Source organism: Lissotriton vulgaris, chromosome 1_1, assembly GCF_964263255.1.
Source record: "Lissotriton vulgaris chromosome 1_1, aLisVul1.2, whole genome shotgun sequence".
NCBI classification, from domain to species: Eukaryota; Metazoa; Chordata; class Amphibia; order Caudata; family Salamandridae; genus Lissotriton; species Lissotriton vulgaris.
This window is the reverse complement of record NC_141685.1, coordinates 1,522,611,260-1,522,683,348: the sequence shown is the minus strand read 5'-3', so window position 1 is coordinate 1,522,683,348 and position 72,089 is coordinate 1,522,611,260. Positions and strand designations below refer to the sequence as shown.

Below are 72,089 nucleotides of genomic sequence, written 5' to 3'. Positions count from 1 at the left end.
TCTTAAATTATGTCCAAAAATTTCTGCCCAATAATCAGAAATCATTTTTTTGATTAGGTCTAGTTTGGGACAGTCAGCAAACATATGTACAAGGTTCGCTGGAGACAGACCACACCTTGGGCATTGATCGTTGGGCCTTTGATCCCAAGTAAATAGTTTGGCGGGTGTATAATAAAGGTCATATATAGTTCGATGGTGTTGTGCTTTTAAGTTAGATGCCAAAAATAATTTAGAGGATAGGTTCAGTGACATATCTAGGTCGATATTTGGATTGTCTAATTTTATTGCCCATCCTCTCTCAACTCGCTCCATATCATCACGATGACTCTTCATTAAAAGATCATAGATACTACCTATCCTAGTACCCCGCCTGGCTATAATTTCAAAGAAAGGGATGGTCTCTGATTGTATATTGGGTAAAAGTATTCGAATAATAGTGTGTACTTGTATGTATTTTAGATAGTCAGTGGGGGGGGTTGAGAATTTCTGTTGTATTTCCCCAAATGGTGCAATAGCGCCTTGTTTAACAAAGTCACCCACCGTCGTAATTCCCAAGTTCTCCCATTTTCGAGAAGTGGAGTCAATAAGCCAAGATGGTAAAATCGAGCTATGCCAGAGAGGGGTATAGTTGTTATATTTTAGAATTGCTAGGTGCTTCGATGCACGTTTCCAAATCCTCCATGAGTCAGTAATAATTTTGAATTTAATTTTTTTAAAGTAAGAAGGCTCTACTTGCCTTAACAGCAGCCCTCTAGCTCTGTCCCCTAATGCCAGTTCATATATTGATGGTATATTATGTTCTGGTAAAGCAGCTACTGTTGGCTTGATGTTGAATAGAGGGACCATTTGCTGAAGGAGAGTCGCCCATAAGTATAGAGTCAAATTTGGAATGACTAGCCCTCCCCTACTTTGTTGTAGAGTCAAATATGGCATCGCCCTCCTAATTTTCCCATAGCTCCATACGAATTTAGACATACAAGAATCCATGATTTTAATAATTTTGTCATCGACCATCAGCGGGATTGCCCGAAATAGATAAAGTATTTTAGGGAAGACGTTCATTTTAAGGTAATTCCCTCTACCTACAATTGAAAGATGAAGATTATTCACTCTTGAAAGATCTTTTTTAATTTTCTTTATTAGTAGGTCGTAATTAAGTTGGTTAATATCTTTCACCTTAGGGGAAATACAGACACCAAGATAAATGGCCTGATTTACTCTATATGGGCTTTCAAAAGAGGTGTTATCTGGGCATAGAACCATTGTCTTGTCCCTATTTAGGGAATATCCTGAGTAGGAACCAAAGGTCTGAGTAATTTGTTCTATCTCTTGGATTGCCTCAGTAGGATTTGATGTTATTACCACCACGTCATCGGCATAAGCCAGAATTTTGGTATGAGATATACCAACTGTAATAGGTTGGATTAAATTGGAGATAAGGAGTTTTGAGATTAATGGATTGATGTAAAGGGCGAATAATCCTGGGGAGCACGGACATCCCTGTCTCGTGCCTCTTTGAATGTTTATAAACTCCGATTCGATGCCCCTTATGGTAAGCCTAGCCTTTGGATCCACATATAAGGCTTTGGTGGATTTAATGAAGCGCGGTCCAAAGTTATTTAATTCCAAAACCTGCCATAGAAATTGCCAAGAGACTCGGTCGAATGCTTTCTCGGCGTCAAGCAGGATCATCGACATCTGGCCCTCCGATACTCCTATGATGTCAAAAAGAGAGATGGCTCTACTGGTGTGATCTGTAGTGCCTTTTCCGGCGATAAAGCCATGTTGCCATGGGGAGACCAGATGTTCGATAATCCTGCTGAGCCGGTTAGCGAGAATCTTGGCATAGAGTTTCGAATCGGAGTTTATAAGAGAGATAGGCCGATATGAAGATGGCAACTCAGGGGGTTTTCCTTTTTTTGGGAATATAGCTATATTAGCAAGTTTCCACGATTCAGGTGGGTTGCCGTGCCGTTGTACACCAAGAAACAAGTCTAGTAAATATGGTAGTATTTGCTTTCCGAGTATTTTATATACATCCAGGGGAATTTTATCTGGACCGGCGGCTTTGCCATTAGCGAGCTCGGAGAGTGCTTGTTCGAGCTCGGTAAATGAGATCTCTTTGTCTAGATCTTCCTTGGTTGATTCATCAAGCATCTTAAATGAGTTGGACTCGCCTAGCCAGTCCCTTAGGAAATCTTTAGTGTCTGCTACTACAGCTTGATCCTCATTCTGGTAAAGCCTTTGATAATAGCTTTTGAAAGCACTTGTAATATCTAGAGGTAACGTTAGTTTCTGCCCCTCAAAATCAATAGACTGCATAACACTATAAGATTGTTTTTGGCGTGTACGGAGGGCAAGCTGTTTTCCCACATTTTCCCCATTTTCGTATATATTTTTTTGGTTTACCTGAAAAATTTTGGCTGCTTTTTGTGTCAAACCACTATTGATCTCTGTTTTTAAAATCAATATTTTACGCATTATACTCTCACCATCCTCCCCACGATGTAATTGCATGGCGTGTTGTTTTCTGGATTTATTAATTCAGTACTAAGTTGTTCTCTTGCTCTACCCTGGTCCTTCTTACGTTTGGCAACAAAAGCAATAGTCTCCCCCCTTAGGGCTGCCTTAAAGCAATCCCAGACCACCAGTCTGGGGGCACTATAGTGATTGTAGTCAAACAATTCCTGTGCCCAACGCGTTATGTATGTTATATACTCCTGATTTACCAAAAGTTTACGGTCAAATGACCATTGAGAATAAAGCCTCTTATAGTTGGTAATGTCAAGGGTAAGAGTGAGTGCATTATGGTCTGACAGAGTTTTGGGGGATTTAGTTATGGCCGCAGTTATAGAATTCGCTATGGATGTCATTATATAATCAATCCGGACGTATTTATTATGGGGAAAGGAAAAATAGGTATATCCGGGATCATATTTATTTTTCAGGTTCCAAATATCGATTAGATTATGACTATCCATAAGTTGCCTTAGTGCCCTATAGACTTTAGTCTTGCGGCCCTTATAGAACTGCTGTAAGGTTGTATTCTGTGATAGCCCAAGGGCTATATTAAAATCGCCACAAACTATTAAGGAACCTGGCCAAGACGCGAGTTCTAACTCAAGATCATGAAATATCTGAGGATCGTCTTGGTTTGATCCGTACAGTGAGCAGATGGTAATGCCCAACTCCAGTTGGGCTATTGTCCACCTGCCGTGGGGATCAGCCAAACTACGTCTGGATTGTCCCAAAGCGGTTTTAGCTAAAATAGCCACCCCTCATGTCTTAGATGTTTGTGTAGTTTGAACAAGGACATTATATCCGGGTATCTTCAATAGTTCTTTATCTCCTATAGAAATGTGGGTTTCCTGTAAGCAGAGCACATCATATGATTCTTGTTGAATTATCTGATTGAATTGTGCTCTTTTACCTTTATCATTGAGACCTGCAACGTTCCAGCAATAACGTTTTAGCTTCTCCATCTTAAGGATTGAAAGTCAGTCTATCAATTGCATCATATATCCCCATCTGTTTAAATAGAAAAGACATCCAACTCAAGTTTTTTTTATCACTCCTTAAGCAACATTGTACGTTTTGTGTAAATGGTTTTTGTATGATCCTTGTACTTTTGAACTTGCTCTTTTTTTTTGTTTTTCTATTGCCACCCTCCCCCTCCCCCTTCAGGGCCCACTCGGCCCTGTACCCCCCCCTTTACCCCAAAGAATTGGGCAATGAGACTCTGTGAGAGTCTGTGTTGATGGAATAGTGCTACCTAACCGGTGCTCGATGGACTTTATATAGTGAGAGAAGGATAGGGAAAAAAAATAAAAAAATAAATGTACTACACAGGTATAAGAGAGATAAGCAGCAAGATCAAGAAAGAAGGGAGAATAGGAGGAGGGAAGGATGAAGAAATAGACGCAGATGAGATATATCTTCCACGGTTATTCTACCAAATCAGAGCTACACATTTATTATTCTTCTCTATTAGGTACAGTTTCCTATCTCTTCTCTCTAATTCTCAAGGGCCTGTAGATTAGTCTCAATTCGGTTAAACCCTTGAAGAAAAGAGAAGAAAAAAGGGAACTTGTAGATCATATACAACAATGTTAACGATCATAGTGCAGCATTCTGTGTGTACTTCTAGAGAGAAATATAACAATGCTACCCTCCTCTAGCACCCAACTCTCTCCCGATTCTTCAGTTAACCCAAACTATCCAAGTATTCTTTTGCCTTAACCTCAGAGGTAAAAAAACTTGTTTGGCCCCTAAAAACCACTTTCAGTCTGGCCGGATTGTTAAGGTATGCCTGTGCATTTTTCTCTACAAATGGTTTGATCAATTGTCGAAGGTGCGATCTCCTTTCCACTGTGACGTGGCAAAAGTCGGGTCGGACAAAATATGAGATAGAATCTCTGCTACTTCGCGTCTCGGGCCTAGCCTTGTCAAAGATGGCTTGTCTTAGGAGAAAGTTCCCGAAATACACAAGAATCGCACGGGGGTAACCCCGTGGCTTTATTGCAGATTTTAATGTCAGTGGGACTCTATGGGCACGTTGTGCTTCCAGGTCCCAACTCCAGCTAGAAAGCTCAGGGAGAGTGTCCCGAAATAACTGAATAATGTATGATCGAACATCGTCCCCCTCGGTCTTTTCTGGAATACCTAGGACGCGTAAGTTATTTCGACGCAAGCGGTTTTCACAATCTTCCAGCTTCCATCTTACGTCCTCTAGTTCTGCCCCATGGGAGTCGACTCATTCCAGAACTAGAGCGGCCTCAGTTTAGTTGGTCACTATACGATCTTCCATCTCAGCCATCCGTTCATTAAAGGTGCCCACAGTCTTTGCTAGCTTCCGCACAACCCCCTGAACTTTGTGTAGGGCTGCCTGAGCCCTACGCCCATCTTTAGAAGTCTCTTTTCGATGTGAGGCAATGGCAAGGAGAACGGTGTCCATAACTGAGGTAAGCGTGGTTCCTGGTTGATCCGAATGATCCAGTGATGGTAGCGGTGGTCCAGCAAAATGGGAAGGATTGGCTTGATTTACGGCCAGCAATGTTGGAGAATAGTCCCAGGCCAGGTCTGTTGCACCGTGATGGCTTTTTTTCTTTTTCAGTAGTAGAATCCACCGCAGGATCATCCAGGAGATCCTTTTCGGTATCAGCGGACCAACCGGCATCCTCAGAGAACGAATAGAAGTCTGTTGGGTCTCTGTCTCTATCAGTCTCTACTGTCTCAGCTGCTATTTCAGCAAAATTCGCTATGCAGGGATCGGTGCCGCTTGAGCCCACCAACTTGTCACCAATATCATGGCTAGCAGGATTAACCTCAACAGCTTTTTGCAGCTCTGACACTACTGGAGATTCATGGATATCAGGTTGGTAAGACTGGTGAGTAATATCATTTATTTAATTAGATATAATGACAGTCTTTAATAAAACGGGCTCAGGAAGGTTTGTTAATTGAGGAGTCATACCTTGTGACTGTACCGTTTCCCCCTCACCATTACCATCACCATCAAGCACCAAGACCTCAGGCTCCAGTTGATCTGTGGCAGCGGTATTTGGAAAAGTTCCTGTAGAGGTAGAGGTAGTAGCATCAGTATTAGCTCCAGTCCGCTCCTTTGCCGGCACTCCAGTCCTGGTTTCCACCTCCTTCTGTACAGTCGACGGAGTTTGTGCGTCAGATTGAGCACTCTCATCGAGATCCGGCAACTTCGAGGGTGTTTTCGCAGTAGACGACCCAGGGGGTCTGCGGAGCATATCTACGACTGAGGGGCCGGGTGTCACAACCGATTGCTTGGTCCTCTTGGGGTAGAAGTCACACCTGCCTCAGGTCCGCCTGCTTCACCGCTACCCGTAACTTCACCTTATTATTATTATTAGTGAGCTTGTAAAGCGCAATGGTTACTCCAACTGGAGTGTTCCCGCGCTAGGACAAACAGAGCCCTAACAGCGCTCCCCAGCTGCCCCACACACGGGCATCCAACTAGGTGTGGCGCCGCGGCTAGGGCGACTGGCGCCGGAATCTGGGGATCACGGTTCGATCCCAGGCACTGGTGTCAGATTAGCCCAGCACCATGTGACTCTGGGCAATAGCTTGCTTAATCTTCCCGACGGCCCCCAGCGCCTAGAGACCCTTACGGGTGATTGTGCGCTTTACAAATGTGGATTATTATTATATTATGTATTTATTATAACCACTACATTCCTCCACGGGAAGAGCGGAAGAGCAAAGTGTGAAACAAAGACTCCGACTCAGTTGTCCTAAGAGCCACTGGAAGCTCATTCCAGGCCTTGGCTGCCAGAAAGCCAAATGATCTTCCGCCCAGTCGTACCTTACGCACCCTGGGCACAATCATTCTTGCACTACCCAAGGATCTTAGATAACGAGCAGGCTGGAGAGCTCTCAGGAGAGGCCATAAGAAGCCTGGTCCCCTCTCCCCAAGAATCCTGTGACTAAGGCAAAGAACCTTGAAGGTAACTCTAGCCCGAATAGGAAGCCAATGCAGTACTTTTAGGCCTTCTCCCACCGATGCCCTCCTTAGTATATTCAGGATGAGCCAGGCTGCAGCATTTTGGACTTTCTGCAGGATGTTCATATTTTTAGCCGTTATCCCTATACACAGGACATTGCAATAGTCAAGGTAAAATGTCACCAACGCCTGTACGATCGATCTTTTAGCATTTAGGGGGAGAAAGTCCAAGATCTTACGTATCACCCTTAAAATGCCAAAACACGCCCCGGCCACAGCTGATATTTGTGAGGAGAAGGAGAGACCATCGTCTAACCATACTTCCAAATGTTCCACCTTGGCTTTCGGCACTGGACAAGATCCCAGTGCTTCAGGCCACCAGAGCTGTGTCCAGAGAGAAGGCTGTTTTCCAACCAACATCACCTCTGTCTTCCCCACATTTAGCTGAAGACAGCTCAATCTCATCCAATCCATAAGATCCTCCAAGAAGGCTCTAAAATCGGCAGCTCTTTCGGGTTCCTTGTGTTCCAGAGTAACAACTAGCTGATTGTCATCAGCATATGACACCAGCTGAATTCCATATTCCAGGACGATGTCTGCAACTGAGCGCATATAGATATTAAAAAGGGTTGGGCTGAGAGCCGAACTCTGCGCCACCCCCTGGTTTAGAGGGCGAATTCTGGAACTGAAAGGATGTTGCAAAACCTGGAAGGATCTACTTTCCAGAAAATTCTTCACCCAGGTCCACGTGATACCTCCGACCCCGGCCTCCCTTAGCCTTTCTAATAGAAGGCCGTGGGAGACCATGTCGAACGCAGCGCTCAGGTCCAGCAAAATCAGGGACACAGTCCTACCCTCATCAGCCGCAGCCCGCAATACTTTGGTCGCTTCTACGAAGTGTGAAAGCCCAAGCATGGCTACACTGGGATCTCATGGTTTAATACAGTGACTAGATTGCCCATGGTGAGGTGTAACTCTGTAACTGGGCCAGGCTACTGGGTGACTGCGGAGTGGTCAACCCCTATGAGGGCAGAGCAGCAAGTCTGCGCTACAAGTGATTTCCCAGGCGGGCAGCGGCTGGGGGCTGGTAGAGCTGGAGGTTTGGCCGCTGCCACCTGGATGCCATGACCACATGGGAATAAGGGAAACCGATGCACTTGCTTTGGCGAGGGAGAGTGCAGCTAGATGGGGGGTACAGGGACCCCATACCTGTCCCCACTAGATATCATCGTGGCAATGGGTTATTGGGCCCTACTGCTTTATCCTGACACCCTGCAGATCCTGAAGTGGAAGGCCTACAGTGGGCCCAGAAGACTATGCAGTGTCTCTGCAAGGGTAGATTGTGCTCCTTGCACTTCCTGTGCAAATGAGTGGGACACAAGTGAGGCACATCTTTGCACAAGACCTACCCATGCGACGCATTCTACTGGGAGCTCCTACTGTGAGCCACGTAAGTGGACTGCTGTGTGGGTGACCTGTGGGCTGCTGATTGAAGTAACTAAGTGGCCGTCAAGAACCTTGTTGCTGGAACACTCTCCTATTGAGGCGGCGGTGCTGCCACAGGTGGTTGGGATACCAGTCCAGTGCTGGGAGCTCATGAACTTAGCGACCTGGAATCATTTGTAGTTTTTGCTGGTCTCCTATTGTGAGATATCCCGCAGTGAATCTTCCTCCCCACCGGCCTAGTGGATTCCCTTCTGAGTGCAGCGGGTCACCCTTTGCTACTTTAACCTGAGATGGAGACTGGCCACCTTCAGGGGGGGTGCCACAGTCCGCGGTGCATTGGGATGTGGCCTGTCCCCTCCACCGGGCCTTTTGCATTACCCCTGAAACAACATCTGCACTCCCTGGATGGTCGCTCCCTGGGGGCAATTGAGAGGAGAGATGTAGGTTCTGGTCTCTGATTGCATTGATTTTGTGGCGGATGTGTCCCACATCGGCAGGGTCTGGTGACGGAGGGAATGAGGTTGCCTTAAGGACATATTTGTTGCTCTGGAGTGAGTGGCCATGAGGAAGGACAGACCAGAGAGGAGAGCAACATTCCAAGATTGGCCAGTATATGGAACAGGGGGGGACACTGAGAACTGACTCCCCAAGAGAATCTATCCCAACACTGAGAGTGCACATGCGGACCCTACCGGGGCTCAAATACTTGTAGCTATTGAGTCCTCAAGTGCGGCAGTATAGGCCATGATAGATGCTGTTTGTCTAGATGTCGGACTACTGTTGGTTGACTTCCACATTGTAGCGGAAAGGTCCCCGGCCACCCACCAGAATGTGTCTGAATTACAGGGCAAGGTATCTACATTGAAGGCGGCCCTCGTCGACCTATCTGCTAAAACAGTGGCTCTAGAACGCACAACTGAAGTGGCGGAAGGCCGTTCCCTGAGCTGTAATCTTCAGTTTATTCGATTCCTAGAGGGAGCATAGGGAAAACCCCTGAAATACTCCTTGAAGGCAGTGATTAAGACCTTGTTCCCATTAGCCTCCATCTCCCCCTTCTCACCGTGCTCACCATGCTCTTGGGCTAGCACCCCCGGTGGGCACTGTACCTTGCACACTTTCACCAAGGTTCTAAATGACAGGGACAGAGATTGTATACTCAGAGAGGCAAGACGTGGTGACGACCACACCTTTGACAATCATCCCATCAGCATCTTCCCTGATTACATGCGTATGGTACAACAACAGAGAACATCATTTGCGGGTGTGAAACAGAAGCTGAGGGCGACAAACCTGCAATGTATGCTACTTTACCTTGCCAAACTAAAGGTCATCCACGGAGGGGGCATACATTTTTCTACTACTCCTGAGGCTGCTTGGGATTGGCTGATGGTGCGGGGTGAGGGACAGACCCTGGTCTTGAAGGGGTCGAATTGACAAACCCTGTATTCAATGAGTTCGCCGGGAACAGTGAATAAACATGGAAGGCAAGGCGTGCATGCATCCCGTTACTCTCAGAGAGTGGAGTACGTCAGGATGGCTCCTTGGACCTGGAGCGGTTAAACATGGATGGCTAAGGGAGGCAGCCTCCTCGAATAAGTCCATCACTGTTGCTGAACATGACGAGGCCAGAGCGCTGGTGGCAGAGGTCACCACTACGAACTCAGATGCTAGCATGGGTGATGTCGTAAAAGAAAGCCCCCAAACTACTGATCCCTGAATGACTGAAGTGATGATGGGACTGCATGATTTTTGCTGAGAGAAGTCATATGAGGGAGCCTTCTGTTTCACTCCCATGATGATGAACGCATGATGACCAGTGATTGTGTGTACATCTGGAAATGACTTTATGGACCTTGCTTCATACGAGTGGGATGAGCACTAGGGAGATGTATGTGCAGACTGGTCCCCATCTACCCCCCTTTTTTAATACCCCCGCAACCTGCCCTTGCCTCCTACTTTTACCACCTCTCCTTGCTCTTCCTCCCTCTGACAGCCTGGGGGCTACTGTGAATGTGTGTTTGGGAGAGACTGAGGCTGTTTGAGTGTGTGTGATAAGGTGAGTGGCATGACTAGGGGTGGCATACCTGGAGCTAACCGGCTGGTGTTGCTGTGGGGCACCTCCTCAGCCTGGCATGGTAAAATTTTCAGGTTGATTGTGATGTGCCAGTGAGAAGAACAGTGGTGCAGGTCGTAGCCTATTGCCAGTTTGGGTGTGGATGGCCACTGTCAGCTGGTTATCTCCTATTGTTGTATGAGTGGTGATTACTGTAGATTGATTTTGTTATTTCTTTTTGCGTTTCTTCCTCCATTGTGGTGTGTTAGAGGTCAATAGCCCAAATTGATTGATTTTGAGCTTAAGCGTGGGAGTTGTGGGCTTGAAACATGATTGGGGAGGCACACATTGTTATTGCTGTGTTTACCCAGTGAGTGAGGGGATTTGTTTATTTATTTATTTATTTATCTCACTTATAGAACGCTCCATCACCTAACAGGCATCCTGGCGCTGACATTCAAATGTGCACAATTTGTGGGTATACCCCGGGAGCTGACAACAAATCTAGACCTTGGAGAAAAAACAGGTTTTTCATCTCTTCCTAAAGGGAAGAAGATCCCTAACTTGTCTCAATTCCAGTGGAAGCCAATTCCATAATCTGGCGGCTGATACCTCAAAGGCTCTGCCTCCTGATTTTACTTTCTTGAATCTCTGTATTTTCACCAGTCTGGCTGAAGATGAGCACAAGCTTCTCCCTGGTATGTACCATTCAAACTTTCTCTGCATAGATACAGGTCCAGTCCAATGCAGGACCTTTTGCACTAAGCAGAGAGACTTAAACTGGATTCTTTGTCTTATCAGTAGCCAATGCAGCTACGCCAAAGCCAATGAAGATGAGGACCCTCTGGCCATCCTAAGGCTAGCTTGGCTGCTGTTGACTGAATACTCTGAAGTCTATCTAAAAGATATTTTGGGCACTCTAACATTGCAGTAATCTAATCTGCTTAGTATGGTACTTTGTACTACTAGCGTTAGCCCATGGGAGGGCAGCAGGGGTCAAATCTTCCGCAGAGTTCTAATAATGGTGAGACAGCTTCCCACCGTTTCGTTAACCAGAGCCTCCAACGTTAGTTTGTTATTAAACATAACACCCAGGTCCTGAACCTTCTCCACCGGCCCCAGTGCAGTCGCTGTATCTAAGGGCCAAAAATTTCCAGGCAGCACAGAAGGAACCTTCCCCACTGAACAATAGAGGACCTCCGTCTTTGCAGCATTGAATTGCAATGAGTTTTCCCTCAACCAATGAGCCGTAGCCCGCAGGCAGCCATGAAACACTTCCAGAGATGTCCACTGATCTCCCTCTAAGAATAGAATCAGTTGCGTATCGTCTGCATAATTTACGATGTTATTGTTATGCGCCCTTATGACCGCGATCAGGGGTTTCATATAAATATTAAAATAAAATTGGGATAATTGCAGAGCCCTGAGGCACGCCATGCGTGATGTTGGTAAAGGCAGATTGGTAAGGAGGGAGGGCCACCGCTTTGTCTCCTTCCTGAAAGAAAGGATTGAAACCAGCTCAAAGCAAGGCCAGTCACTCCTACCTCCCTCAGCCTCCTCAGCAGGATGGCATGGTTGACCTTGTCGAATGCGGCAGACAGGTCAAGCAGAATAGGAACTGCTGCTTGACCCCTGTCTGCCCACATCTGTAGCTCATTTATCACGGTAACCAAAGCCATCTCAGTACCATGCGCCGGCCGGAAGCCAAATTGTACATCCTCAAAGATTTAATTTATTTCCAGATGTTTTGAAAGAGATCTTCCAACCACTCTTTCTACAATTATAGCAGGAAAAGGCAGAAGGGAAATAGGCCTATAGTTGTTGGGGCTGGCAGGGTCCAACAAGGGCTTCTTTAAATGGGGTGTCACCAATACCTGTTTCCAATGGAACGGGACCACTCCACTAAGGAGGGTCTGATTGCAGATTAGCCGAAGTGTATGGAACAACTCTGCTTCCAGCTCTTTCCAAATTTTCTGTGGCAGAGGATCCAAAGGTGATCCGGAAGAAATACCTAGAGCCACCTTACCAAAATCCTCTGTTGACAGTGTCACAAACTCAGTTAGATAGACTGACTCTCAGAGCCTCTAGTTGTGGCACCAGGACCACTCATAGAGCTGCCACTGAGACCGTTGATTTCTATGGTTTCTAACTCAGGTTGCCAAGAGTCCCCAAGAGTCCCTACCAAGGTCATCAATGATAGTTTTAATTTTATCATTGAAAAACCTAGCCAGACTATCCCATAAATCTTGAGAAGGGGGTGTCTGATTCTTTGTGCAGTTCGAACTAAAGAAATTGTTCAACATATTAAAAATGCTTCTCGATCTTTTAGGTGCATTCAAGATAATATTGGAGAAATAATATGCTTTGGCCATATTTATTTATTTCTTATAGCACACAATCATAGTTTTCCAAATATGTTTAACCTTATCATCATATCCCCTTCTCCACCGTATCATAATGATTCTTGGTGGCAGTGTCCATGGGGTGCATATGATGGGGTTTGGGAATATCTTGGACCAATAGGTGGGTCGATTTAATTTTGTGACATGGAATGTACGGGGGCTCAATTCTTTTGATAAAAGAAACAGGGTGCAGACCTTTCTCTGCAGGTATGGGACTCCTATAGCAATGTTACAGGAGACACACGTATTGGACTCAGAGACTCAAAAACTCCAAAGAAGTGGAGGGATCAGATATTCTCAGCCACGTAATCCACATATGCCCTAGAAATTACGATTTGGGTGGCTCCACAGGTCCTGTTTCAAGTAAGTAATTGCATAGTGGGCACATAGGGGAGATATGTCTTATTGTATCGATCAATAGATGGTACAGAGGTCTGCCTGCTGAATATCTGTGCCCTGAATATAGATGATGGTAAGTTCTATTTAGACTTGGAGAAACAGCTGCTACCATATGCTGGAGTTCTCATATTTTGTGCAGGGGACTTTAACTGTGTGTTAGTGGGGGGAACATTGGATATGCATCCTCCGAAAGTATACACTAAACCAAATATGACAGCTGCTCTACAAAGGGTGATGAACCGCCTATACTGGATTGATATATAGCATGCAACACATCCGGGTGCACAAGGCTACAACTGTTATACACCTGCATGCATTGTCTATAGCTAACTAGACCATTTCCTGAACTCTGATCTGGCTACCATCAAACCCTTATAGACATGCATATTGGGGTGCTTCCTCTTGGTTCATGCCCCTGTACTGCTGGAAGGGGGGGCGGAGGGTGGTAGGCCAAGAGTCCCCCTTTGGCGCTTGCATCCAGAAGACATTATGTTCTGGGAGGAACTTAGAGAAGGGACCAACAAATACTTTGATGCTAAATTGCTGTCCACCGCTAACAGGGGAACTGAATGGGATGCACTTAAGGTTATGACGTGAGGGGAATGCCAGTCCAAAGTGGGTGGTATGAGGAGGCACCTAGAGAAGGAGGTTATGTGAGTGGAGGATTGAAGAGTGAGGAACCCATTATGAAGAATTACTATACGTCCACACACCGAGTGGGAGAAATATGGGACAGGTTAAACTGCCTGGTCTGCCGTGAATATTGACAGTTCCTGCATTTAGATGGGGATAAGTCAGGGAGACTATTGGCATGGTTGCTGAAGTGGGAGCGTCCCCCCACAATAATATTGATGATCAGACAAGCAGATGGGCATTGAGTAGGCAACGCATACTGGTATCAATTCCTTACTGCATGCTCACTTGACTGCAGTATATAGGGAGGAGACAAGGGCAGACCTGGCTGAAATAGGGAGGCTTCTCAACATTGTGACACTTTTGCGCCTCACAGAGGGTCAGAGAGAAGGCCTTGGTGGAGAATTCTGACTTGAGAACCTACGGGAGGCAGTTCAGAGTATGGTGCACTGCAAGTCCCCTGGTCCGACGGTCTTCAGGTGGGGTACTTCGAGATCTTTGTGGACCTCTTACTCCCTTATTTGCTAGAGACCTTACGGAAGGCTAAACGGGTGGGGAGTCTGCCCTTATCTATGCAGCCGCCCAGTTTGCCATGCTTACTAAGCCGGGCAAAGACCCTCACATACCTGGCTCTTATCAGCCCTTAGCCATGCTAGAAGTGGATACCTAAATATTAGTTAAGTTCTACCGATGCGTTATGGTACAGTGGCGACACACTTGGTCCATGATGACCAATGTGGGTTTATGCAAGGCAGGGGAACCCATATGAACTTGCGAAGGCTCTCTCATGTAATACAGTCAAAGGCAAATATGAATGTACGGATGGCTGCGGTTACATTGGCTATTGAGAAGGCAGTTCAGAGTATGGTGCACTGCAAGTCCCCTGGTCCGACGGTCTTCAGGTGGGGTACTTCGAGATCTTTGTGGACCTCTTACTCCCTTATTTGCTAGAGACCTTACGGAAGGCTAAACGGTGGGGAGTCTGCCCTTATCTATGCAGCCGCCCAGTTTGCCATGCTTACTAAGCCGGGCAAAGACCCTCACATACCTGGCTCTTATCAGCCCTTAGCCATGCTAGAAGTGGATACCTAAATATTAGTTAAGTTCTACCGATGCGTTATGGTACAGTGGCGACACACTTGGTCCATGATGACCAATGTGGGTTTATGCAAGGCAGGGGAACCCATATGAACTTGTGAAGGCTCTCTCATGTAATACAGTCAAAGGCAAATATGAATGTACGGATGGCTGAGGTTACATTGGCTATTGAGAAAGAGTTCAACACCCTACGATGGGACTACCGGTGGGAGGTTTTGCGGAGAATGGGGCTAGGCCAGGAATTTATCTCTTGGGTTCGCCTTCTCTATTGCCAGACAATGGCACGGGTTCATAGTGGCGGTGTGATCTTCAATAGTATTTTTTCGATAGAGCAGGGCACGAGACAGGGATGCCCGTTGTCCCCTGCCCCTTTTAGCACTGGCGGTGGAACTATTGGCAATCCACCTGCCAAGCGATATGGCCGTATGGGGCATAACTGTACGAAGCGCTGCTATATCTGCTGCTATCTCTGTCACCCGGAGAGTGCTGTGCCTGCACTCTTAGAAGTCTTGTCTGTGTTTGGAGCTGTGCAGGACTGCATGTCAGTCGCCAGAAGTCAGTTATATTCCCGCTGGCAGTCCTGGTTGGGAAGGAGATCACAGCCCTGTCCACTACAGAGTTTTGATGGGAGTGTGATTGTTTTCGCTACTTAGGCATGCAGGGCTGAAGCCCACTACACTTCAAACATGGAAGCAGTCAAATTGGGCTTAGAGACCTCTAATTGCTTCTGGAACCAATTTTCCCTTTCTGCTATAGGGTGAGTGGTCCTGGCCAACATGCTATGACTACTCACCCTGTGATGGACTTGGCAAGATGGTTTTAGGGCGGATGTATGGCAGCAGGTGACCTGTACCTAAATAGGATTTTCCTATACTTTGCAGATGTTAGAGAAAAATATCAGGTCCCAGAGGGTAATTTTTTACAATATGGAAAAATAGCACGCACGGCGAGTGACATATGGATGACCTTTCCAAGGAGCTCAGGGATTCCCATACCTTGATGCTAATACTCGACCTGGGCTCCTTCAGGGGATTGATCAATCACTTGTATAAAACCGTAAAAGTAGTTCTGCATGTCTCCGCTGTGGCATAGTACCCACAACATTCCTAGACATGACTTGGATTTGTACTTGACTCTAGGCATACTGGTCAGAGGTCCTCGGCTTATTTTGGGAGACTACGGGAGTCCCTGCTGAACTGTTGACAGAACTTTGAGTCCTGAGGTACTGCCGTTCCCCAGATCAGAAACTCGCATGTGTCACAAATTGACTCTTTTGGGACTTGTGTTGGGCAAATTCCATATTGCAATACATTGGACGCACCCAGCACCCCATCCCCTGGTTAAATGGAGAACTGATGTATGTGAATGGGGTGTGGCCGAGGAGCATTGCCTGCGCTTCATTCGTACAGATGAGAATTAAGAACGTGATTTGGAAACTTGGGGGGGAAATTTTAGAGAAGCTACTGTCGACTGGGCGGATGGGAGAGGTAGCAACGGGTTTGCCTAAATGGCGACCTCTGCCTCACCTACATGGACACAGGAGACTGATTTATCGACTGAAGGAATGCTACTGAGTGAGAGAAGTGACTATGGAGTGAATTTTGGAGGTGGGGATCCGTGCATCATGGACTGCACTGGGACAGGACATAATTCTAGTGGGTGTACATGAGGTGGATAAGTAACCCCCTGAGAAACTGGCATTGAATATTAGATAAAATCAACACCTATGTCAGCGGATGGTTACTAATCCAACCGGATGCGCCACTTGATATTACTGTTGTCCTATAACTAAGTGAGAAGATGGTTCGCTCTGGAAAGTAGGAACAATGGACTCGAGTATAAAACCAAGTCCATCTTTGTGAGTCTAGAAACTATATGGAACATCATTGACTGCCAGTCGCTGCCAGGGTTTTAGTTTTGTTTCTACAATTTTATTGTTGTGTACTTGTATGCATGATTCAATTAATAGAAAGTGTACAGTACATTCAGCACAGAGATATATGTTCTATGATGTTAACCTTGGGCCAAGGTTCAGGGCTAGCCCAAGGATCATTGCGGGTCCTGGGATGTTATTCGGATATATGAGATGTATTTTTGTCATCATTCTCATGCATTGTAACTATGTGAGACAATATCCATACTAATGAAAGTGAAATTCAGAAATAAAAACAAGTTTAAAAAAAGTGTTCTGGAGGTAATGATAATGGGAGGCATTGAGATGAGGAGCCACCGGGATAGGAAACCCACACATAGGAATAAGTAGTCACACAGGACAAGCAAACTAGCATGCCAATATTGGCATAGGAAGACCATTGCACAGAACGGTAATGAGAGAAGAAGACACCAATTTAGAGGCACGTAACACACTGACCTGAGGGCAGACAGATGTGGAGATAGGTACATGTGCGCACATTGAGACTAAGAGACACAGAGATCATGAGACACAAGAAAAGTGATAATTTTAGAGGATTACCTGAGGCCAGAAAGCTGATGATAGTGAAAGACTGGCATGTTCCGGAATGGAAACAGCAGAATTCAGGGACCCAGAGTCATGGAAACAGGAAACACAGAGACTAAGGCTCATGTAGAGGGAAACTAGTCTGTGGCATGAGATTGCACGGGTTCGGCGAAACACAGATTTGGGGAGAAATGGTCACATGGGTGGGAGCACTGGAACACAGTGAGGCAAATGTTTCTTGTGAGAAATGAGCATGCGCCGGCTGCTGCGCATGCGCATTTGGATGGAAGAAGTCGGCGCGAAACAGAAGAGGGAGCCCCGGGACGCTGCGTATGAGGTAAGTGCCTTTAATTTACTTTTACAGTATTTTTTAAATCAAATTAGGCATGTAGAAGAGGGCGGGAGGGAGGCAGGCGGCACGTAGTGGGGCTACATGAAGTGTGTGGGTGGGCGTAGCTTCCTGCCACTTCACGAAGCTTCGCGTAGCCCCACTACGCCCACCCTTAGTATTCAGATTGGTCTAAGCGTCATAAAACATATTTAGGTCTTAAATTAGGGGTTGATATCACTTTTGTAAACTCAGATCTCAAATTTAACATATGTCTATACTGAAACTCCTGAAGACATACACATAGAAGAAAATGAGCTGTTCCCTTTTTTTCAAACAGGCTTTTGTGGTGGAGCTGCCACTATTGATAGCATCATAGCATTATCCGCTCTCTGTCTTAAAGCCACTCAGCAGAATCAACCTCCACTGGTCTGCTGTTTCACCGATTTCTCTGCAGCATTTAATAAAGTTGACAGACAGACCCCTGGAATAAATTAGCAAACAGGGACATTCCATCTCCTCTTTTAACGGCCATAATCTCCCTCTACACTGAAACGTGGGTATGAGTGAAAACAGGCCCAACATCTCTATTGGCTAAAATTCACACCACTGAGGGTCTGAAACAAGGTTGGGTGTTGGCACCTCTACTTTTTAATTTGTACACAGCTGATCTAGGTAAAGCACTGACAACCAGTTGCCTGGTCCTGCCCTGTTTAGGCCATCATGTCCACACCTAAGTTTAAGAACGTATGGGTCTGGTTCACAGAATCCTCTCAACCATCTGCTCACAAAAACGATCTGATAAAGAAATCAACTGCAATCACCTATGGCTTAATAAAGTTTAACAATAATCAAAAAAACGTGTCAGCAGAGGGAAAAAGGAAAGTTATTAAAGCAACCCTTCTTCCAGCACTTTCCTATGGACATCATGCTTTTCCTGGAGCTTGCTCGGAAATTCTGGAGCGGGCACAGTGCACGGGCTATAAAACAATCTTCAGATTACGGAAAGACTCAGACTGGAATATGGACGGGTACAACAAGCCCTATCTTTCGAGGCCGACTTTCTCAAATATTACATCTGTATTTTGAAATCACTTGAAAAATTCTTAAAGGATGGCTCAGAAGTACATTTGAGAAAACAGGCTCACCGTGGAATAACCAGTTTAAGAAAGTCCTAGGCACCACAGAGATAAATCAATCAGTAGCCGCTCTACCATCTCTTACACAATTTGGAGAAAAAAACATCACTAGACAAGTGCAAATCCAGCAAGACCATGCCTCACTAAAATCAACATCCTTTTTTTGGCCCAGTTAATCGCTTTGTATCTGGTAGCCAAACCCCAGCCTTATCTTTCCACTTCCCTCAACTCTAAATCTCTGAATGAGATTGTGTATATGCGACTGCTGGCCTTACCAATAGAGGATTTTAATTGAGCTTGGGCCAACAGGAAAACTAGAAGAGCCGGCAGATTATGCAATTACAAACAGGAATCATGGCTGCACCTTTTATGTTGTTCTCCTGCCAAAGCCCATGAAAGGAAAATCTTACTACTATTTCTGATGCAAAGAGCAGACACTTGCTTAGAGGCTTAAGCTATTTGGCTTTCACAAACGGGGCATCCACCTTGGGTCGTTGTGGAAGATTTACACAAATACTCAGGAACGTTCTCCAGCCCCATCCCAATCCCCTTCAATGCCCATTCAAAGTTCAGAAGTTGATATTGGATTATCTCATACTGAAAAGGGGAGATAAACAGTCTGCCCCACAGCAATTAAATCTTTAGGTTATGCTTCTCCATCATTAAAGGCTAGCGATCGGAAGGAGCCTACAGCTACCCTACAAGATTAATAATAATCTTTGTAACAGGAACAACAGCAATGAGATCCTTCAATCGTATCTAATCTAGTTCTAATCCTTAAAAACAATAAATTGGCATCAGCACTTTAGCCTAATAAGCCTGTTTTAGACTTCATGATTGCACAAAGCATACGCACTTTATCAGAGAGTCATGATTGCACAAAGCATACTCACTTTATCAGAGAGTCTGGACCATGGGCCAAATACGCATTGCTAATGGGCAAGGGATGAAGAACAGACATTTTACAGGACATAAAAGTGTAAAGCATTTATACTTTAACAGAGAGTCACGACCATGGGCCTAATACGCGCTCCCAAAGGGACAGGGATGAAGAATGGAGAATTCATGGAACATAAACTGGTGACATGTTCACTGGGGATGGACTGATAAGCAATTGGCATTTTCTTCCACAAAATTCAAGTGGCATCCTCACTCATAAACACATCTAGATGCATGGATTAATTGTAATGTTTTGTACAAACAATTTCTGTTAAATGGCCCCCAAAGAAACTGGTTTCCGTTTAATGGAATTGAAGATCTAAGCAAGGGTTTACATTTGTAATTGTTTTGCAATAGTTTTAATTAACTTATGCAAATAAACTTCAATTCAATTCATACAAAATATATGTAAGAATGGAGAAATTTAGGCTTATCTTTGTGGGCCAAACTTCACGATGTAAATTATTTATATTACCTAGCTATGTTTATATCCTGTCCAACATTTTGATTACTCGTCTTGAAAAGGTCTATCTGGTCTAATAGTCTCTAAAGAATATTTTCGTGGGGTCAACAGAAAAACACAGTGGAAATCTTTAGAGAAGATAATATCCCTCTATTTCTGGGGGTGGAGTACATTTTTCAGAATTAAGGATATACCATGAGCATTATATCTTTCACCAAGCATGCCACTGAGTTTTACCAAAAAACTCAGAAACTCTGTGAGAAATCCATTGCAATAAATCAATATCTGAACATTATTCTCTTTGTATAGAGAGTTGCAGTCAAAAGCTTCTTGACGGCTAAAGAACATCTATAATGTCCCTCTGCTGAGGGATTCAAAAAGATGTAATTTCAACAAATATGCTCATGTCTTAGAATGCATCTAGTACAATCCTAGTTCGAAATCTTCAACAAATCAATTTGTGGGTCCTCATGAAATGGTAGACATATCAACTTCACCAGTCAATTATTTTTTGTCAACAAAATAAAATAATTTAAAGTGTGAAGCAGCAAATTCCAGTTATTGCCATGAAAAATCTGGACTTTTCTTTTAAATAAATACAAATTAGCAGATTTTAATTGGCGTGCACTAATGTCAAGAATGGATATTCCTGAATTTTGAACTATATTATTTTCCAGTGACAGAACATCAATTTAAGCTTCACATTTGGGCAGAGTTTTACATTTTTGCAATCCCAATTGCAATATGACACTCTTCTTCGAATTGGAAAAAGACCTAGGAACATCACAATCTAAGTTTTAGAAGTGATAATCTTAAAAAGGAGTCACTCACTCGGGACCAGGATTACAATTACCATTCCTAGCACATTTTGTTCTTTAATGCAGGTGTCTCCAACAAAAGTATTAATGGTAAAATTAAAACAATCACATGTTGAGGATGCGACAAAAGTGAAGATGTTTATTTTTGCATGTGTTTGTTCATTGTCCAACAGTTTTGTGTTTGATAGAGTGAAATACAAGATAGAATGCAATAAGTTGTGAAAGACAACCAAATGTTGTTGCAAATTCTCCAATTCTCCTTGACCTAACACATCTAAAGATAAGGGTCCAATGTACTGATTGGTAAATTTCAAAAGTTCTTACTATGGACAAAAGAATAATCTTTAAATATTGGAAAATCAACAAAATATAAATATTGTCTCTATTAAATGGTTTCTCTCTCCTCCTGGGAGAAACTACCTTTTGAGCTTTAGCAAGACAAAAAGACCCTAATTTAATTATAGAGCAAATACCTTGAACTATATGAATAATATCTTTTTGCCATTGTACATATCATCAAGGATTAGCAAAGCATATTCTATGCATGTGTCCTGAATTAAAAGAGGAGATAATCAGCTACTAAAACAAATATTTAACTCCCTCAACATGAAAACATGTAGACAAGCATTGATTAAATGTATAGAATGTGCAAGTATTCCAATTACATACCGGTACATAAATATTTTCATGATCATTAAAATGTGGAAAAAGCTAGTTAAAAGCAGCTACCTGTGAACCTTGACCACCTACTTTATAGGAGGACAATGTTATACTTCTATTCTACTAGTTTAAAAGCAATATATTGTTTGTAGTTTACTTGGTCATATGGCTATGATTTGTACCTATAAACCTGTTCATGTGAAGTTTCTAACTCATTCTTATTGCCTCTTTTTAGTGTGTTGATCCATTTTGGTTAAGCCATGTATTTGCACCAAGGGTATGTTAGACCTATCGGGTTAAATAAATTTGGCTTTTTTAAAGATTTATACATAACCCCATCTATTAACACATTATTTAAGCTTAAGCACTTTGAAATGTTATTCCTGTAGTAACTTACCCCATCGATGCGTGTGACAAGGTCAACTCGTCATGGGCATTACCTGCGCTGTGCGTGTGACGAGTTGACCTTGTCACGTAACGCGGGATTTTCAAAATCGCAGCGCTCCGCGGGAAAACCGCTAGCGCGCATGCGGTTAATATTCTTGATCAGGCATTTTTGGAAAACTGATTTTACAATGTTCTTATATTATATCTTTATTTTATGGTAATATTGCCTACAGTTTTCTTTTTTCCCAAAATGTTTGCACGTGTCATGAAATATATCTGTATATTGTAAGATTTATTGTTCAGAATCATACAAGTACATTTTATTCATTCAAGTTATCAACAGTTCATTTAAGATTCTCACTTCTAGTACACTATTTTATATAACCAAACTGTACAGCATCCATGTTAAGAAAAAGAAACCACAATTGATTCCAGATTAGGCAATCTTTTGTTACTTTATTGAAATCATTCAGAAAATGAAAACAGAAAAAGCAGAGCATTGAGATCACAATTTCTGAGTTAATGCAATCTTAGGCAATATATTGCATTTCAAAAAATGGCAAGAGAGGCAAAGAGATTATTCCGAAAGTTCCATTTCTGTAGAATAATTCTGCAGGAACATACATCGGGCCCACTGATCCTCTAAAAAAGAAATGGAAATGACAATAATTAGAAAGGCGTCTCTGGGAAGAAAGCTCTGAACAACATAGGCTGAAGATAATCAAACAAAGATCTAGCTTAGAGTTTATTCATTGTACTTTATTATTCTGTGTAAAGGTCCAATGTACATTTTGCTTTTTTATGTCAGCAGTGAGCACAGCTCAAACTGGAATGATGCACCCTACTACACGACTGATTCATCATTTGGTAATAGGTTTGTGTATCAAGTACTTTTTTGAAGAATGCAATGTGAATTAACTATGAATTTGTGCAAGCACTGTTGAGTATGATGAGAAATGTTTTGATCCATAAATCATAAATCATAGGTAATAAATCATATATTATATTCCAAAATTAAAAATCTCTCAAATAATAATTCCATTACATTTAGAGGTGAGCTATATCTTTCAATGGATTTACATTCCAATCCTTTATCAACCTGGTGTAAGAAAGAATGTTGCAAATGACACTGATACACAGGTGATGTGCATTAAGGACCTACTTCAGAGATAATTCCCAATATGGCAAAGCACATTAGACATGGAATAAAAGTATGTCCAAAGTGATAACACTAAAATGTATGAAACTATAGCTACTTCAGATCAGCAACATCTTTATTCAGATAGTCAAAAAGCCAAGACAAAAGTTGGGTTAAAAATAATCAGCTCCATTTTAATCAGGGGGCATTGTGTGTCATGCCCGAACAGCGTTCGAAGGAATGAGCCTATATGTACACATTTCTCCAGATCCGGCATTTGAATTAAAAACTAAAAGCCTCCCCAAAGTTCCGAATATTGTGCTTTTTAATGAGCGGAAGTAGAAAGTGCTTTGTTTATTGCAAATAAATTCATAAAAAAGTGCAAAATGCTGCATAGTCTGATTAGAGCTCCTGTCACAAGGGCAAAGGCACATATCAAGATATGATTGGTAGCCCAGGGGGAAACATAATTGATATTTTAACATGTCAATCCTAAATCAAAACAGCAAACTTCGTTCCCACTCCAGACTCACTAAATAGAGACATTTAGTAGGAGTGTTAACTGCAACTGTACTCAAATAAACTGCCACAGTTGACTTCCCCCCATTCTCATTCAGTCTCATGGGTTGCTCAAAGTAAAAACGGGATTGTTGCACAAATATTTTGGGCCCGATGTAGGTGGCCATTACCGGTCGGAAACGGCCGAATTCGGCCGTTTCTGACCGCTATTTGGCCTTTTGAGATGTAGGGGACCTTTTTTTCTCCGATTCGGTATTTTACTGATTCGGTAAAATTACCGAATCGTAAAAATACCGAATCGGTAAGTTTACCGATTTTTAAAAATCGGGATGTAGGTGGGACTACTTTCAGTCCCACAGGCCCTTCAGATTCGGTATTTTAACACCCAATCCAATTGGGTGTTAAAATACCGAATCCAGGTGTGCATGCACATGTGTGCATGCACACCTATGCCATGTGACAGACAGACATGCCCTTTGGGCATGTCTGTGTGCCACATGGCACACAAGCCAGTATTGGGGGTGCTAGAGGGTGTCAAAGTGACACCCCCTGCACCCTTGCAGAAATCAGTAATTACCGAATCGGTAAATACCGATTCGGTAATGCACATTGATTCCTATGGGCTTCAAGGCCCATAGGAATCAATGGGGGGTACCGATTCGGTATTTACAGAATCGGTAAATACCGAATCTTACAGATTCAGTATTTACCGATTCTGAAATACCCACATCTCCCCCCCTCAAATTTACCACTTCTTAAATACCGAATCGGTATGATTCGGTATTTAAGAAGTGGTAAATTGGAGTTTACCTACATCGGGCCCTTTGTCTCCAATTGTAATACTTTCAGTATCTGTATAAATATGATTCAGGCCAGTCTTTCAAAGGGTAGACTCCACTCCTGCTAACCATGGGATTTGATGTCCACTTTTGCACTCAAGACAATCCTTAATATTGTCTCTCGCTAGAGTGGCCTTTGGATTCTTCCGTACCATAAATACTTTTTCTGGACGATTGTGCAAGTTTTAATTCAGTTGATAACCCTAGCCATTTAGTTTGACATTCCAATTGCTGTGCAACATCTAGCTCTAATCTACAGTTTTTTTAAAATATTTTTTTTAAATCCTGGGTTTGCCTCAGCAGTTACCCTACTTTTGACTTGCTTCCTCTTTCTCACCCTCTCTTCCCAATGCCCCTTCTCTTTAATTGACATGCCTGGCATTCCACCTTCTGTCGTTTATTTTTTCAAATCTATCAGTTAGGTGCTTCTTATACCCTTCTCTTAAATTATCTGTTAAGACAAAGTACTTACTAATACCTGTTATATTTATTTCAACATTATCTACCTTCATACACTTCTCTGTTTACTTTCAGAAGCTACCAGTTTTGTTTCTCAATTTTGTACATTTCGATTCATCCATACCCATCCAACCATTTACTGTCTATGAAATTTCACTGTTGGGCAACTTTAATTCCAAAGAAATTATTTGAGCTTATTTTATAATTCAAAATTCCTTACTCAATGTATTCCCTGTGGTACCTGCAAGATTTAGTTCAGTTCACTAAAACACTTGCAACTTAATTATCAAACAGCACATATGAAAATATTGCATCGAAAAACACAATATTGTTTAGTTATTCTAAAAGGTGGAATGACCTCATCCAAAATAACAATAGTAGGACATTTTAAAAGATGTTTTTTTTAAAAAACCAAAAGGAAATATTTTTAGCTTCTGATTGTTTTTGTAATTAGCTGTGACTATCCTTAAACGTCTGATATTATAGGCAATGTGATGCTTAAGTTAGGAAAGATAAGGAAACGTCTCAAATGATTAATATCACCAGGGGACATTAGTCCACATGTTTAAAAAGCAGAAAATGCAGGATTGAATCCCCAGATTACTCTCAGATTTTGAAGTATCAGGCACATCTTTGAATATCAGACATGGTGATTGGTGGAACTCATTTATGGCCTAAATATACATGCACATTGTGCATTCAGAACCAGGCACCAGATAATTGCTTATTTGTAAAAAGATAAGTGTGCCAACCAAGCTGCCAATGATAGTAACAACACAACTACTAACCGTCACACTCCTACAAGTGTGAAAATTCAGACTACGTCAGGCTTCCAGAACTATAAGAATGGCTTGGGCAGCAGTTAATAATAATTTTTAATGTGTATTGAATTCATAATTACCTGTTGTTGTGGTCATCTTTAAATTAACCGGACAGTGCCACCTTGTGCAGACAGTGGGCCAAATGTACAAGCATTAGGAATGCCAATTTCCTAATCGCTATTCTCTCTGAACTGTAATTTTGAAATCAGTATTCCTAATGTATGAAACTCACTGAGTTTCTTTTCGGGATTGCTGGTGGGTCGTGAATAGACCTACCTCATGAAGATTAATGGAATAATCTCCCGTTTTGGAGAGAGTGATAAATCAAGAGGAGAAAAAAACCACAGTATTTCCTTATCCTAGGTTAAGTATGGTGCTGAAAATACCACTGATGAATGTTGTTTAAGATTTAGCATTACAACCAATAAATTGTAAGATCTCTCAATACCATCCCTTATCTTGCAAAACTACTTACTAATTACATTTTAGGTTTCCTCTATGTAGTTTACTCAACCTGCCACTCAAATGAGTTTGGAAATGAACTCCCATGAATTGTTCCACATTTTGTGGCTCTATCTAAGTGGACAAATTGAGAGGGGCAAGTTACAAACCCTATCCCAGACCCATAGTGGTGCAGATCAATAATACACTCCCCCACAACTCCACCCTGCGCCAATGATGGTCTGTCCAAGTGGGTCTGAACATTAGAAGCGAAGAGCTTGCCTCTGCACCGCAAACTTTGCTGCCCCCCTTTTTAAAGTGTCTGAGGGCTCCACAGGAGTTCTGTATGCAATATGCAATGGCACCCAGCCTCGTGGGTCGATTGAAGCTAAAGTTGAGAGCAGACAACACAGTTTGATAGAGCAATGGATCACCCCAGTACTCCCATGAGCCATGCAGAGCACTGCGCTTTTGTAGCAGCAGAATTCTCATATTGTCGTGAGCCGCTATAAAAGGCAGCAATGTCAAGGGGATTGCTTCAGTGCACATGCCTCTTTTGCACTGGCTGCACATTACTTCATAGAGACCCGAGGCTTGAAGGTCCTTATTCTGAGCTTCCAGTTCTTGGAGACATTGGCACTGTGCACATTATAATTAAAGGCAATTTCAGATGCCTCAAAGAGCTTTCTAGATCCCATTGGCAGCCTAATCCACATGGTCTAAGGATACTTGATCCATGTGCTAAATGGTTCATGTCACCTAGTTTAAGTGAAACAATATCCACAAATATACACCCATGGAGAATCACAGGGCCTGATGAATTTCATATACTGCCTCACAGTCACGGTAAAGCTGAGGCAGGTAATGCAATGTCACATGAAAAGCCTGTGGAAATTTCCATACCGTTCACAAATGTTATTAATGTATTGTCTATCAAAATCCCAACATGATTTACAAGCAGAAGCGTTTTCAAGATTAGAATCAATCATCGATACCAAGGTGGCCTGGGCGTCTGTGAGTCAGAACAACCTCTTGATGTCACTGCTGAGTTTACTGTAAAACTGAGTTTGAAATATGAAATATCTGTTTACCTTATTTCCCAACTCCAGCGAGTCCGCCTAGAACACCGCCAGTCAGTTTTTCTATCAGTTCCTTGAAAAGGGAAGAAAGAAGGATCTTTTCAAATGAAAATGTATCATAAAATAAATTGTGATACAAAAAGTTTGAGAATTTCAGAGAGTTTGCTATTATAATCTTTGCACCATGCATCACAAACACATTGCAATTCCTATGTAGAACAAAATAAAGTTAAAGTCGTTTATGACTGTCATATTAGTAGTCAGCAACTCCGAATGCATCTGGACGTTGAATGCAGTAAACACTGAGAAGAGAGGAGAAAGAGGATGCGCTCCCCCAAAAGTCCCGATTTCGCATCATCTCGTCTGATTGTGGTTTTGCCACTTTCAAGAGTTCAGTGAAGACCCCCGTGAGACTTGAGGGGCACTCCCCAATCAATGATGCCTCAACGCTTTCAGTCAGGATGTAGCATCTATCGCTTCCACCGACCTCCTCTCCCTGAGAACATACACATTCCATCAAGAAAATAGTACCCTGCTTGCTACAGCCTAAACTCTGCACACTACGGACATGAGGGACAGACTGTCTATTGTATGACATAACATGTGTCTTCATGTGAACAGAAAGTCATTCCAATGCAGGTAATCTTGGTGTGAGCAGTTTACACCGTTTGCTGTACAGGAACAGCTCCATGCTGAAATTACAAAAATGAATGTATAATCAAGAGGTAAACAAAAAAAGCCTGGAATTGCCAATTTAATTTACTAAATTGCTGACTCAGTAGCAAATGTTTGAACTCTACCTCTTGCAAGCAGTTCTCTTTCACGTTCACCTATGTCATATCGTCTTTTGACATCCCATGATTACACTTTAATATTAGTGGAATAGGTTTATAATGTAACCCTGGTTGAATTTTAAAGTTATGTGTACTTTCCTAGAGTGGTACTATTTTTACGGAATTTTCATGTGACAACATTGAAAATGAGACTAGGCCTATTGCTTCTATTTTCTTGAGCCCTGTTTATTTGTGTAGAATCATTGGACCTTTTCCTTCAAGCACCCATTCCCAGTGCAGCCAGGGAAGTGTGAAAAACAAGAATTGGACATACCACATAGTCCCAAGCCAACACACAAAATTGCAATTTCCTGCGACCGATTGTCGAGGTGCAGTGTGACACCTAATGGAAGTTTGATTCTATGAATCACTGGAAGTCACTGTAACATTTTTGAGTTACTAACCTCTGCCATAAGCTTTCTTGGAGCCATAGACCTCTTGACAAAGGCATTTGTCACTTTCAACCAATATCAGATGCTAAATTGCAGGATCAATATTACAAAATATGGGCCTCCTGTGCAATACACACTCAGGGGCTGATTTACTAGAGGCCTGTGCCACTGAAGCGTTGCTTTTTATGACGCTCCGGTGACGCAGGCCTCTCAGTCATATCTATGAGACGATGCAAAGCCACCCTCTGTGGCTTTGCATGGCCCTATAGATATGGAGTAAGGCAAGGCAGGGCAAAGCTCTGTGTTGCAATACTCTGCGTCAAGGAGGATTTCCCTGGGTGTTGCAGTGGGCGTTACCATGTAGCAACCATGGATTTTGACGCTGCCCTAGATTTTCGAAATCACATAAACCTGAGGCGTGATAGCTCGTTGGGGGCACCTGCTGAATCCTTTCCTACCTGCCTGCCTGCCTGGCCGGACCCACGGACACTTCGCTCTTCAGCTCTGCTCTCCTCCACCGCAGCTCTTGACATAGCGGCCGCCGAGAGGGGGGAGCGAAAGAAAACTACATTGCCCAGCGTCCCCTGCTGCACACGGGGACGCGAATTGCCACGTCAGTCTCCCGCGCCCGGAGGAGCATAGGAGCGGGCTGCTGCTTCCGCATCGCAGGTTTCGCCGGGCTGAGCCCAGGTAGAGGGCGGGCCGTCCGAGGCCGGTAGAGGCCGAGCTGGGCCACCCCACTTGATCTTCCGGTAAAAGGATCTAACCTACACATAGAGACCACTGACACTGTGCACTTTGGCTCTCCTTAGGGGACTTAACATTGGCTTTTAAGCTACACGCTCTAGACGTTTGCTGTGGTTATATGTCCTGTGCTAAACATATAAAAGCTAGTCACACTATGTCCTGTAAAGGGATTCCTAAAATACTATCTCTCAAGGGGGCTTGCTTAAGGGAACATTGGACCACTACCTAACCAGGGAAACAACGGTAATTGATCAAGAAATAGAGAGAGCAGAACGACGTCTCGTTATTGAAATTACGCCTAGTAAACGATCCCCTCTGATGCCAGCTGATGTAGTAGAACCTTTTTCTTTATTGGGGGAATTAAATAAGATATGCAACACCAGGTACGATCTTGTGGAACAGGGAAACGCGCAAAGGGGTGTTTCCACCTGCCCTAGAGGAAATATAAGTCCCCAGCCGAGCATAACATCTCAATTAAACGAAAGTCTCCTGGGTATTCCCCTTTCACCATCAGTCAAAGATAATACGCAAGCGATAGTACACCCTCAGGCTCCTTCTGCTAAGAGAAAGCGAAAGGGTGCAAAACAGACGGGGAGACTATTGAAACTACAAAAACTACATTCAAGTCCCCCACTGGACTATACCACCACCCCTAAAGCATCTAAGGGAGGTCTAATACTGGCAATTCCTGCATCTTCCCCACAGGCTACTATATTGGCGCAGATCGAACATTTGGGTAATTCGTTAATATCCCATTTGTTAGAAAGAATAAGGAGTATAGGGGAAACACTGACGGGCATTGAGGAATCCACCAGGGCAAACGCACTACTTATAAAAAGAATAGCAGGATATAAGTACACACAGACTTTAGCTCATACTAATGCGCCAAAAACTACTGCCCAAAATATTGCTGCCCAAAATCAACCAGTAGCTCAAAAAATGCCAGCCTCAAATAGTCAGAAAGTAACCCCAAAACCTGCTATAGTACAGAGTCCTGCCCCTAGAGTAAATACGAACAAAGAAGCCACAAGCCTGGATGGGATAGTCCTTAACAAATGTATGTTTCCAAGGAAAACTAATAACATACACTTACCACCGGAGGCCGCACCATTTGTGTGCGTTCTCTCGGGAGTACCTGTGCTTACAAAGGGAAAAACTGAAGACCAACAGGAACTAAAAAATAAGGTATCATTCTGGTTAACTAAAAACAGACCCCTTCCACCAAACATCGACAGAAGAATATTAAAAGTCAGACGGGTGGTCTGGTTAGGATCTCTCCCAAAAGATATAAGTGGAGACCTGGTTATAGTAAACTTCAGGGATAGCCACGTCGTCCCTTATCTCCAAAGCTGGCAGCCACAAATAGGAGATGGCCCTATTGTAACCTGGGAACTAGCTGACTTCTACCCTAGAAAATCCTATCTCCCACCTCCAAGAACGAATGCAGAAAATGACTACTTGGTGAGTAGTAGAGCCCTCGTATCGAGCGGCTATAACATACCCACTTACAATCGTTTTGATTTATTTTCTTGTTTACGTTTGTTGGATTGATTGATTACGGACATTACTTTGTAGGAAAAAAATGTTATTCTCTTATTTTGTCCCTAACAGGTAAAGAACTATAAACCGTTGTTTTTTAGAACTATAGAGATTGGACACATTTTTACTTGCTGTATTCAGTTTCATCATTTTTAAAGTATGTTTTTATATTGCAAAAATTGATTAGCTTTGACGAGCTGTAATTCTCTGATCACAAGGAAAATATGTTCTATATACAAAACTGTTTATATCTTCAATGTAAATGAAATTTTATGTCCTATGCTTTTATGGTTATACTTTCTAACCGAAATAAAAAGTACTTTGAACTGATAAACCTGAGGCAGCACCAAAACCTTACGCCTCCCCAGTGCAGGCGTAACGAGGAGAAATGTTTTCCTTCCTCCTAGTTTTACCCTCTTTCCAATTGTGCTGCATTCTACAGCACACATAGAAGGAGGACAACAACTCCATTGATTGTTTCCAGCACATAAATAATCATTCCTACAATGCACCATGTTACAAAAGTGCCTGCCTTGGCACAAGGTAGCGAAAACGGCAACAGTGCAGTGGGAAAGGACAGGAAGGCACCTTATATCATTAATATGGCTATTTCTGCCCTTTCCTTTTGATGCAGGGCAGGACAGTCTCCATTACTACAATGCCCTGCGTCAAAAACCTGTAAATGAGGCCCTCGGTGTTTACCATGTGGAGGACTCCAACTTCATGTTATGCAAGGATCCAGTGTACCGCTCTGTTTTACTGAATTCAGGGCAACCGAGGTTAAGGATATTGTATGTGCTCTCAAAGGATGACTTTCAGAGGGAGCTTGGATACTTCCTGGGACCAACCATCGCAACCTCCAGTGCGAGCAGCTTCCTTATCACATGGCCATGACCACCGGACAAAGAGTGGTCAGAGGAGCACTCATGCCTAGTGCTTTGAAGACTGGCGAAGTACTTGGTATCTCTGATGGGGGGTGCAGTCTGACGCAACAAACACCCTCAAGATGGCCCCTCAAGTGTAAGGGCAACAGCCAGCATCCTCTGACAGAAGAGGGGTTGAAGCAACTGCACATACAAGGTTGTGTGTGTGCTTAGGGGTATGTGTTGTAGTTATTGCAAACCAAGGCAAGACTTGGACAGGCTACAAAACATTCACATGCCCAGATCTCAACCTCGGCCATGGACAATGTGCTTTAATAGTGCCCCCTCTTGCTGCTTATAGTGAGTTTAAGTGCAGAGACGGGTGCTGATGACATAAACCTCATCGATTTTTTAACGCTTAGGAATAATAAAGTCTAACTCCTACAGTGTGCTCACTCTCTGGTGATACACTTGTCATAAAGTTATATGTCCAGAATGTGGAGTTCTCAAAAGCCCATGTTTAAAGACTCAACCTGATTCACGAATGCATTCATAACATTGAACTTGAAATGTGTTGGTAGTGTTACTGAACACCACACTAAAAAGATAGCTGATTTTTCAAACTATCATGAGCTTCTTATAAGACGGGACTAAAATCTCTTCACTACGTAAAACACACATAACAAAGTTCTTGCAGTGAAGAGAAATTTATCTGCTACCTTACGAATATGAAGAAATGACAAAAATAAACAGCTCCCCTTGGGTTGAGGGGATATTAACAAGAAGAGCTGTTTTGAACTTACCGGAAGTTGTACCAGAACTTTACCCTAGGGGACGAAAACATAGATGTGACTTTAGTGTAAATCTTTTGAAGATAAAAAACATAATTTAGAACCGAAAATACCATCTCAAGCGCTGGAGTCAATTACACAAAGATAAATTAATTCATAAGTATAAGCAGTAAGGAGAAAAAGGTTGGACGTGGGCAAAGTGAAAGAGGAAGTAGAAAATTGGGAGAAAGCAAGAAAACATAGGCACTCCATTGGAGCATTTAAATGTACGAAAAACTAGTTCTGCAAGCATTGTCAGCAGTGGAAGACTGCACGTCAACCAAATCAGGACACTGAGAAACTGAAATGTTACTTAGCAGGAAAAGAACACAGAGGAAAGCCATTGAATCAAGAAGAGACAACTGAGATAGACAACAAAGCCACCCATCATTAGCAAAGAGCAAACCCCAAACCTACTATATTTATATTGGAAGCAATACACCTGGTAAACGCTAAAGTTGCCTGTATCTGAGATCTAAAAAAAACCACCACAGAAACCACATAGAATTGGATCTTCAAAGAGGAGAAGTCATGGGATTGTGCTCTTGGGATTTGAAGACTGAATGAGGCTCTGAAGTCCTAGAAAGCCACTTTGTGATACATAACAATGAATCACTTACCAGTAGATCACATGACAATTTGAATAATGGTTCTTCAAGACGAAGCTCCACCTAAGTCAATTAAGAAGTAATATAGTAAAATATCATATTTTCAAAATGAACTGCATTGACAAAAGTACTAGTGACAAAAAATTGTCACACAATGTTATAATTTAAAATACTTCTTTTCATAACGTATTTTCATTTACAGGTATTCTCATACTGAAGAAATTAGTGCTTTCTTTTTAGGTCTTGTCTGGGACAGTGCATGCACTGTTGCTTGAACAATATTTTGTTAGTTTGCAGAGGGGTTAGAATCCACTCATTGCGTACCATGGTAAATGGGCATTCGTCCTTCTACCCCTTTCCCTCCATGTCTTTGCATCCGCCCTCCTATCTTTGTTGATGCTTGGTTAATGTGTTGTTCACAAATATGTGCATTTTCTAGCTGGGCCTTTCTCATGCCTCAGGCCAGATGAAGCTCTAATACTTAGCATGATCCTGGTACCTATGCACAGCGAGTCCATGTCACTTAAGGAAACTCTTTGGGACAGTGGTGTTTGGATGTGCCTGGTGTAAGTATGCAGTGTTCTGATTGCTTCCGGAACTCTAACCCTTACCCATAAAATCCACTTGAGACTGGCAGCTCCAGGAGCAGACCAGGCCTAGTAAGATTGCTTAAGGCCCGCAGTATGTAAGTAGTGAAAGACAGTACCATTACGACGCGTCTCTTACAACGCAAGTCGTAACCACGACTTGCGCTGGAGGGCGCTCAAGGACAAGGAATAGTTAATTTACTATTCCAACACCTTCCCTACTATCCACGGGGACTGGTGTTGGAATAGTAAATTAAACTATTCCTAAGTCCGCACTCTACAGCGCAAGTCGTGGTAACAACTTGCGTTGTAAAACACGCGTTGTAACGGTACGCGTGGTAATAGCCCGCGTCGTACCGTCATACATCCGCCACTGCACCTCCTGCATTACTGATAGCTATGCTCCTGAAACAAATACACTTCTGATTCAGGGTCAATTTTAATCCAATGGAAGCACTTAAATCAGATCTGTGTAGCTCATAGTGCTTTATTCAAAACCAACTTTACTACATGCTGAGAACTTATAACATCGTATTTTAGTGTGGACCAGACCAGATTGAGGGTCGAGGCACTGCATAAGATCACACATTTTGAACCTGGTACATGCCATCAAGCAACAAGTTCTACTCATTGTAGCTCTAGCTGTGCAGAGTTGTATGTGTGAGTGGAAAACACAAGTCTGTTGCAAGCATCTACTCTTCATTTGCCAGTACACTGAGATCTGTTCTAAAATAAAAAGTCTGAGGTCAGGCAGGGATGGGCCCTTCATGCCTGAGCAGTGAGCTCCAGATGCTTGGCATGTGACTCGTTCGGCTGAGGCATCTGTGTTCTGCCTGTGCATGTGTTTTTTGTTTCCCTTTGACCACTTTTCACAGAGGCGGGGAGGAGGAAGTGGGGCTGGAAAGTATTTGTTTATTTCACACTAGTTTCCCAGTCTTGCCTACCGTCTGTTGCCAATTTTCTTACTCAGCTCCTTCCACCCAACCTCTGTTGTCCATGTTTCCCCACCTCCTCCCACCCGCTGTTGTCTGTGTTTCCCCATGCTCTCCCTCCCCTGCTTTGTTGGCAGCTTACTGCCCCAGCCCCTTCCACCCATTCTCCATTGCATGTGCTCTTCCACATTGTCTCTTGTGAGTCCTCTCCTCTACCATTATCCTTCTCCCCCGCCCTCCTTCCCTCTGTGTTCCCCTAACCAATCAACCTACTCTCCCATTGTTTTTATTTAGTAAAAAAGTGCATTAGCTCTGGCGTGTCATTGTACATTTCTTTCTATACAGCCCTGCTTTTGTACAGGATGGCTAAAAATCATTGCTAAAGGCAATAGCTCGAATAGGTGAGACCTATTGGCTTTGCCAATGCATATTGTGCTATGTGTAAGGTAACGAAACAGACTTTCTGGAGGCTTGATCCCCACTTTTTGTCACAAGTTTTGCCCCGGATGGTACCCAGTTTATGTAAGACAGAGTGTCCATTAATGGCTGCAGCACTGGTTGAGCCACCCTGTGTGTGACAATGCACAAAATGGCTCCCGGTCGGCCATTGGAGACTGGAAGGGCAGTGGGAAAACTGCTAGTTCGACTTTGTCATTCAAACCAATGGCAAAACCCTGACTTTCCTTAACAATAAATGGAATTCTCCCCTAAGGAAGGCCTACCGAGCCCTAAGGCTGGGAGCTGAATATTATTAGGATAGGTATCTTTACATATATGTCCTAGCAGCATCACTTAAAAATTGTTGTTTTGCTGACGAAAAGTTAGTGCCCCATTAGCTAACACAGGGTTATCAGCTCAATTCTCAGGACTACAGAGATGAGTACTGTAAGGTGCCAAATTAATGTTGGCATCAAACCCAACTTGATGCTCTGGTCAAAGTTAATGTCACTATTAAAGAAATGCAACTTTAAAAAGTTGCCACTCTGTGACCCAGTTTGATCAGTCACATGGTCACTGAACACCAGGCAGCTCTCTGCCCACCTGGGCAGTAGTGTGAACAAATCCTAGGCTTCGGAACAATAGCAGCCTGCCGCAGGGCAAGGTGGCACCTCACCTTCACAGAAGTCATTCAAAACGTTAGCCCAAAAGGAAAGCTTTAAAGGCGAAGCCGCCTTTGGTGGGCAAATGGTGATTCACACTCCTTGGGAGCTGCCCTTTGTTCAGGTAGACAGGCTGGTGATGGGGACACAAAGGGAAGACCAGTGCCCAAACTGGTTTTGCCATGTGCGTGTAGCTCACAGGTAGGCACACCTCTAGGGTGGGCTACCAAGCTCCTCACATCCGATAAAGGGTTCAGACATCTTGAGATTGGGTAAAATAGTGCTATCTGGGAATGCTAGATGTTATACATAGTCCTAACGTTGTCACCAAGAAGGAGGGGACCTGGTAGTCCTTTGGCTAGTGACAGCATCATCCCCCCAGGTAACTTTCTGGGAATAAATATGGCACCCTGGCATCCTGAACCAGAGATTGCATCAGAACTGGAGAAAAGACTGAAGTACTGCCATGCAGACTTTTGGACTTGGCAAAGAGATGTTGCGCCATTTGCTGGACTGCACCTGCCACGTCTTGGGCTAGCGAAGAGAGAACTGTGCCTCTGGTTCCTCGCTCAGGAAAATGTTTCTCCTCAGCTTCAGCCCAGAGAAGTGACTCCAATGATAGTCAGATGACTTCCTGGAACCAACACCAGGGACATGAAAAGCTGAAGTAGCCCAACTCTGCAAGTCAATACCCACTTCAGGAGAATCCCCAGAGACCGCTGGTGGGGAACCCAAGAGACCAATCAACAATGGTCAAAAGTTGCACCTGAGTCAACTGGACCCAAGAGTATCATCTGAGTCAGGTTGATCACCCAAGAGGGACACCAGCCTCTGCCAAAGGATACTACTGGGATTGAGATGGACAGAAAACAGTAGCCCAGCCACAGTTGCCCTTCAGTTGTCGCAAATAGAACTTTGAGGAACCCTAACTTCTGTGGCTAAAGTCCCCTCATCTGGCACGTGGACTCAGGAGTAACCACAAAGGCACCCTCATAGACCGCACAGCACCCGGAGCATCGTTGAGCATCTTCCATCTCATGATTTCGCAACCTCAGGACCAGTCTGTTGAAGTCTATGGCGGTCATGCTGTAAAGTTTGGAACTGGACTAGAAAAAGAATATGTGTCCAGGTAACTGTACATTGGTTACTGACCCCCTAGAACTTATCCTTGTCGGATTTTGTCACCCAAGCTGCGTCAGAATAGTCAAACTCAACTCTTACAAACTTTTCAGAAGTTTACAAACTTTACAGTTACCAATGCTTCTTTGTGGTAAAAATAAGATTTAAGTTTACTTAAAAAATCTGTATCTCCAGAATCCTGTGGTTGATTTCCTCATTTTGTTCTCTAAACATGTATTTAACAATACCCCGTTTTTATAAATTGGTGTCAGATTTGTTTCATGTCATGTGGCCTTTTTATTTCATTGTTTGGCACTGTTAGATGGTTTACACTAGTTCCCATGTGGAAGGCTTGATGTTCTAGGCCATACTTGAGAATTAAACTCTCGAGGGAGCACGCATCCATGAAGATCGACACAGATTGAGGCCTAAAACAAGGGTGTGTGCTAGCCCCATTGTTGTTTAACTTATATACAGCGGACATGGAGAGGTCCCTGACTGGGGCAGCCTGTGGCCACCCCAAAGATCGGTGGGACCAAAATTCAATTCATGCAATATGCTGATGACCTGGTACTCTTGGATCACACGAGAATTGGGCTACAAAAGGCACTCACGGCACTTGCCGTATACAACGATAAAAACAGGCTTGTAGCAAATCCATCCAAGTCAAAAGTAATTATCTTCGGACATTACCCAAAGAAAAAATTATTAAAATGGAGGCTTGGCCATCTCAGCGGTACACCTATTTGGGCATCTGCTTCCAGGAGTCGGGGTTTTCAAGCGCCCACTTAAAGACCATCCAAGGCAAAGGTAAAACCATCACCTACGCCATCTGCAAGCTACAAGCCTCCTTATACAGCCCGTCCACAATGGCCATCCAAAGAGTACTCAAAGCCAAGCTAATGCCGGCCCTCAACTCCACTCTACAGGCACTCCCGGGCAAACTGAATAATGATTTAGAAAAAATCCTTTGTAGAGCCTACAAGAGACTATTCCACCTACCAAGGTGCACCAGAAACACCCTTGTCCGCCTGGAGTTTTCACTCAACCAGCAAAATCTGGAAGAGATGGCTGCCCTAAGCAAATATTACTTTCTAACAACGGCGGCACAGGAGAACACACTCAAGGCAGTCCTGAAATGTATCTTCAGAGAACCAGGGAATCCCTGGTCGGCCACTCCCAACGCGGCAAAGGATCATCTCAACCTTGCCATCGAGTCTTGGAACCCCGAACTCGTCAATTACATCGCCATCAAAAACTCGATCAAAAAACAAGTACGCGCGCGGTCACGGGAACTGGATCTGGAGTCTCTGGTAAGAAAAGACTTTCATGAGTCCCTGTGCCTACCGCATATCCTGCACAATCCTAAACATCATCTCACGCAGGCCTTGGGCCGCACACCCCTACATAAGATCTTAGCCTACAGACTACATCCGTTGCCCCTCAAAGAATTATATGCCTTCGGTCAGGTTGGCTCAGGAATCCGGGAATGTAGACTTTGCAGGTATAAACGTGAGTCATTGGCCCATCTTTTATTCTGCTGCCTGGCACTGCACATGGCCCGCAGTCTTTATCTCATGCCAATCCTAAGACAAGCAGGGTCACGTACCACAAAGGAGGGGATCTCCCACCTCTACACCCTGACCATGGTAAAGCACATGGCCTCTTTTGGAAAGTTTATCCATCAGACACGGTCCCTGCTGATGACTTCTGAGGGTTCGAACATATAGAGACTTAGCAGGCCCTAGTCTTTCCACGAACTCTATCTATCGTACTCCCAGTGCTAAGGGAGCCACCATTTAAACTGATCTTCCGAAACTCTCCTGGTTTTAACTTTTGTAACTTTGTAATTTTGTACTTTGGTTTTAATGTAATGGTTTTGAGTAACCAAACAATAAAGTATTCATTCATTCATTCATTCATTCATTCATTCATTCATTCATTCATTCATTCATTCAAGGCCATACCTACCCAGGGTTGAGCTTAAGGTTTTACAAATGAGTGTGACTGGACCCATGACAGTTTTTTTGAGTACTATATTCTATAGTAAGGCCGCACAGCCATACCATATAATACAGCCGGATGAGTCACAGTATCAAACATATATGTGCACAGATAAAACAATATTTTAATTCAGCATTAGTTTCAAATACTTTAACAAGAATGCCATAAATATAGCCCCCATCTCACATTTTTTTCCCTTTTACAGGAAAGTACATGTATACACCCAAAGCTCATGCACATGTAAAAGGGCGTGCCACTGTTCCACACAGGTATGAGTGGGACGGTATCCAACACTCACAAAGAGGGAGGGCCTACTTCTGGGTGTCTTAGCAGCAGTCACAGGGGAAGGCCGTAAGCACACAGGGTTAGCATATGAGTCCTTCCTACCTTGATGGTGTGATGCAAGCTAACACACTTGCACTGCGTGAGTGTTGGTGTAACCTATTTTATACCAAACCATTTGTTAAATAAATAATAAATACATTTAAATTGGATTTTTGCAATTGGTGGGCCTAGAAAACACTTTCTCCTGCCAAGAACGACATGCAGCAGGTGCGTACCTGAGACATACATATGCAGGAAGTGCTATGCAGCCCTTGAGCTGCCCACTCTGCCCTCCTGCAACATATGCGTCCCGTTTGTCATTGTGTTCCGCAGTCTGGGTGCACATCTGTGCTGCATAATGTGTGGTCTACAAATGTGCACTCAGCCGATTATACCAGGAATCCATAATTATTATCTCTGAATATTGATTCCTTAGCGTCCCACAAGTTCCTTTCCTTGGAGAGTTCTTGCATTTGAACCTGTGACTCTAGATGAAATAAGAGGACTATACCAGGGTGTTTTGTTTAAACATGTTCCCTTTGAGACAGTAGAAAAGAGTGCTGTCTGCTTTAGTTCAAGTCCCCTTCATTTGATCCCAGAACATGCTCAGACAAAGGGCCTGACTCACAAAGCTCCTTTTTATCTGTGAGTAGGAATGTGTTACTGCTGGAAGTGGGAGAGAGGGTCACACCAAGGCCTGGAATCAAACACTTCTACTCACAGGAAAGGCTCTATGCGAGGACCTGTGCTTGTGATACTAGTCTTTAAACTGTCATTTTACGTCTTAAATAATTATTATATTGGGCACTTGACATCAGATGTTTTAATGACATGCTCTAGGTGGTTGCCCTTAAAAATGCAGGGGCATATTATCAAGGGGGTTTATCTCTGCTTTTTTGGCTTTAAAAGCCAAGAAAGCGGAGATAAAATTATCTCCCTATTACCTAGCTGCCGCTAACACCAGTTAGCGACAGCTAGTAGGAGATAGCGACCATCTTGGGCCCCACTTTGCATGTCACTGATATTTATCACTAATGAGATGCAAAGTGGGAGTGCCAAGATGTTAGCGACTGAAAACAGTCGCTAACATCGCTATCTCCTATTACCAACTTTTGGAGATATTCGCGCTAAGCAGGAATATCTCCAAAAGCTAACACCTGCCCTGAGCAGTTCTTAGCCATGTTATCCAATGGGAGGTGGATAACATGGCTAAGAGCATTAGCTCGCTAATGCATGAATATCGCCGACTTTTCAGCGATATTCATGCTTTGCGGCGATTTTTACCGCATTTGCGTTAAACCTTGGTAATACCAAGGTTTATTTGCGGTAAAAATCGCTGCAGCGCTGCGGTAAAGTTTTGTCTCTAACCAAGCAATAGCGATAATTATCGCTATTGCTTGGTAATATGCCCCGCAATCATTTACATCATTGACTAGGGGGCTGATTGACATGCTTGTGGTAAGGAAACTCCGTCGCAACAGTGACAGAGTACCCTTAGCGCCAGCATAATGGCCCGCCCGCTCGATACAAACGCAGGCGGACCTTTGGCGTAACCACAGTGGAGACTCCTCTGTCCCTGCCACGGTTACACCCGTCTGATAGCTCAACCACCAGGATAACATTGGCGGTAAGGGGCATTTTTTTGGTATGAAAAAAAAACTGAAAACCCACTTTCAAACTCAATAAACCATTGACAGGAACCATTGTGACGTATTCTCGACCTGCCAAACTATAAATCGACCCATTCGTGATCACTAAGAGAATGTTTAGAGTAATAACAACAAATGCTGCTATAGGCTGCAATATACATGTTATTGCCTTGCTTGGAAGGAAAGGGGGCATCACCCAACGGAAAGGGACACATGATTGTGTCTCATTTTAAATTCAACCACAAGGACTCCTTTTGACCCCTTATGGTCTCCCTGGCTGCTGAGCCCCCGCCTGACATACACCTTTGTCCTTCTTTAGCAGTGGCAGGGCTACAGTAAAGGGACTGGGTATTTGACAGCAAACTGTTAGAGGGATCCTAACCTATTGTAGGGCCTTCAGTTTTACACTCAAAAAACTGCAATTCGTCATATTTTAATATCAATACTGACTATGCAAAGTAGGACAGGGAGTGAGGCACGGATAACGGTTCAATAAAACAAATGTTATGCTGGAATTGTAGGTTGTTGCCTCTTCAGATTGTCCATTAAGCCACATGCAGACTTTCCGGTACTAGGCTTGCTAGACACTTGCCTTGTTGTGATTGGTTGATAATGGAATGCAGTACCTAGTCTCATTTACTGATACGGAGGAAATACAATCCAAAGCAGACATTGATTCTAACCGTCTCATCTTACCAGGGCATTTCTGATGGGATCCTTTAGTTTAATAAGCAGATCTCCAATTTGTCCAGCTATTTCTTCCTGAAAAACAATTAATGACATATTAGAAAAGACAATGTTCTCTTAGAAAGTACTAATTCAAAACGGTATAGAACTATTTAGCTTATAGATTATGTTTTCCTCTTTTTACTGTCTAGCACAACTTCAGATTACTAAGAACTTGGTATTAAGCATATTGTCCCCTCACTGCTTAGTCCAACACATTGCATTTGCTGTTCTGCTCAATATTAATAGCACAAACAGGCTACTACTTAATTATTTGTTGTTTATTGAGCATCAAAAACTCATCCCAAACAGTTTGACTTCTTGTTTGTTGCACAGGGCATACCTTTTTAGGAATGTTTGCTGGTTGCACCACCTAAAACAATTCATATATATATATATATATATATATATATATATATATATATATATATATATATATATATATATATATATATATATATATATATATATATATATATATATATATATATATATATATATATATATATATATATATATATATATATATATGGTGGGCCTGGTGGCCACTGCAGCATGGCTCATGTACAAGCTATGACCTGCTATCATTATTTTAGGGAGGCATTATTTGGGTGGAAGATGGAAAAACCTGTCAAAACGTTTTGAGTAAGTTAAACAACTATGTGTGCTATCACTCCCGAGGATCAGCAGTCTCGCGAGGCTACATTTAATCATTTGGAGAAGTTCCCTCCACCTGTGTCACTACTGAGTGTTGTCAAGGTGTGAGGACAGTATGATAAACAATGGGGCGGGTTCCAATGGCACAATGGGAGTGTAGGCAGTGCTGTGGTATGCAGACCCCTGGTGCATTTAATTGTGCAGTGTAGTATGATGTAGTGTAACTTGACCTCTGGTTCTAAGAGGCAGGCAGAGTCATCTGGGGTGACGTATGGTGTGACGTACACGGTATTCACGTGTGTTGAAAATCTATGTCCAGAGAGCACGTTTGGCTGCTATCAGCTTTATGTTGCACTGTGAATGCTTTTAAAACGGAAGAAACCCCATCTCCAGCTAACAATGCAGTAATTTGAGTTGTTTCTCCCCTTACTTTCAGGGTAATCACCACTCTGTCTGTGCAATATTCCCCGCCATGAACGAGGATCTAAGTTGTCGTTTCATTATAACGGAACCAAACACAGGAGTAAGAAAAAGGCCAACCTACAACCTTGACCCACCGCTACATCCAAGAAGCGGCATCGGTGCAATATGGACGCGCCAGTGTTTTGGCCCCACTGGGATGATAATGTCCTGCTGCCCAGGCGTCCCCCTTTACATGCTGCTCTATTTTGAAGAAGAGAGCTTGGTTTTAAAGGCGCCCAGTGTAAATCTGCTCAGCCACACCTCAGCAGTCGAGAGAGACAGGGCTGGGCTGGTAGTCAGTGTTTCACCCAGAAGCTGGCGTAGTTTATACGCAGGGAGAAGGGGTTTCTGTCAGACTTCACCCTGATGGTTGCATTCAGAGGGTATGCCTCAGGCAGATCACAATATACTGGTTGCTTTAAGACTGTGAGCTTTAGGACTTATTGTTTGTATTCTGAGGCACTCGTAAGGGAAACAGTCAGCCAGTGACTGACAATAGCAGACCTACAGGCAGAAAGCTAGTGGACGATATTGTAGAGCAGTTCATCTGTGGCACTGACTACATTCAGAAACTGAAGAGTCACCCCAGAAATGATGTCAACTCGCGTTCTCTGGCATAACTCTTCCCTCCTTAATGTACCTAATGAACCGCCTCAGTTAAAGGTCCCCTATACTTGAATGAGGAGCAGCTAGTGTGAGGCAGTGAATGCTTTTAGGAAGACGTGAGTGCGCCTTTAGACTCTGGGGGACATATGTGCAAGCCCCTATCGCCACCACAATGTCACTTATATCGACGTTGTGGTTACGAAAGGGGCTGCGCCTTAGTTACAAGGCAGCGTTAAGCCACTTAACGTGACTTAATGCTGCCTTGTAAATAAGGCCCCCTTATACCCATTCATTTTGACACTGCCTTCTACGTGCAAGGGTGGCGTACATAGGAGGCAGCGTCAAAATTAAGACCAGGTAAAACTTGGTCTTAAGTGCATTATTTCTCCTTGTTTTTGCTTTTTCCATGTGTGCTGCCTTGTGTAGCACACATGGAAAAAGCAAAATATCACGGATTGTTTAATTACAGAAAGGTGTGCCTTCCTGTACATGAACAATCCTTTAAAAAAATGCAATTTTGTGATTTGCATGTGTGCTGCATGAAGTAGCACACATGACAGTGACATAATGGCCTTTTAGGATTGTTTATGTGCTGGAAGGCACACCTTCCTACACACAACCAATGCTCCGCTCTACGCAGACACCATTGCACTATGGTGCAAGGGTGCCTGCATTGGCACTAAGTTGCTGAACTTAGCGCCATCGCAGGGGGAAACGCAAGACTGCACCACATTCTTTTAAATATGGTGCAGCCTTGCATTTCAGAAGTGGTGGAGAGAGGCGCTAAGCCATGAAGGCTAACGCCTCTCTCCACCACTTCCTTGTACATATCCCCCAGGGTATGAGAAACTGAACCACATCTGCAACTCTCGAGTCTGAAGGGGCCAATGCTAATCCACAATGAACAACGCTCACCATTAGACCCTCAGACTTACCACTGTTTTTCCTTTCAGCAGAAGATCATCAACTGTGCAGCCAAGTTTTTCCTGAATGGTGAAGGAAAGAAGTTACAATATAAATATTTCATACGCAAGTAACCGCAAATATTCAGAAATGAGAAAGGCTAAGAGAGTTTTATTGTTCTGATCACTTATTTAACATATTCATAAATATTTAAGCTGAATAAGAGAAGATGCTACACTTCATAGTGTTATAATGTGTGATACTTCAGTGGATACTCCCAGGCCATGGACAGGCCCCATTCTTTATTGTGTCCAGATTTAATCCCATTCACAGCTGGCACCAACCTTTGATACCAGTGTGCTTGATGGTACCCCAAACTAGAAATGTGATGCTTGCCAACCACTGGTTGTGCCAGTTTATGTTCAGGGTAGTCTGGCATCTAGATGTGATCAGAAAATAAATTAATGAATGAACCCATTTGACCTGATCTTAATATAGAGGCTGGAAAATCCAAATGTGTACATGCATACATTCAAATACTAGTAGTAGCCAGGACCACAGAGAGTGTATGTTTACAGTAACATGAAAGACGCTTTTGGCATTTCCGCATTCTTAGTAATGTCAGATTGATAGAAGAGTGAGATAGAAGACATGAGAGGCCACTAATTATTACCAGCGCTTCTTTTAATTTCTCCACCATTGCTTTCCATTCATCCAGACTACATTCTTCAGGTGTTCCCTTCACCTCCTGGAACGAAATATGAAAGAATCATGGATAAAATCTCCATTGGCCTCTTTGTGGGCGAGTTGAACTGACAATAGCTGGTTGGCTTTGAAAGTCATTCTTTGGATTTTAAGAGTCCTAGAGGAGGGCAATATTTGCTTACTGTAATCCTAGGAGGTTGCTATTAAAGAACAGTGCAGGGTGAATAATGCTTATGTGGATAGGGTATTAGGTTGTGGGGTAGGGTGATATGCTCATCAATTAAGGCAGAATCTCAAGCAATAATTGCCTTTGAAATAGTAAAGATGCCGGTAATGCGGATGGGGGAGACAGCAAAGATATATTACTCAAATCCTTTGGAGATCCCTGGAGTCAAAGGAGCACATACATGCATTGGAAGGGCTAGAGTGAGGCTTAAGTGCTTGGATATTTGATGGGTCACAGCACAGAGAAAAAGGCCTCTTTGGATCCTGATGCCATGTTGAAGATGCACTTACCAGTGATGACCTATTAACACTGAGGTGGAAGTTGAGCTCCTCAAAATAAAACACAGACACCAGACTAACATGAGTCAGTCAGAAATGCAGAGAGGCATTTCCTCAAATGTATACTGATTTATGAAATAGAATTTCCCTGGTGGGTTGGGGATAGAAAACTGGTATCATTGAGTAGATTGGGAAAGTGGAACAGAGGAATACCAGAAGGGGAAATACTGACAGCATTGCATGTTGTTCTGAACAACAACTAACTCAATTATAAGAGCATCAATGTAACATTGGCTGTACCTTACAATGTTCATATGAGCAGACAAGATCTTTCACACTCTTCAGAAGTTCCACCAGGTTTTTGTTCTGTGTGGAAAAAGAATGTCAACAATATATGTTAGGAATTTCTTGTGTAAGAAACATGATGCCAAATTTCTCTTTTCCAGTTCACTCAAATTCATCTGCAGTCCACAGAAAATTATTCTGATCTTATATGAACTAAACATATTCTTCTCCAGTCTCTCCTCCAAGTAGCCATCCATGGTTTTAATGTTTCTACCTATGGACGAATCTCGGAAAGGTCCTACTCCAAAGATACAAATGTACATAGTTACATAAGAGAGCATTGATGAATGTTTCTGTACTTCAGGGATATCCATGGCATACACCACAAAGTACTACAGTACACGTCATATGCTTCAATTATTAAAGGTTATGAACAGGGAATTTCCCCCCTGAAAAAGTTGATGGCTCATGCACACCCCTCAACGTTGTAAAATGAGATAGAATAGGTGGTGGAATTTTGTAATTTGTCTAGCACACGCAGGCCAATTGTTAATTTTACTAATGTGCTTATATATAAAATATTGGGATATTGAATTAGTGACTCACAACTCTGTTTTTGTCTTCGACTGATGTAACTAATATATATCATGGAATGACATGGATTCTTCCCAGCTTACTCTCTATGCTTCGTGATGTAGAGTCTAAACTTCAAACAATTAACAATGTGCTCATAAGTAGTTATGCATTCTCAATCTGGAGTGAACTCTGTCCACAGCCGTTACCCACTTGTTCCTTGAGTGTGTCTCTATGGTACATTCTATCACTACAATTTTGATTTCAGCCTCCACACACCGTAACAGAATCACTCCCCATTAGAAGACCTCAATGGTACATTCTGGCGTCTCTTACTTGGGATTAAACAGGTTGTCTGAAATGTTACGGCGTGACACTAAGCTAAAGGTTGAAATAAATATATAATAAATAACTATATATTTTTATGGTTCTTAATGATCTTAGTGTGGAACAATATTTTTTTTCGAAATCTTTGTACTTACTTATATAAGTACAGAAAGACGATATTTTTTAAACAATATTTTTGACACAATATACTTGTTACACAATATTATTTTTTCCGATATTGTGACAGTGATCCAGGCTCACATCCACCCCAATTAATATCCCACTTTCTCACGCATTTCATATAAAATAACTGAGAAAACATTTCCCAACACACAAGCAATAATTGATCTAGATTTCAGGTCAAATATCCTGTTGCAGTTTGACAGGTGAAATAAAATGTATAGAAAACCCCAAACTGTAAGATACTTTCCCATACAATGCACATGATCACAAATGACAGTTAAGTGACAGAATCAAATGACAATGTAATGTTCCGTTGTAGTTTATAGCTGCAATCATACTTTCAAGTCTGAGTTTGAGTAGGGATTGGAATTCTGATATATGTGATATTTATACCTACCCACTGATTTCCCCTTATAGATCTGACAAAATAAAAAATGTATTTAGGGAACAAGTACAAAGGCAAATCATATTAATTGTGGTGCAATAAATAAATGATCTGCATGTAATACCTAATTTCTAGAGCCATAATTTAGATAAGGAGTTATATTTTGCACCTAGGAAATAGTTCACTTCCAAATGAGACATAAGGCAAAAGAGGGGTTGCCTTAAGAAATGTTTTATGCTGTGGGATAAGAAATCATTCAGCAGTCTGAACCCTGAACTTAAACTAGCATCACCCCTTCATGACAAACTTACCAGAAGCTCAAATACACACGTAGGAAGAGGATTCTTAGGGGAGTCAACGGTGGCAGAAGCTGAATAAAAACAATAGTAAAGAAACAATTTTTAAAATTTGTTATTCTCAATCTAGGAATTTTACCACAAGTAAAATGTGCTCTGATGAAAACATTGAGAAGGATTGGTCAAATAACATTATATCTCAGAGTCTTCCAGCAGGGACGGCTCCTCCGCTAAGTCAGATGAGAGTCGACCCATTGGTTTCAGCACAGCAAAAAAAAGATCATAAAATGCTGTTACCATCTTTTCAATTTTTCTGTGCTGAAGCAGTACGGCGAGGCGGGGTGGAGCTCGGCTGCTCACAGAGCAGGGGGAGGAGTGGTTGGGGCACTTTCTAAATGCTCCTGATGGTTTGGCAGGCCATCTTGGGCTGGCCAAACATTCATGCGCGCTTTGCATGTTCTCCACTGGGGTATAATACACAGCCTGGGAGGAGAATATGCCCAGGCTCCCACTGCCTGTCTGAGCGCTGAGCCACGGTGCTCAGACCAAACAACAACACTGCTGACAGCAGCGTTGTGATTGGCTACGGGGAGTCTGGGAGCCTGTGTGCTTTCGGTCCACACAGGAGCAGAGAAGGGAGAGGATGGAGGAGAGGCAGCTGCCAGCCAGCCAGCAGGTAAGTGCTCTTCCTTTTTCTTTTTAACCCCCCTTCCTCCCTGCACCGCTACTACTGGCCAGGAGCAGCCACCGCTGCCTTCCAGAAGAATGTTCAGACATTGAAAAATTATATCACTTTTCACTTTTATTTAACAAGCTTCATTCTCTAGATATTTGGTGTGGAAGACAAATAATACTGCCACCACACACATAAAATGTAAGGACAGTAGATCTATCAACAATAAAAAAAACTTCGGAAACCGGTGTTTAATGGAAATGCAATAGATGTCCACAGGGGCTGTTAGAGTAGCAGAAAACAAATGTGATTAATTGCATACACATATGTGTTTCATGGAATAACTCCTGTCTTGAATATTTGATGAGCTGGCAACTCCATAGTTAGCTTGTCAAAGTCCTCAAAAAGATACACCGCCTTAGCTATTATATGCGCATTATTATACATTTCACTACATTATTGTTTGAGCTCCTTAGGGCCCTCCTGTGTATACTCACCAAAGGTGGTGCTGAGGGCCACCAGCACAAAAATAGTTGCAATCTTCATGGCAAATCGAGGCTTCTCCTTCAAGACTTCAGTGGCAGGGTGAGTTCAAGTGTGGAACACTCTCTGCCGGTCACCTTTATTTATACTAGAAGAAGCGTCTCAACTCCTCCTACAATGTCACAAGACACCTGGAATGTTCTTGTGCAAGTCGTTCCTAGCACAAAAATTGTGAAACAGTAATTTGAGGGTGACTTTTACACTTCCTCCAATTTTTGATCCAAACTTTTCCCTTTGGCACAAATTGAAGGAGTGGTTGACAAAAACTCTTTGTTTGATGTTCCCTCTGAAATACACACGTGTACAAAGAGGTTTAACTTTAAACATGGAATAATGCCATGACAAACGGATCTGAATTCTGGACGGGACATCCGTGTACCCGGCTCATCATCTGCTCTAGGGCATTTAATATTGTTTGAGATGAATGAAGTCATTGTACATTAACTGTTGAATGAGACTCTATAATTTCGCCTGCTGTACTCACGTGATTCTTTTCAGCTTCTCGGGGTTACAGTACTCGTACACCTATGTTCTCTGGAAAATTGAGGATTTGAGCACAAATAATTTCTGGGTAGCATTACGCCCCACAAAATTGTTTGGTTAACAGAATAAATACACATAGTTTCTTTGAATACCAGGATCATACACATATCATCTCTGAGGGATCTGTAGGAAAAAGGTCCTCTCATTAACAATGGAATTGTGCACAAATATTTTTTAATACAAGTTCCCTGGGTAACAATAATCATACACGTTTTCTTTGATTAAGTGAATTTATGCACAGAGCATATCCAGCTAACAAACTGTTACCGCTTCTATAGGTAACAGGATATATGTACTCATGTTCTCTAGTAACAGGTTTTTCCTCATAAGGTCTGTGGGTAATAACGGATTTATGCACATTATATACAATTTCTCTATGTAGAGGTCAGGGCCACTCTTCAGGAAAAATACTCAGAAATCACATCTTTCTTTCCAGCAATTAAATGGGAATATAAAGTTATTTAGATAGTGCTGCTAGATTGTAGATATTAAATAGATTAACGAGAATGACAGCATAACACAAATGGAGCAGGGGGCTAGCATGGTGCCACAGAAATAAAAAAGAAAAACCTATAGGATACAATAAAATATTACAGATTAGAGATGCTCATTGAAAACGACATTGTGTTATTAGTTGGGAGGGGCGAGAGTCTCAATCAAATAAGAAACACAATCCTTGTCAGGGAGAACCACAAAAGTCACTAAATAAACCTGTGCTTGCCTTCTGGTAGCTTGGCACAAAAGCAGTCAAACTTAACTTAGCAGTAATGTGTAAAGTATTTATGCAGCACTCAAACAGTAATGAAGTAAAAACACAAGAATAATCCCAAACCAATTTAGAAAATAAGAGTATTTTTTAATAAATAAAATTACACCAAAAATCCAATCAGTGGAACCAGATGTATGATTTTTTTTAAAGATTCTAGTGAAACCAGTACCAAAACGCACAAAGTGCCAAGTGTGAATATTTGGTTGCTTTAGACGTGGTCAAAATCACAAGCTTTAATTGACCGCGAGGCAGCTCGAGCCAGATACAAGCACAAGTTTGGCATGATAAGAATTGTACCTTTTGTCTTTGAAGGGAAGCCCGCAAGGCTTTGTCTTGCTCAGCCTCAGTTCCAGTGAAGCTTTCAGCTACACAGTGAGACCATGAGGGTCTTCGCGTCACTTGCTGTCCCAACTGGTAGAGGTTTCAGGCTTTGCGTCGCTCAACATAGGTTCAAGGGAATCCTTTGGTTTGGAGCTGCGCTGCTTTGCAGAGCAATGTGTTCCTTTGTGTCAGATCTGGTGGAACCTTCAGTTAGGCAGGAAGAAATACGCTTTGACTTCAGGTGGGGAACATCGTTTACAACAAAACTTTTACCACGCACTACCATTCAAGCAGGAATTAGAACGAAAGTCGTTACAACGACTTTCGCTGGAGGGCGCTGTTGGATAGGGAATAGTTTAATTTTCTATCCAACACCTTCCCTACTATCCACGTCGGACTGGAGTTGGAATAGAAAATTAAACTAATCCACTATCCAGCGTCCCCCAACGCAAGTCGTTGTAACAACTTGCGTTGTAATACTTTCATCGTAAAGGCATGCGTGGTAAAAGCATGCGTTGAAACGTCATACAACCCTTCAGGCAAGGACCAGGACCTAGAGGGAGACCCTTATCATTTCAGGACTAAATCCCACAGATGGGAGCAAAGGTACCATGTCAGGTCCAGTGGTGCTGGTCATCTGGAAAGCAGGAGCAGCATGAAAGACCTCTAGAAGCTTGTTATGTTACTGTAGCTAAAACAGGATATCAGCCAAAAGATCTCTAAAGTCTCTGATGGGGATCCTTCTTTCCTTCTTCAGACAGCAGGGCAGTCTTCTTCGGAATCTTACACAGCTCCAGGAGTGGTCTGATTAGAGGATCTGAAGTTGTCATTAGTATCCCTATAGTGTGCCTGTGGGTGAGGGTTGCCTCCTTTTTCTAATCTTCCATCTTTTATCGGTTTACCTCCAATCTGTCTGGGTAACAAAGGGCCGGCTGGCCTAAGGATGAGCTACATTTGTCTGTGGCTGGGTAGGCAGCCCTTAGAAGTCATTATGGGGGTGTTCAAACCCTGAGGCTAACCGCCGTTGAAGCTCTGGAAGGACTGAGTACAGTTCTCTAGGACATCCCGCTAAGGAGAGCAACACCCTGCTTGTGAGAAATTGGGTTGCTTGTTGAACAGGATATGAACCCTTCTCCAGCAGCAGCAGCAATCCCTGTCAGGAAGAACCACCGAAACTTACTAAATTACCCTGTGTTTAATCCTCTGTTAGCTTGGTAATAAAGCAGTCAGGTTTATTTTTAATGGCAATGTGTAAAGTTTTTAGGCTGCACACAAACGATAATAAAGTGAAAACAGCACAAAATAAATCAGTTTAGAAAAGTAGAGTACATCTTAATAAAGGATTTGACGCCAAAACAACAAAAATCCAATCAGTAGAACCGGAGATAGGCAGTTAAAAAAATTTAAGGTAAGTAAACCACAAGGTGACACTCATGGTTATCTGGTCAAGCGAGACCAGATGAAAGTCACAAGTTCAGATCAACCGTGATGGAGCATGGGCCAGATACAGAAACCAGGTTAGGCCCGCGAGTCTTCGTGAAGGATGCCGCGAGGAGTAGGGAGAGCGCCGTGGATGGATGTCGCTGTAGCCTGAAGAGCATGCTGGGCATTGTGAACGATCATCGCTGTAGTGCAAAGATCCTGCCAAGTGTTGTAGGAAGTTACTGCTGGAGCTTCACATTGGCACTGTAGCGCAGAGTCAGGTTCAAGGGACCTTTGCGATGGTGGCTGGCGAGAGCTGCAAGATCTTGCCATGAACAGGCTTGTTTGAAGTCAGGAAGAGCTCAAAATCTCAGGAATTCTCCTTTTCATCTAGGTGGAGCTCAGCTGATGCTACACCAGGGTCTCCAACCGGTAGCTCGGGAGCTATTGGTAGTTCACCAGCACCCTCAAAGTAGCTCTCAGAGGTGAAGCCGAACCAAGTCGATCTCAGAGATTTTGTGTATATTAAAGAAGGCAGCACTGCTCGTTTCATTACCCGTAAGAGTTACAGACAGTCAAACCAATGGCAGGGACTCTTGATAACACTCAAACACACTGTGTAGGCCTAACAATCAATAAGGGATTTATAGAGTGCACTACTCACTCGTGAGGGTCTCCATGTGCTGGGGGTCGGGGATTTGGTCAGCTCTGGTCATTCAAAAAGCCAGATCTTGAGGCTCTTCCTGAATGCTTGGAGTGTAGGGCTTCATCTTATACTGAGGGGGAGTTTGTTCCAAGTCTTGGCCGCAATGTAGGAGAAGGATGTGCCTCCTGTTCTGGCTCTGTGGAATCAGGGGATTTCAGCCAAGGCCTGGTCAGCGGAGCGGAGGTTTCTTTTGTGGACGTAGAAGGAGATCCTTTCTTTGAGGTATTGGGGTCCGGTGTTGTGGAGGGCTTTGTAGGTGTGTGAGCAACTTGATGGTCACTCTTTTTTCGATGGGAGCCAGTGGAGGACTCGTAGGTGCTGGGGGATGAGGTCTTGTCATGGGAGTGTTCTGGACAGTCTGGAGTTGGTGGAGTAGAGATTTGTTGGTACCGGCGTAAAGGGCATTCCTGTAGTCCAGCCTGCTGGTGATGAATGCGTGGGTGACGGTCTTCCTGGATTCGGCGGAAGATCCATTTGAAGGTCTTGCAGAGGTTGTTGAAGTATGTGGAGGCTACGGCATCACACTAACCGTCTTTATCCACTTTAAATCTACCTAAGAAGTAGATTGGCCATGTTATACTCCCGGCTCTATCAGTCGCACCGTGTGTGACATCAAAGGATAGTAGCAGCAGTAACCAGGGCTGACCCACCAAAGTGTGTGGCTGCAAGAACTAGAGTGAAAATGTGTTAGTTGGGAGCATGATCAACCAAAGCGTTGAGGAGCAGAGAGTATGCATCCAGGGCAGAGAAAGTTAGAAGCCTCACATTCTATTTTGTGTGGGTGTGTGACATTGTGTCCTTCCCTAATAAACAGTGTTGATTCCTTAAATCTACTCAGGAGAACCACAGCCTTAAGGACCGGCGGTGCAGGTTACGCCTAAATCCCCGGAGTTCACCTGCCTTTTCAAATACAGAGACACAGACTCTTCGTCTGGCGTAGAAGATGGTATTTAATAGCTGCAGCTAGTACAGTGGTCTTAGAAGTCGTTTGTGCAACGAGGTTCAAAAGAGACTGCCACTTAACTCTGTGGCGCACAGGTTTATATACGATACAACACAATGCAAAAAGGCAATCACATGAGAGCATGAGCTATAGGCAAATGTTAGAAACAATGTTTTAAGACTAAGGCAACTCAAATTCCCTGTTCCGTTTGTCACTCGACCCCTTAAGTAAATTACAAAATGAATCCACATTATTCGATTTACAAGCAGAGAAATCACAGCTGTGTGTCGTAGAAGGACAGTCGTGAAACAGGAGAATGCAGGAGACATGTAGCGAAGGACAGTAGATAAGATAACTTAAAGGAAACAATGGTGTGAACCAACATGTAGTCCAGATGAGGATTAATCAGCTCAGACAGGAATTAGTGTACTCGGCCAGACCCTGACACTCGCTGGTAAACATAAGCAGAGAAGCCACCTGAAACGCAAAGGCAGAAACGACAAAAAACATCGCGTTCGCCGAGCTGCCTGAGTGAGGGCAACATAAAATGGTGGCGATCACAAAATGGAGGCTGAGTACGAACGAATTCGTAATTTTCAGAACCTCAACTCCTAGTGTCAAGGGCTGCCAACTATGTATGTTGGTCCCCATCATAAGAGTATTATCTCTGATGCAATTGAGCCCGTTCATGGTATAATTGTGCCATAGCCATAACATTTTCATTCTTGACTATTTTGTGCATACAAGTCTAGTAATTACATACCTGCTGGCATCACTGACATATACAGAGCATGGCTGGCCTTCTTTTAGCACTTCCTGACAGAGTGGCAACTGCTTCTCCCATAATAATGGCCATAACTAATATATGTTTGGCATCCATCTGTGGCACTGTGGTAGCCCTGGTTTAATGATGGGCATTATTAGCATAAAAGAGGCATTTATATTGTTATGGTGAGCAAGCATGGCCTATGATTCCAATACCTGGGTATTTGAAGCAGAATTTGTCCATGAGAGGTATTTTTGAATGGTGGTGCTCAATGAAAACGAAAAGCTGATGTTTAGTGGGATCACTGACAAAATATCGATTACACAAATATAGAATACCTAAAATATTGATGACAAAACATTGAATACAACAATATCGAAAGTCCTATCTACAAACAGGTAAGTACAAAAATATTAAATTAAAAATATTGAATGTTTTAAAATATCTTGAAAGTAATTCAAAAATAATAAAATAATAAATATAATTAACTAAAACATACTTAAAAATACTTAAATACCCTCAAAATAATTAAATAATTAATTTAAGTAAAAAAGAAATAAACATATAATTTTATTTTTTAACACATATATATATTAACATAATATTAATAAAAAATAAAACATATTTTTACTGTAAGATAGAGGGAGGGTAAAATTGACTCCAGTGAGTGCAATACTAGGATAAACGTTAGATAGCATAGGGGTAAAAATTACTATTCCCATTCCAGTGAGTGCAACAGTAGGGAAAGTGTTGTATAGCATAGGGGTAAAAATTACTATTCCCACTCCAGTGAGTGCAACAGTAGGGAAAGCGGTGGATAGCGTAGGGGTAAAAATGACTATTCCCACTCCAGAGAGCGCAACAGTAGAGAAAGTGTTGGATAGCGGGAGGGTAAAAATTACTATTCCCACTCCAGTGAGTGCAATAGTAGCGAAAGCTTTGGATAGCGTAGGGGTAAAAATTACTATTCCCACTCAAGTGAGTGCAACAGTAGGAAAAACGTTGAATAGCCGGGGGGGGGGTAAAAATTACCATTCCCACTCAAGAGAGTGCAACAGTAGGGAAAGCATTGGATAGCGGGAGGGTAAAAATTACTATTCCCACACCAGAGAGTGCAACAGTAGGGAAAGCGTTGGATAGCGTAGGGGTAAAAATTACTATTCCTACTCCAGAGAGTGCAACAGTAGGGAAAGCGTTGGATAGCGTGGGGGTAAAAATTACTATTCCCACTCCAGAGAGTGCAAAAGTAGGGAAAGCGTTGGATAGCATAGGGGTAAAAATTTGTATTCCCACTCCAGAGAGTGCAACAGTAGGGAAAGCGTTGGATAGCGTAGGGGTAAAAATTACTATTCCCACTCCAGAAAGTGCAACAGTAGGGAAAGCGTTGGATAGCGTAGGGGTAAAAATTATTATTCCCACTCCAAAGAGTGCAACAGTAGGAAAAGCGTTGGATAACGTTGGGGTAAAAATTTACTTTTCCCTCTCCAGAGAGTGCAACAGTAGGGAAAGTAAAGATTTATTATATTGATAAAAATTAATTAAATATCAATACCAGGAGAAAATGTATTAAAATAAATTACCAATTTATTATTATGTAGTAATTAATCAATTAAAAAAACTAATTATTATTGGTTATTAAAAGTAATTACCTATTAATACAAATTAATTACAAAATAACATTTAATTAACAATACATTAAAAAGCAATACAAATAAATAAATACAAATGATGTACTTAATCACAATTTAATTACTTCCCACCCTATTCCCCTATAAACCCACAACCCACTACAGAAAATAAATTAATAAAATTAACATAATTATCAATTAATCAATTTAAAAAAATGAATTACCATTTAAAAATGTATTAATTACCAATTAATAATTAATTAACAATTAATTCAAACTGAATACCAATAAATAAATTAACATATTTAATTAATTACAATTAAATTACTTCCCACCCTATTCACCTATAAACCAACAACTCGCTACGGAAAATAAATTCATTAAATTAACATAATTATCAATTAATAAATTCATACAAATTCATTACTAATTAACAATTAATTAATTACCAATTAAAAATGAATTACCAATTAATTCAACATAAATACCAATAAATACATTACCATATTTAATTATTTACAATTAAATTACTTTCCACCCTATTCCCTATAAACCCACAACCCGCTACAGAAAATAAATTATTAAAATAAACATAATTATCAATTAATCAATTAATACAGATGAATTACCTCTTAAAAATTATTTACCAATTAAAAATTAATTAATTACCAATGAAAAATGAGTTACCAATTAATTCAACATAAATACCAATAAATACATTACCATATTTAATTATTTACAATTAAATTACTTTCCACCCTATTCCCCTATAAACCCACAACCGCTACAGAATTAAATTACGCAAAAATTAAATAATATAAAAAAATCTTTAAAAAATTCGATTTAATTAAAAATTTGATATATTTTAATACCTATATTATATACTTTGATATTTTGTCTTACTATATTTTAAAAATCGATATTACATCACTTACCTTCAATTCAATATGTTTCACCACTATATTCTGTCCATTCCATATTTTGTCTATTCTATATTTTGACTTTGATAATATGTCCATTCTATATTTTTGATTCAATATTATGTCTGTTTACCGTTTAGTGACTGTTTATTTTCGAACAAGATAACTCATTTGATTTTTAAAGGAAAAATTTTTTTTTTCAGAAAGGTTTTTTTTCCAGGAAAATTGAGTTTGATTGCTCAAGGTGGAAAGTGATTTTGATAGAAAAATGTGTATTTTCAAAAACGAATATACTATTGAAGACCAAATATTGCAATTGTAAAACACATATAGGGGCCGATTCCAATACGTAAACCAAGCCATCCGGCCAGAAAATGGACACAAGCCGCACCAACCGGCCCGAACCCGCATCAAACCCAACCGATTCGTACTCGCGACATCCGAGCAACACAGTACAATGGCACCGGCATAAAATCAGACCGAACCACACGGATCCCAAACCACACAACCGGGCCGGATCGAAAACGTACCTGAAGCGAGAGACCATGACGATAGACTCGTATGCAACACAGAACTAGGCCTGGGCGAAGCACTACGCTACGCTCGCGGGGTTTGCGAAGTTTGCGCAACTTCGCACTACGCGAGCTGCACGTAGCACAGTGCGAACACGCGTAGTGCAGCGTAGCGTAGTGCAGAGCTCATTCTTTGCTTGTTCGCGGTCCTGAGCGTCATGTTCGCGACCGCGAGCAAGCAAAATGACATCCCGGCGAGATTCTCAACGCGGGTGGTAAGGTTTCTCATTGTGAGTGGTTGCTCATGCTCGCGACCGCTCTCAATGAGAAACTAACAGTTCGCGTTGAGAAAGCTGCAGCTCGAGTAATAATCTACTCGAGCAGCAGAAATCTACAGCTCGCACTGTGCAAGATGCCGTTTTCAATGATTGCACATTGCCGGATGCTTGTCCGCACTGTGCAATCTTGAAAACACTTCTTGCACAGTGCGAACATGCTACTATGCGGCTCGCGTAGTGCTACGTGAAGTTTGCGTAGTGCGAAGTGCACTTCGCGTAGCTTCGCATAGCGCTACTTCGCGAACTACGCCCACCCTTACACAGAACACAATCAGCGTAAAAGACATGGAGCAGCCCGCACAGCCAACATGAGAGTCCGACTTGGTCAGAAGAACGTCTCCTACATGCCCACCTAAAACAATGCCAAATACACAAAAAAAGGACCAGTCAAGCCATGACAAAGTCAATAAATACACCCCAAAAAAATAAAAAATACAGAGACACACCCTCAACTCCACCTATAAAAAGGCAAAAGCACACTACCATGATCCTTTTCAAATACAACAGAGCAGCCAGAACAGAACACCTTGAGACACCAACCACAGACACACACACACAACTCACCCATCACTCAAACCACACACCATCAGTACTACTCCAAAAGCTCTCACACATACAACTAACAAAACAGACACCCACACACCAACATCACTCCTCACCAGCACCCATCACCATGCCCCCTAAGAACAGTCCACAGTTCACAGACACTGAGCTAGAAATATTGGTAGATGAGATCCTCAGAGTGGAGCCACATTTGTTTGGCGCATTGGTACAAAGGACCCCGATGTCACAGAAAACCAAGATGTGGGATAGAATCGTGGACAAGGTGAATGCACAAGCACCAGCGTATCTCACGAAGACCGATATCCAGAACAGGTGGTATGACATGTACAGGAGGGTCAAGAAGCTCATCCAGAAGGAACACGCCTTGAGCCAGGTCACCGGCAGTGGCCCTCCTGCCAAACCAGTCTACTGCAGGTCCTGGGAGGAGAAGGTGCAGGACATCCTACCACCAGAGGGCGTCCATGGCCTACCTGACATACCAGAGCCTGGTGAGTACACAACCAATATGCCCAATATTGTATCGCAATACACACACAGCACCGGTAAGGGGACTGTGAAACCATGCACTCAGAGCTAAGGCATAGGAAACAAAAGTCAATCAGCCCAAGAAGTCCATATCAGTCAGATAAACACAACAATGGCCACATCGTAGTGAATTGTAACTGTGTCATGAGATGTACACACCTACAAACAAATAGGGCACGGCACTGGCACAAATCTGAGCTAACACTGTCAGACATCCCTGCCACCATAACCAATAACTCACAGTGAAGGTGACAGACAGGAAGGAATAGTGGGTATGCTTGCGAAGTGAGTGTATACCAAAGCATGATGCTGTTGTTGTCACAGATAATGCACCCCCTCACAATTGCACCACTCTGAACAATGCTCACCTCACAGGGGCATGGAAATGGGCTGGCAAGTACTCTGGGAGTGGGCTCTGTTGTGGGGAGCAAAAGGCCCTGCTGGGAATTGGCCACCACCAAACAACAGAACTCCACTGTGAGCCATCTTGTCAGCACAGGCACACCCCCTCACTGGGAAGCAGAGTCAGACGGAGGGAAGTGAGGGCATGCTGGGAAAGGCGGTGTTGCCCAGAGCATGCTGGGAGATGCAGTCACTCACAACTCCTCAGCCACCTACATGGCCCAGCAAGATCACACTGCACTATGCTCACCTCACAGGGAGTGGAAATGGGCTTGCAGGTACCCTGGGACTGGGCCCTGTTGTGTGGAGCAAAAGGCCCTGCTGTGAATTGGCCACCACCAAACACCAGGACTCCACTGTCAGCCATCTTGCCATTGCTGGCACACCCCCTCCCAGGGAAGCAGAGTCAGAAATTGGGGAAGTGAGGGCATGCTGGGAAGGGGGTGTAGCCCAGAGAATGCTGGGAGTTGCAGTCACTCGCAAACCCTCAGCCACCTACATGGCCCAGCAAGATCACACTGCACCATGCTCACCTCACAGGGAGTGGAAATGGACTGACAAGATGTCTGACACTGGGTCCTGTTGTGGGGAGCACAAGGCCCTGCTTGGGAACTGTGCACCAACAAACACCAGGACTGCACTATCAGCCATCCAGGCATACTCCCTCACAGGGAAGAAGAGTCAGAAGGAGGGAAGTGAGGGCATGCTGGGAAGGGGGTGTAGCCCTGAGCATGCTGGGAGTTGCAATCACTCACAAACCCTCAGCCACCTACATGGCCCAGCAAGATCACACTGCTTCATGCTCACCTCACAGGGGTGGAAATGGGCTGGCGAGTACTCTGGGACTGGGCTCTGTTGTGGGGAGCGCAAGGCCCTGCTCAGAATTTACTACCAACAAACAACTTAACTCCACTGTCAGCCATTTTGTCAGCACAGGCACACCTCCTCACAGGGAAGCTGAGTCTAATGTCAACAGGGTTTACACACCAGTGTCAGCCACCTGATGGCCCTTGAGTAACAATGAATGTCAATGTGAACAACAAGGACCCCCTGTTCAAATACTGAATTTGTAATGCAGGGAAATAGACAATGTGTGAAGAGAAAAACGCACTTGATGATATAACTAGGGAGCAAAACAGTATGTAAGACACAATAACCAATTAAAAATTAACAAGTTCGATTTATTAGTGAAAATACATTACCAGTCTTTAAAAACACAATCAATACAATGTTTCTATAAAAATACACAAAATAATATATGGAAAAAATATTCGTGACATAATTATACAAGAAAATACATAAAAAACATCAGTGGCAAACAATAAAAATTATCGTTGAGTAACAATGACCATGTACATGGAAATCCATATATGAGCTTGGTATGTGCACACATCAACATGCACATAGAAAGGCTTCATGTTGGCAGGACAATGCGCTACCACAACATCAACCTCTGTCTGTGATGAATGAAGACACTGCAGTGTTCAGGCATGCATACTGACGTCATGTTGCAAATGTCATGTATATAAAACATTGTTACAAAGCTCAGTAGTGGTGAATGGTCTACTCCTCCTGTGCAACCTGGTTCAAAACTGATTGTCTTGCCTCCATTGAAAGGCACGCATATGTACACATGCGTAGTGTGTGACATCATGTTTTTTCTGCATCAGTGTACTGTAGCAGCAGCATCATTGGCTCCCCCTTGTTGCAAATATGCTGTGCCTCTAGCTGGAGGTAACTTGGCTGGTTCCCCACTAGTGCCCAGAGGGGAAAACTGAGAGTGTGTGTTTGTGCTCAAGTGCTGTGAGTCAAAAACACATACAACACCCAAAGGCAGAGGAAAAATGTTGAACATTGTGATGTATGAAGTTACAAACAAAAGTGTTGTGTGTGGATCCAACTACTCATCCACCACACCAGAGTTGGTCACTGTTGGTCAACATGTAGCAGCCCCATGATCCAAGACCTATATCTCCACTGGACACTACTGTGAGAAGTTGGCCTGGTATATAATGAGTAATCAAAAGAAGAGTGTCTTCAAAGTAGGCTACACCATGGTAGGGAGCACGAAAAACAACTCTCGGGGTCAACCTCTGGCTGCCTACAGCTGGAGGCTGGGTCCCTCTGTTTGGCTTACTGGAGGGACAGGTCAGGTTTGGGCCCTTGGGGTCCCAGGTTTGGCTGTGCCCAACAATATCCATCTGGGGGAGGTCCCTAACTACTTTTAAGGGGGATCCCTCAGGAGTTTTTAAAGTTTGCACCTCACTAGGGCTACTAGTTTCGGTGCCCCTAATCTGTTGATGGGGGTGCTTTATTTGACAGGGGGCCCTTTGGGTCTCACTGTCCTTCTTGTCCTCTACAGCCCTGGGCTGAGTAAGGCAAGGTAGAGAGGGGCAGGTTACCTGCTCCAGACTGGGTCCCACCTGAGAAGGGTCCACTGCCATCAGAGGCTCTGTCAGGCCAGGCCTAACAACCTCTGGGACAGTTCCTTCATCAGGGGTAAGATCAGTTCCCTGAGGAGGCTGATACTTTCCTAAAGTCTTGTGAGGGGGAGATTTCTCTTCCTCCTCCATGCTCTCAGTTTGGGTGGAGTGATCCATCATTTCAGGCTTCACTACCCATGTATCAGTTTGAGTTTGGGCTGTGGCCATCACAGCCCCACCAACCTTTTCAGGAGGAGACTCAGTTTGGGTATGGGCTGTTACCAGTACAGCCCTGCTACTCTTTTCAGGATGGAAGTTAGCTAAAGATGGGGCTGAGGTTTGCTCAGCCCTCCCAACCTTTTCAGGAAGGACATCTTGGATTGGGGCTGTTGCCATCACAGCCCCACTAACCTTTCCATGGAGATTTACCATTCTAGAATGGGTTTGCTGTTCAACCTCAGCCCAGGCTGAGATTTCCAAATCATTACCCAGTAGGCAATCTACAGGCAAGTTTGCTGACACTGCCACTCTCTTTGGGCCATTGACACCTCCCCAGCTAAGATTGACTACTGCCATGGGATGATTGGTTTCTATGCCATCAATGTTTGTCACCTGATATTTGGCATCAGGTAAAAGTTGCCTTGAGGGGACTAGACATTCAGCCACCATGGTGATGCTAGCCCCCGTGTCTCTGAAGGCCTCAACTTTCAAGCCATTGATGAGGGGCTCCTGTCTATACTTGCTCAAAGTGTTTGGGCAAGCTGTGAAATTGGCAAACCCCATGCCAGTCTCATAGACAAGAGTATCTGAGTTAGGAGACCTGGATAGGCCAGAGTCCACCTGTCCTCCAAAAGTAAACCCACCCAAATTCTTGGGGGTGCTCCCACCACCTGGGGGACCACTGCTAACAGTGACATGAGGTGTTGGAGCCTTACCTGGAGGTATATTCTCTTTATTGCCATTCTTGGGACAACAGCTATCTGTTTTGTAATGCCCCACCTGTTTACAGGTATGACAATAAGGCTTTTTCTGGGTTGTAGAAGTGTCTTGGGACCCACCCCATTCTTGGAGTTTTGGGGCCCAGGGGAAGTCTTTTCCTTACTTTTATCCCCACCCTTCTCTTGAGGCTTGGTAGTCTCTTTCTTTTGGTCACCACCCTGGTTCTTAGGCCTGATCCTGGTTCTGACCCATTTGTCTGCCCCCCTACCCAATTCTTGTGGGGAGGTCAGATCAGAGTCAACCAGGTGCTGATGTAGAAGCTTATTTTGACAATTACTTAAGATTTGCTCTCTCATAATTAAATTATACAATCCTGTATAGTCAGTAACCTTACTTCCCAGCAACCAGCCCTCCAGAGCCTTAGTGGCACACTCAACAAATTCAGACCAGTCCTGAGTCTGTGTCTTCTGGGTATCTCTGAACATTAACCTGTACTGTTCAGTGGTTAAGCCTAACCCATCAATCAGAGCACTCTTCAGGACCATGTAGTTTCTAGAATCCCCATCACTAACTGTGAGTAGTCTGTCTCTGCCTCTACCTTCAAAGGAGAGCCACAAGATTGCTGCCCACTGCTCCTGAGGGATCTGATGTACTCTGCAGGCTCTCTCAAGTGCAGACATCCATTTGTGGATATCATCCCCAGCTTTGTAGGGGGGCACAATCTTACTCAGGTTTCTTGTATCAAAAGACCTGTCTTTATCCTTGTGGATATTGCTGCCACCAGTGGGTTCTATTACCCCACTCTCTCTAGGCTGTCTTGCTCTAGCAAGTTTCTCTTGGGCCAGGGCAACCTCTAACTCTTGTCTCTGGATCCTAAATTCAGCCGCTCTCATTTTTGCCTCATGTTCCCTTCTCTGAGGGCTAGTCATCTCCCTTCTGGAGTGACCATGAGAACCTCTAGAAGCATGGGAGTTGTCAGAGTCACCTGAGTGAGTCCTTCTCCTCCTAGGCTTCTGGTTAAGTCCACCTGGGGGTCTGAAGGGGTTGTTCCCAGATTCAGTCCCAAATAGGCTTAAGTTAGCCTGGTTCAGCCTACTGACCAACACCTGACTATTTCTGTCATCATCTGACTCACTGCTCCCCCCTTCTGTCTCTTCTTCCTCTTCCTCCTCCTCATCTACCTGAGGAGCTCCAGTGATGGGGGCTTCCTCATCTACTAGGATTATAGGGACAGGGGCTTCTACAGTGTCATCCTCAGAAGGATGGCCTCCTTCAGCATTCCCTGTGGGGTCTGCCTTAGAGGTCTTTAGAGTCTCAGACTGGTCCAAGATCTCTCTAAGGTGGTCTGTGGTAGGGGAAGGCCCTGTCCTCAGACCCCTTAAGACACAAAGCTGTCTTAATTCCTTAAAGGAAAAAATAGCAAATTTGGATGGTGCCCTTGGAGGGTCACTCTCAACAGGGACATTCCCAGTGGAACCCTCTGCTCCAGACATTGCTCTAGTGTGGGTGGATATGTTGCAATCTACCTACACTGGTGTTTACCTACTAAACCTATCTAGTAGTTGTAGTCAGGGTGTGCTACTCCCTTTGCTCTACAACAACCAAGTTCAATAGAACTTAAGTATACTAGTCTTGTTTTATATGTACCTAGCAGGTACCTGTATGATCTTTCAAATGATAATCTCAAAGATTGTAATGGTAAAACAACAGCAAGCTCAGATCCCACTGCTGCCACCAATGTGAGAAGTTGGCCTGGTATATAATGCTCACTAATTCTAGTGATCACTGTGTACCATGCCAAGCAACCCTTATGATGATTGGTTGTAAGTCAACCTTATAGACCAGTTATCCTAGTGGAAACGTGGACAAAACAGTCTTAGGCTAAACTCTGAAAGGCATCTGAAGCCAGCTGTATTACCATACACAACCCCCTTGAATACCAAATGAAAGGACACCACACAGATATATATTGAAAATATATATTGGTTTATTAACTAAAAGTATCCCCTGGACTCTTTATGAGCACAGAAGCACAAGCGTTAAACACAAGACAGTTTAAAATACACAAAAGTTGCACAATATGGATGAGCCCTAGGGGCCACCTAAACCATATACTAAGAAAGTGGTATAAGAGATACCAATCGGAAAGGGAACAGGCCTAGGGCCTTGGGAATCGCTGGAACTGATCGGGACTAGCATTGACTAAGTCGGGAAAGGCCCGCGGGACTCGGGTGCAGTGTTTAAAGTGCACGCACTCACCAATGCAAAGTCTATGGTGCGTAAAAAGTACAAAGTTAGTTAGTTCGGAACCTTCCGAGTGACCTAGAAAGCTGAAACTTGAGACACAGGCCCTAGAGATGTGTACCAGTGTAGGAACACCGGCGGAGCTGAGTTACCTCACCCACAGGAAGCGGGTGCATAGGGTCGGAATAGTGTCGGGTTTCGTCACGCTGGTCGGTGGTGCTTGGAGCTGAAGATGCTGCAGGCGGCTCGATGTGAAGAGTTTCGGTGGATCCAAGGGTGGATCTGAAGATGTGAAGACCTGAAAGCAGAGGGGACAATGTTCAAAGTCACTAGCCAGTGACTACCGTGGAACCAGATTGGAACCAGGCGATGTCGGGTGCAAACAGGCATTGAGGTGTAGCTTCTCTCTGCAGCCACGTGGACACCGGGGGTCGAGGACGTCCAGGAGTCGGTCACGATCTGTCCCACGCAGGCTTCTCGCTGTTGGCGGTGTCGGCAACTTGATCGGATCAAAAAATCCTTGACTAATGCAAGCAACGCAGGAGTCAAAAAAGGCTTAACACTCGGACCAGCAAGGTCAGAGCGGGTTCTCCTTTTCACAGGAGCTAGGGAAAGTCTGGAGCAACCAGACCTGCGGTGTAATTCGTAGTTGTAGTCGCCAAGATGGCCGCTGACCACGTGGCTAGTGGCCGGGATGGCGCGTCGAGTGGCACAATGCAAACGGGCCCCACGCAGATCGTGGAGATGCTGGGGGCTGATCTTCGGTGCAAGGGCTGCTAGATGGTGGAGGTTCTCAGTTCCCAAAGCACAACGTCGAGGGTGCCTTGGTTGCTGCGCTGTCAGCTTTTCGCGTGTCTTCCAAGGGGTCCGGTCCCACGTCTCTCGGTGCCTCCACGGGTCCCTTCTTTGCAGGGACTGTGGATCGGGCTGTGAGAAGTCTGGGAGTCTGGGTCTTGTCAGGCTCTGGGCTCGGGCTCCGGCGGGAGGCGGCGGCAATGCAGACGTCGAGTTGCTGGTTGGTGCCTGCTTTCACAGGGTGGCCACTCCTAGGCCACAAGGGAGATTCTCTTCAGTCTTCTGAGCAGCAGAATGTCGAAGTCCAGTCTTCCTCTTTGTGTAAAGTTGATTCAGGATTATCTGCTGTGCAATGGCACTGCTCCCACTCTTATTCCCAATCTGAGGGGCGGATCACCTACTAGGTCCCTCCTCTGGGTGGAACCAGGAAGGAGGGCGGTTACACCCCCTTTCCTTTGTCCAGCTACTCGCCAGGCCTGGGTCTGGAAAGTCCCAGGACCGGTTTGGACTGGCTTATGCACGGGGACACCTTGTGTGCCCCGGGCATGTCTCAATCTATTCAGCCCTGTCCTACCCAATACGCAAAACCCTGTCTGCGGTGGTGCTCGCACCTCCCAAGGCAAGAAACCCTTTGTCCAAGCCTCCCTCGCTGGAAGGACTCCCAGCAGCACGGGGTCAGACTTGTGTCTGTGGTGGCAGCATCCATTTTGTGATGCTGAGACTCTGGTTAACTTTAACCGGGGTTAAGGCTACACACATGTCGCGTCCCTCTATTAGGGTGGAATGCTATCCCCGTCGACAGAACTGTCGAGGGGATAGTATTCCAATTCGTATGACACCTTACTCGACATGTTTTGATAAAGCAAAACCAAAGATAGCATATAACCGCGAGGATTATAATGCACTTAAGAGTATATGGTATGGCAATATCCCGGAACAGTTTAGGGAGTGGTTCCCGAAAGCTGCAGACAGGCTCAGCTCATGCTAGTGCACCATCTCATATATTTCCAAGCACTCTGCTCCAGGATTGATGAGGCCTTCTATAGGAGTGGCTGATAGGAACATATGTGTCCAGTTTAAGGTTAGATATAGGGATACTATATCTAAGTAAGAGGTGATTACACCAACTTACCCCAGCTGAGTGATCAGCCAGTTGTGTCAAATATGGAGGCCAGGCCAGGGGTGGCACAATACATGCTGCAGCCCCTGGTAGGCCTTGGCTACACCTATGCCCTGGGTACCTATGGTACACTGTTACAGGGGCCTATAAGGTGAACCAGTTCCAATTATGTTATGCACCTAGGGTACATGGAGTCCATTTTAAGGAGAGAGCAATCAGCCTGGGACCCTGAATAGCAGGATCCCAGGCCAACTAAGTCAAAAACCAGCTAAACACCAGGCAAAAAGTTTGGGGGTAACCATAGTCAGATATCCACCTTCCTACAACTACTGGGAAAGCAGCCAGTCTACCTCCAGGTGGAGGCACATCTGATTTGCAGTAAAGGTGCCCAAAATTAAATGCAGCTACAGTACACTGAAGTGGCAATTCAAGTAGCATGCCCCCATTCCTGTATACGTATAGGAGGGAATTAACTAAGGAATTAAATCATGTACATATCACGGATGCACAGGATTTGTGATCCACTGCCTCCTCCTTAATTGGTAGTACTACCCATTGCAAGAATAATATTTCAGTACCCCTTCCCCCCTCCCTGGTGCAATATACATAGGTCAACCATTAATGTCTGTGGTAACATAGCTTACAATGGCTGTCTCTTCCAAACACAGGTGCCACTGGGGATTCAGCACCAAGTGATAAAGAGTCCCTCGCCCTGACTCTGGTAGAGGATCAGCTCTCTGGTGTTTAACTGGCCCTGTTCGCTTCGGATGACATCACTCACCCCGGTACCTCCGGTGTGAGATATCGGGCAGCCCCACCATCACAAACACCTGTACTCCCTGCAGCCATGTCAACACCTTCTGCCGACAGACCTAACACCCCCGCCAACAGGGACCGACCTAGGAGACCAAGTTCAAGCAGCACAGGGGCCCCGGCCACACAGGATGCTACCAACAATGACACCAGTGGCAACAGCCAATGGGGCCCCGGGTCAGCTGTGCCTGCCACCACAGGTACAGGCCGTGTGTCTAGGGCTGGTAGGAGTGGTGTTAGGTGGAGGACACGGACTGCAGAGGGGCCTGGACTGCCTGATGACCCCCAACTGGTACGCATCATAGATGCGTACCAGGATTGCACTGGAGGATTCAGTCAGGTAGTGGGGGTCCTCAAGGACATGCAGCAGGAGCAGGCTGCCCATCATGCCCGCATGGAGGCCAAGTGGGACAAACTCATGGCAGTGCATATGGACATATTGACCTGTCTCCACCAGATCAGCACAAATATGTCCACACCTCCCCGTGTGCCCACAACATCTCAAGCAACAACATCTGCTAATGCCACAGGGAAGGATGATGAATCTGGTGAGGACTCTGATGCACCGTCGGCGCCTGCTCCTGAGGATCCCCCACAGAAGAAGGGGAGGGGTCGTGCGAAGAAGGACAAGTGAGCCACAGTTGTCCCCGCACATCCCCCAGGAACCCATACCTGTTTTGAATGTTGGTCTTTGGGTGCAAATCGTACACCTTGTTGCACATGACACAGGTCCCCATCATGAAGTGGAGGGTCGATGTTGTACCAATGTAGAAGATGATTGTGGACCTCACTCTGGACATTTCATCTACCAATACTTCTAACTCATGTGTGAACTGTGGATTCTAAACCTCATGTACAGCACTATCTCCACACTTGTTTGTAAATAAAATCACTATTACACTATACTTGCCTATGTTGTGATTCAAACTTGGTATATGTCATGGAGATGATGAAATGCTGAAGCACACAGTGCATGCCGACTACTACAGCAATGTCATTACCGATATGTGACTCATGTTGTTGTGACACCTACGAGGGAGACACACCAATAGGGCTCCACAACACATACTTACCATGGACATGTGACACATTGCCTACAAAGATGGTTGCCAGATATATGATGCAATGCACAGACACCACACCTTTCCACAGTCACTGCCAACAAGCCCACAGGTGAGGTTACCAAATGTCAGTCAGATGTGTGAAGACAGACAACACACATTGCTAAGTGATGCACAGGTACATTACAAAGAAACAGTTTCAAGGTGAATCCACATGACAGTGGGCACATGGTCAACAACTGTTGTCAAATGGCGCTGTAAGGTTGAATTCTAGTTGTTGGTGTCAGACTTACCCCAGCAACTAGGAAAGAACCCTGGAAAGTACAGAAATGAGACACAGTCTGAAGCACACCAGAAAAGGTAGGAAATGAAATAAACATGTCACAAGAAACCTACACAGTAACAACTTAGCATGTCCACACAATTGTGGACTACAGACCATCGGACAGGACACATCACAGCACGCTTCCAGTCAAGTACCACACGGACAAACACAAACAGCAACTGAGCTGCACTAACACATCACAGGCTCATTCATGACATTGACATCGCAACATTGTAAACTCACCTTCAGCTGAAGAAGCCGTTGATTAGCTGCATGCGGATGTCAGCCTCTTCATCATCACTGGCCTCGTGGCCCAGGTCCGGATACTCCACAGTTGGTGGTTGTTGGTCGTCATCGTCCAGGATGGGAGGCATCTCCTTCCGTATTGCCTTGTTGTGGAGCATTCAGTAGTCGATGATTATTTTACACACCTTTGCAGGCTCATATGGGAGGGTCCCTCCAGTCTTATCCAGGCAGCGGAAGCGTCTCTTCAGGAGTCCAAAGGTATGCTCAATGACTCGCCTGGTTCGACCATGTGCCCGATGGTATCGCATCTCGGATAGTGTCACTGGGTTCCTCAGGGGTGTCAGCAACCAAGACAAAGAATCACACATTAGTTGAGTATTGTAAGGGGGTTGGACGCAACATTGCAAAACACATACAGTGGTACACAGTACACACCAACAAGCCAGGCATGCTGGTTTGGCATCTGTGACATTATCACCTGGATGCGACTCCTCCTCAAGATGTAGGTATCATGGGCCGAAGCAGGAAACTGTACACACACATGTGAAATAACCATGACTGCCAGACATACCACCAGAGCATTTATTGAGTGGTAATGTTTGCGGTTGAGGTAGGTCTGATCCTGTGCCCGTGGTGGTATCAGGGCCACATGTGTGCCATCAATCGAGCCAATCGCATTAGGCATCCTCCCCAGTCCATAAAAGGCATCCTTGATCCCAGCGAGTTCACCTGGTGTTGGAAACTTGATGTATGAGTCAAGTTGGTGCAACATTCCCTCCAACACATCCCGCAGCACACGGCTGTAATTGTCTGTGACATACCCCCAACACTAGCCACAGTGTGTTGGAAGGTACCGGTGGCAAAGAAGTACAGGGCTGACATCACCTTCACCTTTGGCATCAGTTCTGTCGGGTATGTGCTGCCAGGTTGCAGATGTGGTGCCAACTGCTCTGCCAGCTCATCAATGAGGCTACTGGTGAAGCGGTACCGATGGATGATGTTACGTTCCATCATAGCCTCAAGGTCCTGGAACGGTCTATGGACTGCTGGCGCACTGCAGTACAGAGTTTGGTAAAGTTACATTATACATTCAGCTACACATGTAGCACTCATCTTGCAGAAAATCACAATATACATCATAGCAATTTACTATTAATTAAGGTGTGTGCTTTCTTGTTATGGACACGTATGCCACCTTCATGCCCATCATCTCACATATCATTGACACATGTGTGCATGAGTTCCCTGTGGTGCTATGGCAAATCATTTGGATGTGGCACAGTACCCATGGACTGCTGTCACATTACAAACACACAACACAGTGACAAGTGATGACAGATGTTTCACAGACCTCACAACTCCAAGTCAGGGAGATAACCATGCTCCCTGTATTGCCACATGTGTCCTGGAATTCCATGTTGTATCATGGACATCCAACAAACAATAACGACTTCCCCAGTTAGTGGGCCCTGTGGGCCCTACAGGTCATACATGGATGCCCCTTACACACACAGCATGAAATAGCAAGCACAAGGCACATGGTGGACCCTGTCTCACATTGGGGCCATGGAAACACAAACATCAGAGACACAACATGCACACGGTATTTGTGGATAGATCATGAATTTAGCCATGGCTCTGTCTGTGACCGACATGACGTGCAACCCCTACTCATGTTGTATGTGACAGATCATACACATCTGCAAACTGGTACTGTGTCCATGACTCATGCCCATAAGCCAACACTTTTACATCACATTAGTGAGGTGCAGCACACCAAAAGTAATCTGTCCCCATGAACTCATGCCCTGCCTGGGAGTGGGATGACCTAAGTGCCATTAAAGGATAAAACTGTTGCCCCACCCCATACACACACAGGTGATACAGCCTTACATGCCATGGAATGCAGTGTGGTTTACAAAAAGGGGGTGGTGATGAACAGAGTGTCTGAGTTAAACAGACCACTCTTACCCAGTCCAAAGATCAGGGCTTGATCCATCACCGTTATTTATCTCACTGCCCCATCCCAGCTCAGAACCTGGCTATATGCAAATCAGTCTGTCCCTGGCCCAGTGCATCATGGGAACAGGGCAGACTAAACTACCAAGCCAATTCTTCACCAGAAAGGAGACAAGCTACCGGGGACCGGTTTCTGGCATTTCAGCCTTCTTCGGCCCGGCTTGCTTGAATCCTGATGGAGCAGTGAGAAAGGGACTCATGTCTGAGTATACCCTGCCACACCTATAGAGGCCAAAAACGATTTACAAAAAGGGGGTGGTGATGAACAGAGTGTCTGAGTTAAACAGACCACTCTTACCCAGTCCAAAGATCAGGGCTTGATCCATCACCGTTATTTATCTCACTGCCCCATCCCAGCTCAGAACCTGGCTATATGCAAATCAGTCTGTCCCTGGCCCAGTGCATCATGGGAACAGGGCAGACTAAACTACCAAGCCAATTCTTCACCAGAAAGGAGACAAGCTACCGGGGACCGGTTTCTGGCATTTCAGCCTTCTTCGGCCCGGCTTGCTTGAATCCTGATGGAGCAGTGAGAAAGGGACTCAAGTCTGAGTATACCCTGCCACACCTATAGTGGCCAAAAACGATTTACAAAAAGGGGGTGGTGATGAACAGAGTGTCTGAGTTAAACAGACCACTCTTACCCAGTCCAAAGATCAGGGCTTGATCCATCACCGTTATTTATCTCACTGCCCCATCCCAGCTCAGAACCTGGCTATATGCAAATCAGTCTGTCCCTGGCCCAGTGCATCATGGGAACAGGGCAGACTAAACTACCAAGCCAATTCTTCACCAGAAAGGAGACAAGCTACCGGGGACCGGTTTCTGGCATTTCAGCCTTCTTCGGCCCGGCTTGCTTGAATCCTGATGGAGCAGTGAGAAAGGGACTCATGTCTGAGTATACCCTGCCACACCTATAGTGGCCAAAAACGATTTACAAAAAGGGGGTGGTGATGAACAGAGTGTCTGAGTTAAACAGACCACTCTTACCCAGTCCAAAGATCAGGGCTTGATCCATCACCGTTATTTATCTCACTGCCCCATCCCAGCTCAGAACCTGGCTATATGCAAATCAGTCTGTCCCTGGCCCAGTGCATCATGGGAACAGGGCAGACTAAACTACCAAGCCAATTCTTCACCAGAAAGGAGACAAGCTACCGGGGACCGGTTTCTGGCATTTCAGCCTTCTTCGGCCCGGCTTGCTTGAATCCTGATGGAGCAGTGAGAAAGGGACTCATGTCTGAGTATACCCTGCCACACCTATAGTGGCCAAAAACGATTTACAAAAAGGGGGTGGTGATGAACAGAGTGTCTGAGTTAAACAGACCACTCTTACCCAGTCCAAAGATCAGGGCTTGATCCATCACCGTTATTTATCTCACTGCCCCATCCCAGCTCA

At 43.9% G+C, this 72,089-nt stretch overlaps 1 protein-coding gene across 1 annotated transcript; it reads right to left on the bottom strand.

The window, feature by feature from the left end:
• Positions 1 to 22,131: 22,131 nt before the first annotated feature.
• LOC147750764 (ranaspumin-like) lies at positions 22,132 to 48,402 on the bottom strand. Its single transcript, XM_086936805.1, has 10 exons — positions 48,301 to 48,402; positions 47,146 to 47,204; positions 45,382 to 45,447; positions 44,546 to 44,620; positions 43,905 to 43,955; positions 41,215 to 41,280; positions 32,816 to 32,866; positions 32,169 to 32,192; positions 27,004 to 27,064; positions 22,132 to 22,337 (listed from the first exon to the last, which is right to left on the bottom strand). Exons 1-9 carry the CDS (start codon positions 48,347 to 48,349, stop codon positions 27,005 to 27,007), a joined length of 501 nt encoding a protein of 166 aa, XP_086792931.1. The 5' UTR covers positions 48,350 to 48,402; the 3' UTR covers positions 22,132 to 22,337; position 27,004.
• Positions 48,403 to 72,089: the final 23,687 nt, after the last annotated feature.

What these genes read in the sequence shown, in the direction of transcription:
- LOC147750764 (XM_086936805.1), bottom strand. Translation starts at nt 48,349, where the DNA reads ATGAAGATTGCAACTATTTTTGTGCTGGTGGCCCTCAGCACCACCTTT. An exon ending in GGCCCTCAGCACCACCTTTG is followed by an intron (nt 47,205 to 48,300) that starts GTGAGTATACAC and finishes GTTTTTATTCAG; the next exon opens with CTTCTGCCACCGTTGACTCC. An exon ending in AGAAATTAAAAGAAGCGCTG is followed by an intron (nt 43,956 to 44,545) that starts GTAATAATTAGT and finishes TTCACCATTCAG; the next exon opens with GAAAAACTTGGCTGCACAGT.